A 72,089-nucleotide genomic window follows, 5' to 3' on the forward strand; every position below is an offset into this window, starting at 1 on the left:
TCCCCATTCACTGATTGTAGCTAGATCTTGATTTATGGAGATGGCTGTACTGAGTTGAGAGGTAGAGATATTAGACTTTGTAAATGGATGTCTGAGTGTGAATGAACTATGTAGTGTTGAGTCATCTGCATATGAGTGAACGGGATTGTGAGTGACAGATAAGAGATCATTAATATGAACCAGAAATAGGGTTGGCGCCAGAACTGATCCCTGCGGCACGCCGGCGTTAATTGAGTGGAAATTCGAATATACATCATCTACTTTTACTCTTATTTTCCTGTCACTAAGATAAGAAGAAATCAAAGGAACAAAAGACGTTAGTTCATAGCAAGGGAGTTTGGACAGCAGGGAACGGTGCCATACTCTGTCGAAAGCTTTAGAGATATCAAGAGCAACTGCATGAGTTTCTCCAAAAAGATCAATTGATTGATGGATGGTATGAGTTAAGAGATTGAGTATGTCAATGGTGGATCGTTCATGGCGAAAACCGTATTGTCTATCACTAATTAAGTTGTTGGATTCAAGATGTTTAACAATATGCTTATTAATTAAAGTTTCAAATACCTTACCAAGAGAAGATGTGACAGCTATTGGTCTGTAATTGGAGGGGTCAGACGAACTTCCTTTCTTCAGAACTGGGTGGATATTGGCTTCTTTCCATGAATTTGGGAATAAAGAAGTACGTATGCATAGTCTGAATAATTTGGCTAGGACAGAGGCAAGTTCAGGGGAACACTTATTCAAAACAATTGGAGGAATTCCATCTGGGCCTGGAGCTTTGTTGGTAGGTAAATTGTCTAGGATGGATTTTACGAATCTTGTCTGTATTTTAAATGGGGCAATTTCGGGAGAATCAAGTTCCAGTACTGAGACATTCTGGCTGGTATCATCTATGGTAGAGTTTCTTGCAAAGGTACTAGCAAAGATATCTGCTTTCCCACGTGGGTCATTGGTAATAATCCCATCTGAAGATTTTAGTGGGGGAATGGAAGATGACTTGTTAAAGTTATTATTGAAAGAATTAAGAGTTGACCAGAATATTCTATTGTCATTAGGGTTGTTAAGTAGTTTTGATGCTTGCTTTTGAAGAAAGTTTTATTTAGATAGATTTAATACAGCTTTTGCATGACTTCTAGCAATTTTAAATTGGGAGAGTGATTCAGATGTTTTTGATTTTAAGTAAGAGTTATATGCTAATGACTTTTGGGCTGTTGCTCTGGCACAATTGCCATCAAACCATTTTGGAGAGTTTGATCTTTTAGTGAACTGTTGACTTGGTATGAATAAATCCATACCAGCTAGTATTAAGTCACAAATGTGGGACTGGGTAGAATTGGGATCACTAGAGAAGAAAGACTGCCATGGAACATCAGCAAGATAATTTCTAAATCCATCCCAGTCTACCCTGTCAAAGTGCCATCGGGTCACCCTGACAGGTTCGGAATGGGGAGGTGTAGGAGGGTTAACTAATGAGGCTTTGATGAGATTGTGGTCAGAGGATCCGAGTGGTGACAGTACCTCTATCCTGTATTGATCTGGATTATTTGTCAAGAATAAATCCAAGAGATGGGCATTATGGTCAGGATTATCAGGTATTCTGGTTGGTTGCTTTACCAACTGGGTGAGATTAAACGATTTCGCAAACAGCTCGCATTCTAGACCAGCATCGTCAGTCCGGGCAGAATGCAATAACCATTCAACATTGTGTATGTTAAAATCACCCAAAATGGTAATTTCATTGCCAAGGGCAAGGTCAAGGTTACTCAACTGAGTGGATATGGAATCAAATACACTGGGTTCCGAAGAAGCATTGGGGGAACGATAAACTACACAACTGACGTGAGAATAGAAATACTGGTGTTATGAGCGATGAGGCGAGTCGTTTCATGCAGGGGAACATTTGTAAACAGGGATTCTGCATCAAAGCCAGCCAGACTGACTGGATGATCAAACTTCATAGAGGTGACCTCCTTGACAAACTCGGCATTCTGAACTATATATTTATTTATATATAAGAAACTGGTCAAGAGAACCAAAAATTTTGCTGTATTACACTTCAAAGTACCTATAGATAAAATGAAGGGTCTTTATGGGTTTTAGGCTTGTGAACTTTTTGGTAGACCATAAAGATAACCAAGAACAGAACCAGAAGGATACTAATAAGTGTTACTATAGTGTGCCATCTACCGAGACATTTACACTACAGCGAACGGTTAGGATAGGACAGGTAATGTTAGGTTAGGGTAATTTAGGATAGGTCAGGTCAGGATGGGATAGGATAGGGTATAATATGATAGGTTAGGTTAGGTTAGGTTAGGTTAGATTAGGTTAGGATAGGACAGGACAGGACAGGATAGGATAGGATAGGATACGTTAGGTTGGGTTAAGTTCTGTCTTGTCCTAGCCTAACTTAACTTAGCCTAACAGACCTAACCTAAGCTATCCTAACCTAACCTATCCTATCCTAACTTAACCTCTTCTATCCTAAAGTTCCCCAGTACATAGCACTCTATAGTATAAATGTCCCGGTAGAAAGCACATTATAGAAGCAGCGACTAATAGTCGTACTGTCACCAAATTCATTATTGATACTTCGTAGTAATCTGTTTTGTTTACCTCCATGCATAAGGATGGTACAAGGAATATCAGAATTGATGATCTTATATTCAGAATAGTCAATGAGAAAATAATTGAGTTTAAATTCATAATCATCCTTATTCTAGACAACTACCCCCCTTCCTTGTCGGGACGAGTAATAATCATTGCATCATCATTTCTGAATTATTTCAAAACCTTACGAAATCTGCAGTCCTCCGTTTCTTTCCATGCGTATATTGCTGTTTAAAAGTAGTTTTAGCTAAAGCAAATTCATTATACCACACATAAGTCCAGTCTTACTTGTAGATGTTGTATTTCTTTAAACCTGAACATACTCTCTCAAAAGGTGAGAAGAACTTAAAATAGTTTAAGCAAACAAGAAGACAGCAAATTCCAGGCATAACGACAAAAAATCGAACTGAAATCAATCGTTCAGTCAGTATAGACAAAATCATTTTTAATCTCTCCACAAGGCCTTTGACTGGGGAGAAGAAAGCTGTGTATGGCGATCACATGGCGTATCCTCCCGTCACCTCAACACAGGCCCCCACCATGTAGCTGCTCCGCTCGCTCAGCAGGAACGCCACCACTTCAGCCACTTCTGTATTTGGCGAGAAAAAATATAGTATGAACAATTTCAAGACTGAGCAAGTTTGTTAAGTTCGTTATGTTTGTCTGTTGCCCAAGTTGAAAATAGGGACCTGGATGTAACTCGATGGTTGTGTACCATATTCTGGGGAAATGTTTGGGTGCTTTCCTTCTCAGTCACACTTGTATGTGTTTGTGATTGTCCTTTGCCACTAATTACTGCCCGCGCATGTTGGGCTGAGCAGCTACACTTGTTCCTTCCATTGAAATTTACATCCTTACCAACTAATTCTTCTGTCCCCCTCCTTTCTACCGACCTGGTGGTTTGCCACTAACATCTGGCTCTTTCCTTTTCCGTCACACAGACTGTATCGTCCTTAGAGAGCTGGCCTGAAAACTTAGAATGTGATGAGTATGATATTAATGGAGCTTTGTGACTGAACCCATGATTCATCAGTCTTGTAATTTGATTCTTTTTGCTTACTTATTTTTTTTTCCTCAGACCAACCTCCTTATATGCCTCTCATCATACATTCAGCCCTCATCCCCTACCTCCCATCAGTTATACACAGCGATGGCATCATTGCTAACCTCACTCTTGCTTTAAATTAAGTTATGCAGCCCTGTTTTTGTACAGAGAACATAACTGCGTTTTCACATATGAACAACAGAAAGGTTCTAGAGCAGAACTGCGTTTTCAGGCATTCGATCGAACTTTAACTTTATGAGATACACTGGTTATAAGTCAAAGCCCAGCTTAGGAACGTACATATTTAAAAATTTTTACAAGTAAAAATAAGGTAGACACGGTTCTTTCCTCTCCCCGCACATGCACACACACACACGGGCGCCCAAATTCAATGAGTGTTCCTAGCTGCGTCACTCATTTATCGAGTCACTGTACAATTTTGAATGATGAACATTCGTAAGCTGCAACCACAGAATTATATGAGTTCCACATGAGGGGGGGGGGTCAACGGTCGGAGTATTAATGGTGTCTGGAGTGTATCTGAGGTGTAGGTGTTTTGCGTTTTGGGTGTGTCTGGAGTGTATCTGAGGGGTTTGTCCAAAGATAAAATATGTTTGGATATGTCGGGGTGCTGGATACGGCCTGGGTGAGTGCAGTTTTGAAAGGTCTGCTGAGGTGAATGCGCCTGATATCACCTAGGTAGTGGTCTCAGATTCAATGATTGCTTTCTCTGTCCATTGATGACTACATTTTCTTCCTTAATCATAATGAGCTGTATACCAGTCGATGCATGAAAAGTGTCATGCATGACAGAACAATTAAAAACAAAGTATCCAGAAACATGTAAATATTATTCACGAGATTAAGAAGCACAAATAAATAAATAAATAAATGTGCTTTCATTTTCTCATGTGCATTGTCTAACTGACATCCACACAGTCCTCCTGTGGAGTACTGTATTACTTAACGGGGGGCCAGACAAAGTCATACATGGACGCCTAAATGCATTTTTTGTCACTAAGACGCACTTCGCCAGGCAAATGTCAAACTGCAGACGATTTTTCCATCCAGTCGACCTTCATACGACTAAATATAGCTTTCGAAAGAACTCTTCCGCTGGATGGGTTAAGGGAGGCTATATTATTTAAACCCTCCACTTCGAAACCTCTCTCTTGATCTATTTCAAAAATATCTGGAGACAACAAGAATGAAGTTCTGGAAAACTGATGCCTGTGAAGGAGTAAATTTTGATATTTCAACCCCTCCGCTGCTAAATTCACCATCCAGACGCATTTATCTAAGTTTGGAAGGCCTCTCATATTTATGGGTTAATGGGTTCATGAAGGCTGTACCTAACCCACACAGTCCAATACATCCCCTGGAAAGAGTGAGAACATAGTGCCAAAAGAAGCAATCGCAACGAAGGTGTTAATATTCGTTGTTGGACCTTCGTTGTTTTAAATATCCTGCTTCGAATCCTCTGAACCCCTGAAGCCTCCTGCTCCGTCTTTATTCACCTTCAGATGATCCAGAAATTAATGTAGGTTGTATCTAACCCCTTCAGTCAAAATACCTCTCCTAATATGTATAAAATCGTCTACAGATAGGAAGAATAAAAACAAAGTATTTTGGGCAGGAGGTAATGCCGATTGTTCGAACCCTTCTTCACCGAGTTCATTACACTGTTTCAATTCCACTGGACCCTTAACGCTGGCAAGTAAATAAGAGATGTCCCATACCGTGACCGTATTCACACTATAGCAGTATTTTTGTTCTGTGGTTTGAGCGGTCATAACCCGTCGCAACACGAGGCTTCCCTTAACGTGACTGGTGCAGAAGTTCCTCTTACAAAAATGGCAGCACGAAAATATGGCTAATGTCAACTGAACGATATCGATTGTAGTTGACTGGAATAAATGCTACAGAAGATGTGTCCAGGACTGGCTTTATATTAATTACTTTATTGCGCTTTCTCTCTCTCTCTCTCTCTCTCTCTCTCTCTCTCGCACACACACACACACACACACACACACACACACACACACACACACACACACACACACACACACACACACACTCCAAGTTCTGTCCCACAGTTACCACCAAACTTACTCCCCAAGTACACACACTTACAAAAGACGTCACACTCCAGGCTATACCCACATCTATACACATCTCACCTACACCTTCATTCGACACACAGCCATTCAGGGGAAGGAAGGAAGACATCATCCCAACTTCTTTTTTCCCATCCAAGGATAAAGGATTAACTATTTATATACAGAGGCTACAGATCTCTCATCTAACAACAAGTAATTATCTCATAACTCTTCCTTCTTTAACCATTCAAGACAACTCTCTTTTTTTTTTCCCTTACATTCATACCTCGCATTTACGCCCCCACAACCAAACTTCTTAGTCACACCTTTATCCATCATTACACATACTCACACACTCACACTTACACCTCTCACCCATACTCACGCTTTTACCCATCATTACACATACTTACCCACTCTCACTTACACCTCTCACCCATATCTACAACTACATCCCCACCCTCATCCACACCCACACCCACACCCACCCACACCCGCCTCCGCCCACACTCACTCACACCCGCCTCCACCAACACTCACGCACACCCGCCTCCACCCATACTCACCCCCCACATCCGTTTCCACCCGCACTCACACCCACACCCACATCCACAGTCACAACCACCAAAGTATCATACCAACATCCGTCCGTCTACACCCACATCCATCACACCCACACTTACCTGCACCCACACTCACTACACTCGCACCCATTTACACCTACACCCGTGCCTACTCGCACCCCCTAGTTCAGTACATTAATTTGCCTATTTTCACCATGGATCCATTTTTCTTATGTATCTCGGTTACCTACATGGACCTGGTTATAGCAATGAACCTATTTTCCCCATGGACCCAGTTTTCCACATGGACATAATTAATCCCCATGAAGAAGTACGTCATGCATACATAGACCTGTTATGCTTAATAATATTATGTAACAGCAACAGTAATGTATTATACAGGATTCATCGCCGTGGGAGTTAACACATTCTTCAGTTACCAGCAAGTGAATCCATTTCCGGCTGCATCTACGGGTTATCTCCTCCACCCGTGTATTTTCCCGATCTCCTCCACCCGTGTATTTTCCCGATCTCCTCCACCCGTGTATTTTCCCGATCTCCTCCACCCCTGTATTTTCCCGATCTCCTCCACCCGTGTATTTTCCCGATCTCCTCCACCCCTGTATTTTCACTCCCCATGGACCTATTTTTCTCAATGGACACATTTTCCCTGCTTGGACCAGATTCACCTATGGACCTGTTCTTCCTCATGACCTAATTTTACAAATGCACGTACTTTCCTACATAAACCTATTTCCCCTATGAATCTACTCTACCCCACTGATCTATTTTCTCCCCATGAGTCAGTTTTCCCCACAGACATTGGATCTCTGCATAGAAGTAGGTTTCTAACAGGAATATATTCACCTATGGATATATTTTCCACAATGAGCCTACTTTTATAATATATCGTAATTGTAGGTATAATATATCGTAGTCATCGCCGAGCTATTGTAACCGTGTCTTGATTTGTAGGGATTTTACGAATGGAGACAATGTTCGTCGTACTTGTCGTAGATGGCAGGAGAAAGATAAACATGAGTCTGGGGTTTGATTGCGGTTTATTTTCTTCAAAGGGAATATCTCAAGAGTAATACTAAATATGTCTCGCGTACTGAGAAGAGAGCAATTACTGGCTAACCCGCGCACTCCTTCCTACTCTCCTCGCCGTCTCTATTCTCTCCTCAAACCCCTTTTGCTCTGTCTCTCCCATTTCCCCTGCATATGACTGGTTGTGTCACATGTATGGCACGGTTGTGTGGAATCTTTCGGAGCCTGAGGACTTTCCGATCAAGCATCACATGTTGCTGTTTGTGGCATTCCTAACTGAGAATGTGCGAACGCCACTTCCTCTAGCCCTAGACATGACTTTCATCTAACCTCTATATTACATACTGTATATACGTTACTAGCAATTATGTAGTGTTTTATGATAATTTAGAGTCCTGACATCGCTCGGTCACGCCCCAGCTCGCTTACAGACGTCAGCCTGTAGTAACTAATTACATTATAACCTATTAATACGTGGTATTTATAACAATATTATAGAGACACAATAATATTGTAAAAATATAATACATTGTAATATTACACTGTATGTATAATAAGTATATGGTAGTATAATATGGAATATAGAATATTGTATAACATCTATCTATCTATCTATTGCTAGACGCCTTATTCCCATACGGGGTGGCCACAAACAAATCGCCTCTATGTCACCCTATCCCCTGCCATTTCAATGTCCTGCTCCCAGCTCACACCCCCTTCTCTTATATACCTCTCCACTCCATCCCTCCATCTCATCCTTGGCCTCCCCTTCCCTCTCCCCCCCTCCATCTCACGCACATACACTCTCCTCGTCAGTCTCTCTCTCCATCCTCTCCACATGGCCAAACCACCTCAGCGTGTTTCTCCTAACGCATCCTATCACATCCACATCCAAACCACAATGCTCCTTCACATCCTCATTTGCCAGTCTGTCTCTTCATATGACTCCAAATGCTCCTCCCAAATATCTCACTCTTGACTTTTGTCCATCCAACAAGATGGAAGCTTCACTTCCATACGTTCAAGTTGGTATCACAATGCTGTCATGTAGTAACTGTTTCACCTCCATGATCACTTCCCTGTTTCTTATCACTGTTCTGGTGCCAATATTGTTTCCCATGACTAGTTGTAGTTTCACATTCTTGTTGCATATTTCATATAAAGTTGTTTATTCATAACTAACAATGTGCAACGTAGTATGAATGATAAACAAACAAACGCCATTTCACTGTAAAGTGTGGCTTGGGATGGGATGCTCAATCAGACATCTGTTTTTAATAAAAAACCTAGAGTAAAGGGAAGGCGATAGAGAAATATAAATTGTATATATGTTTAAGTCTTGGGGGAAATAATTGCCTTGTTGGAATACTTTAATGTAATCAATACTATTTTATTGAGGTGTATAATGTACATGGTATAGGTATGATTCTTCTATTCATGTATAAATTCCAGTTGCCTGTGGAGGTTTAGCACCTCTGATTTTGCTGACCTCGGCGCCACACCCAGTGTGGGGAAGGCGGCTAACAGCAGAAAGCACGTATCACTAGAACGAGAGGGACGTACAACTCTGAGCTCTCTGTGTGTCGCAGTTGTATCTTTCTGTGGCCAATAAACAGAGATTTAATCTGCTCTATTTCTCTTCACCTGCACACGCTACCTCTACATTCCTTTAACAGGATTCTACACCGATTCCCACCATCTCCAGTGTGTGACAAGATGTTTTGGTGGAGTGTGTCAGCCGGAAGTGACTTCGAGCAGGGGCAACGTTATAACCTTGCTTGGAACTGTGAGGTCACGACTCAGCTGATATATAAATTGGTGATCAGCTGTGGGGTTCCAAACTGATATATTATATTAGTGACTAGTTGAGGAATTCCATAGCCGAAACGATTACAGTGGCGAGAATCCTATGCTGCTGATACATCACTGCTTTCAAAGAACCAGCAACCTTTCTTCCTTGTTGTACCCTTTCAAGCACTTCACCCTCCAAACTTCCATCTTTACTCATCACACTACTCAAGTACTTAAACGCACTCATATTTTCCATTTCCTCCTCATCCAGACTCGCTGTACATTCACTGACTTCACTTCTATCGAAGATCATAACTTTACTCTTCCTTACATTCACTTTAGATTCCGTTTCTTACACACACTCCCAAACTCATCCACCAGGCCTTGCAGCTCCCCTTCGTCTTCACTTAACAACACAGTATCATCTGCAAAAAAGATACAGGGAGTTTCCAAACACTGCCCTCTTTCATTAGGGCCACTCCTACATCCACTGACCCACCTTGTATCTCTTTTATAACCCCATCTATGTACAGATTGAACAACAATGAAGACATGACACATCCCTGTTTCAACCCAACCTTCAAATAGAAAAATTCACTCAGTTCACTATCCACACGCACTGCAGCCTTAGCACCTTCAAACATACTCTTCACAGCATTCAACAGCTTCCCATCTACTCCATATATTCTTAACACTTTCCACAATCCTTGTCTACTCACCCTGTCATATGCTTTCTCCAAATCCATGAAAGCCGCATACAACTTCTTTCCCTCCTCTAGAAACTTTTCCACTAAGATCTAACAATGAATATCTGATCTATACAACCTCTTCCCTTCCTACAACCTCCCTGCTCTTCTCCAACTAATTCCTCTGTTATTTCTCTAACTCTCTCAATAAGTATCCCACCATGTACTTTTCCTATAACACTAAGAAGACAAATGCCCCTATGATTACCACACACTTCTTTTTCCCATTTTCCTTTGTACAAGGGAATAATCATACCTGGCTTCCAACCATCCGGGACCCTACCTTCCTCCCAGGCCAATCTGTACATCTTCCACATCCATTCTACTACTATCTCTCCCCCATGCTTCATCACTTCACCACACACTCCATCAATCCTGGGGCTTTCCCCATTTTAACTTTCTTCATTGCTTCCACAACTTCTATCCTACTGATTTCTTCCTCTTTTCTCACATCCCTCCTTCTCCCAGCCATTCCCCAGCCACTTATACTCGCATTACTTTCATTCTCTATGTTCAACAATTCCTTAAAGTGTTCTCTCCATCTGCTCACTTTTTCTCCATTCTCCACTAGTAATCTACCATTCTTATCTTTCACTCCCTAACTACCATTCTTATCTTTCACACCCTAACTTTATAGCCACCCTGTTTAACTCTCCTTACCTCTTTCCAGAACATTTTCTTACATTCCCTCCATTTTACACTCAAATTCCTTCCAAATTCCTCATCCACTCTCTTCTTACTACCTCATACTAATCTTGTCACCTCTCTCTTCCTCTCTACATAAAACTCTCTCTTCCGTCCCTCAACTTCTTCCACACCCTTATTTCTCATCCACTCATTACAAGCTTTCATCTTTTGTGCCACAGCCTGTTTCATCTCTTCATTCCACCATGCTGTTCCTTGCACCCCCTTTCGTCTTCTCTTCACCCCACACACCACCTCACATGCTGTTCATATTTCTTCTGTGTATATCTTGCACACACCCTTCCATGTCCCTCATCTGCTCCAATCCATATTTACCCAATCGCTCCTCCACTTCTCTCTTATATTCTGCCTTTTTCTCATCCTCTTGTAACGTTTCCACTTTCCTTGCATATACTACTTCCTCCCGTCCTTCCTTTCTTCTGTTTCTCCATTTTACATGAACCTTGATTCTCACCAACACCAAGTAGTGGTCAGAAATTCTACTCCCCCAACTTGTATATGCTCTTGCATCCATCACACACCTTCGCATCCTTTCATCTACACACACATAATCAACATATTGTAGTAATATATTGGCACAAATGTGTATGTACAACAGACATATGCATATATTTATGCAATGGTAATATTGTTAGGGCATTACATTACATATGGTGTTTTGCCTATTGTCTGTCTATCTATCTATCTATTGCCAGAAGCCTCAATCCCGTTCGGGGTGGCCACAAACAAATCGCCTCCACGTCGCCGTCCCCCGCCATTTCACTGCCCTGCTCCCAACGCACACACGCCTCTCTCATATACCTCTCCACCCCATCCCTCCATCTCATACTCGGCCTCCCCCTCCCTCTTCCCCCCTCCACCTCACTCACATACACTCTCCTCGTCAGTCTTTCACCCTCCATCCTCTCCACATGGCCAAACCACCTCAGTGTATTCCTCCTAACGCTTCCTATCCCATCCACATCCACACCACAACGCTCCTTTATATCCTCATTTGTCAGCCTGTCTCTCCATGTGACTCCACAGGCTCCTCTTAAATAACTCATTTCCACTGCTCTCACTCTTGCCTTGTGTCCTTCCAACAACGTCTAAGCTTCACTTCCATACGTTAGAGTTGGTATCACAATACTGTCATGTAGTAACTTTTTCACTACCATGCTCACTTCCCTGTTTCTTATCACTGCTTTCAAGGAACCAGCAACCTTTCTTCCCTGCTGTACCCTTTCAAGCACTTCACCCTCCAAACCTCCATCCTTACTCATCACACTACCCAAGTACTTAAACCTACTCACATTTTCCAATTCCTCACCATCCAACCTCGCTGTATATTCACTAACTTCACCTCTCTCAAAGACCATCACTTTGCTCTTCCCTACATTCACCTTTAGATTCCGTTTCTTACACACTCTCCCAAACTCATCCACCAAGCCTTGCAGCTCCCCTTCGTCTTCACTCAACAACACAGTTGCCTATTGTAATGCCTAATATTACACTCAGCTTGTATGATCATTAAGTGAAGTACATAATTCTGGTAACACAGAATTGTAGGAACATTGTAGTTATATTGTATGAATGTAATTGTTACATATTTTTTTTTATGAAATAATATTGTAATTATACATAACTGTATTTTTTAAGTAATATTGTAACTGTTACATAACTGCATTTTTAATTGAATATTTTAATTATTAAATAATTGCGGTAATATCATAGTTAATTGTAGTAACTGTAGTAATATTGTAGTTATTATAGTAACTGCAGTAATACTGTAGGTAACTGTCGTAACTGTAGTAATATTGTACAATTACACTGTATATTACTTTGTAAGTTGCGACATAATTGTGTGCACATGCATATAATTGCCCACTAGTAACACAGTAGCAAGGTACAGCCATGAATCGTACTATGAATCCGTCATATATAACACTTGCCGTAAAAATATTACACAGTATGAATAGGCTTAGTTATGTTGCACAGTTACTATTGAAAATGATATTATGTCACCCTATATTTTGTTAATTTATATAAATATATATATACAATATGTACAATATTAACTATATACGCTCACTTGGTGTTCGTTTGTACCTATAGTGGACAATGTATGTGTCTGCACTGTGTGGAAATCTTTATCTTCGCGATTGTGTGAAAGAGGTTGTTCATTCTTGATAATGTCATTCGTGTTGGCCATTTTTTTTTCTCTCTCTCTTCCTGAGTTTCCTTGAAATTTAATTTGTCTGGTCCCACTAGACAGCTTTAATTAATAACTGTTTATTACTTTTCTTTTAATTGCCCACTGGGTTAATGTGATAGTATATTTTATTTATCATTTTGAAGATAGAATGTTGCCTTGTTGTACGCATGAAACACTTATTTTCTGTATGAATAATAGAGTAAATGAATGAATATATACAGTATATAATTGTTGTTGGTGCAAGTACTTAGTGACTGACAATGTAGATAACTGAAGTAGGTATATGTAAGCAAGCACGTTTTACATGTTTGTGCAGAATGTTTGTCTATCACTGCGTATTGTATATAAATGAAGTAAATATTCAACTCAATGATTTTTACCGTGGTGGGAATGGTGTTTGTGGTGGGGATAGCGGTTTCAGATATGGTTTGATTGACGTGTTATGGTGTTTTCAGCAAATTCTGGCACAGTGCATCGACTTCTCACTCTGGCAGCTGTGGTGGCAAAGGAGTAACGGTGAGTAATGGTGAGTGATTAACCGTGAATAATGGTGAGTGGTAAGTGGGTCTGGGCTGTCTGGTAGTTGCTGCGTCGTCTGTCCCATCACCCCTGCATCAGCGTGGTGGTGGTGGTGATGGAGGGTGGTTGGGGAGAAGGGTGGGGTCAGGTGGGAGTCGATGTGGTTGTGGGTTGTGAGTCAGCGCTCCCCCTACAGCTCTGTCTCTTAACTTGTACTGTAGTGCTAGTGATTACTTGATCATAGATCTGTAGGCTTCCTGAGATGTTTGTGATTTCTTGTTCAATGTTTAATTGTAGTTTCTTGCTGTATGGTGTGAACTTGAAGATGATGCTGGTTACCGTCTCACCTGCTTGTAGATGTGGCTTGTAGTTTATCATGAATCGTAGAACTGAAGCTCGCAGCTCAATAGAACTGTCGTAGCTGAATGTTGAATGTAGATCGTGAGGTGTAAGTAGATTGTATTGTAGTTCGTTGGTTCGCTGATTATAGACTGAAGTAGAAATTGGAAGGTTGGTTGCAATTATTGATCGTCAAACCACTGCCAGTATAAAGTTGTGAGGCGTCGTGTGGCTCGAACTTGTAGTAGTTTTTGTTTTCTATAATGATAATGTAGACTCAACTGCAGACTTGAAGACGTGGTTCGTACGCTTGCTGCCACCATATATAATATATCGTAATTGCAGATATAATAAATTGTAGTCATCGTCGAGCTATTGTAACCGTGTCTTGATTTGTAGGGATTTTACGAGAGTGAATGTTTGTTGTACTTGTTTTAAATGGCAGGAGAAAGATAAAGACGAGTCTGGGGTTTGACTGCAGTTTATTTTCTTCAAAGGGAATATCACAACAGTAATACTGAGTATGCCTTGCGTACTGAGGTGAGAGCGGTTACTGGCCAACTCACACGCTCCTTCCTACTCTCCTCACTGTCTCTATTCTCTCTTCAAACCCTTTCTGCTCTGTCTCTCCCATTTCCCCTGTACAGTATATGACTGGCTGTGTCACGTGTAAGGCACAGTTGTGTGGAACCTTCCTGAGCCTGAGGACTTTCCGATCGGGTGCCACACCTTGCTGTGTGTGGCATTCCTAACTGAGAATGTGTGAATGCCACTTCCTCTAGCCCTAGGCATGACTTTCATCTAACCTCTATATTACATATATACGTTACTAGCTATTACGTAGTGTTATGGAAGTTTAGAGTCCTGACCCTTTCCCTATGGGCCTGTTTTCGAACAACGACATTTACTGCACACTGATATGTGTGCATTTCAAACACAGACCTCTTTCCCAATGGAGGTATTTCACTATGAACCTATATACCTACTCCAGTATCGTTCCGAGTAATAGTCCTTATGGACCTATTTTCCATGTACTGACCTATGCCCAGCTTGGAACTATTCACTCTAATGACCTATTCCCATGGGCCTATTATTTCACTACCTGCCAGTTCACCTACACACCCACCCATCAATGCACAGAACCACAGCGTCACTCACTGTAGTCTGTCTCAAAATTAGGATGACATAAACCTGTCTCCTGCCTTTGTCCTCCAAATAGGTCCCCACCCACCCCACTTACACAACTAACCAACCACATCCCACCCACCTCACTTAACCACCCCAACAACCCCACTTATTCAATCCAATTACCTCACCCACCTACTCAATCCATCCCGCCAGTGCAACCACCATCGTACATCGAACTACCCACCCACCCAGCTGCATATTTCCGTTCTGTATACTTATTCGTCTCACCACCGGGAACCCGCAGCCAGGGATGACGCTCGGACTGTCATTTCAAAACTAATGATAATCTTTTTTTTTTTTTTTTTTTCAAAAATATGCTCAATGTGTTTCCCAGACAAAATTACTACAATTCACCTGACCTAAACTAACCAAACCTATCCTATCCCAATATGGCTGCTTGGCTGAGGTGGCTGGCTGTAGTATTGAGACGAACACCCACACAGAACGGAAATATGCCACCCAGCCATCAACCTACCAATTTTCTTACCATGTTGCACCAGCAGGATGACTCACAATTTTACACACACACACACACACACACACACACACACACACACATATGAAAACACAGGACAAATATGCCATTTCCAGTGGAGTTCAGTTTGGTAGGAATGGTTTGTTGTTGTCATTGTCGATTAAGTCGCATTCAGTTGAGTCTAAATTGGTAGGTGTAGCTGGTCATTGTAATTGAGAGGAATAGTTTGTTGTTGTTATGGTCGATTGGGCAGCATCAAGTTGAGTCCAAACTGGTAGGTATAATTGTTTTTTGTTGTGGTCAGTCTTAATCTGCTACAGAGCCAGGGAGGATCCTGTGAGCACTCTCTGCCCGTTGACGGCCCTAGGATATTATTGTATCCGTAGCAGTATCAAATATTTCTCTTGTAAGACTATGTATGTCTCCTTTCAGGTGTTTGAAGGAGTTATAGTGACGATGATATGTTTTCTTTCATGTCTTATGTAATTGTTTTAAAAAATCCTTGACTGAGGAATTTTCTTGTGATCTGTTGGATTCTTGTAATAAAGTTTTCCAAATATGTGCTTGCCTTTGTGATCCGTAGCAATTGAGACATGTTTAGGCTACACCGTATGCTGGAACTCAAGGTATGTTTCGCGACACATTTGGGTATGATACAATTTCAAAATTATAATTATCTCTTTTGTCACAGAATTTGGTGATAAAACTTTCTTTTCTATTTTGATATTCATTCCCAGAAAGCTTGCTTGGCAGTTGTCAGTGCTTCCGGATATATTTCTTTTATCCTTTCATTCATGTCTCCATCACTGTTTAAGGATATTAGATCGTCAATGAATCATCTAGTTTTGTTAAATATCTTCGCTACTGAATATGGAACTTTCGACATTCGTTCCAACTTGAACTGATAACTATATAAGTATAGATTTGCCAAGAATGGGGCTGGGTCTATTCTCATCGGTATTCCCAAGCACTGTTTGAAAACCATATTTCCACAAGTAAAAAGGCAGTTTTCTAACAGGTAACTTGTTATATCTATTATCTGATCATCTGAGAACGTCAAGTTTTTGCTGTCTCTTTTATTTACCCAGAATCGTTCGTGTTTACCTACTGTGATCTGATTCTTAATCAAACCTTTAAAAGCAACTTCCAATGTCCATTCCAACTTCTTTTTATATCCTCGTGTTCGACCTTCGTGTATAACGCTGAAAAATCGTATGTTGCTACGTTTCTTGCATTTCTTTTGTGAGTGATGGCATCAATATTCTTTCTGCACATTTCTGAGTTATCACATATCCACATACGGTTGATTCCTGTATATAAATTTAGTTTATAAGAGCTGCTTACAGCTTAGTTTATAACAGCTGCTTACTGTATAGATGGCAACTTCACGGCCTCTCTCAGTCTAACAGCAGATAATACTGTAGAAACCCATTACAGGCCGACAAAGGGTTAGATACTGGTTTTAGTCTGACTACTAACACAGGATTTTGCGTGTTAACCCGCCCCGTGCCAGTGCCGTTTTAAAACGGTCTGATGTAATTGCGCGCTCAGTGCCAGTGCTGTTTTAAAACGGCCTAAAATAAGAAACTTCACTGTGACCGCATTTTTAAAGATTTGCGGGTAAAAATTGGCAGGCATGTAAGGTAACTGCTCCTCTACCATCCCCCAGGCTGTCAAGGCCATACACTCACTCGCTCCCCCCCTCACGCTCACTCTCCCTGTGTGCCTCACCCAGTGCTGTACATAGTGAAGGCATTTTGTAAATATTTTCATGTAAGTGTAAGTTGTAAATATTTTCTTGTAAGTGTAAGGAATATATAGTGAAGTCATGTTGTAAATACCTTCTTGTAAGTGCCAGGACTGTACATAATGAAGTCAGGATGTACCTATCTTCAAGTAAGTGTAAGATAATGCATTCACAGTGAGAAAGACATGTTAATTGTGATAGATGCTGAAGTAATAAGTAATCAGAAAAGTGTACTGAACATTGCTATACCTCCCCAGCATAAATACCTGAGTATACCTTACGTAGAAAACGGCTTTCTCTCACGTACGTAGTGAGCGTGAGAGAGTGGCTATACCTGTAGACGAGTGTGCTGGACTGAATAAAACCCATTTCCGAGCCTCGGTCAGTATTTTAACAGCGAATTTCGTTGTTTCCACATCAAATTTATCATTTTAGCCAAAAAAAATCAAAAGTATTTCTCTCCTAATTTATTTTTTCACAGACACTAGTCCTTATGAAAATAATCCCTGCATCAGAAAGCAAGACAAGTTTAAGTAGTTGATGGAAGGAACATTCACATCTTCAGCATGATTTTTTTTTTTTTTTTTGAAGCACTGAAGAATCCAACAACCCTTACCTCCTGTACTTCCCTCCGCCCATCTACCTCAACCCCGCAAACCCATCCCATTCTCCAAAACATGCAGGCACCCACCACTCACCCTCTCGCTCTTAGTAACAAACGAATGCTTCATATTTGTTCACTCACTGTGTTTGCAGGTTCATATCTACAGGAAGTCAAAGAATGGAACCAAATACATACTTTTATGCTAGCTGCCTGTCTCTGTGATACAAGACAAACAATACATTCATTAACCTATAGGCGTAGGGTGCTTTTTGTACTTTCCTTCCACAGCCTAGAGGCAAATTTAACAAAATAACTCTATTTCACACTCTCATAGCTCAGCAACCATACAAGAAGGGAAGATCATAAACAACTTATATTACTCCTAAACTCTTCTTTTTTTCCAGTGCAAATGTCTGCAGGTCACTAGGTGGTGGCGTTTTGAGTGATTTGTCGAACGGAGGTAGCATAAGTATACACTGAGAAAAGAAAATGATTATAGTATATGATTTTTATGTATTTTTGGGAGCTGAATTACAAAATGAAAACCATTTTTCTCCATCACGTAACATTTTTTCATAAAACACTTTATCTCATATTTTTCAATCATTTCACACTGAATTATAAATATTTACATATATTTTATTAGAATGATAATATGTTTAAATTAAGTATTTTCTAAAATTATAATCCATATTTAAAACAACACAGTTATTCTATCTGATAATAAGCAAGAATATAGCTGGAACACAACACAATGATGAGTCATATCATTATTGGAGTGCAGCAAACATATAGCACTGCGGCTCAGTCGACTAGTGGGCTTATAAATTACAGTACTATCGGTGTTTTTTTTTTTTTTTTTTTTCAAAGTGATATTTACTGAAAACAGTGATTTATTGGACTGATCCTTGGTTTATTGCACTGACATAAGAGACCTAGTGCAGAAACTTGGCGGTGATTATAATGCTTATATATTAATCTAAAAGAGGCCTGAAAGGCGTACTTCTTCATAATGGTAATAAGTATGTGTTAATACCTGTTGCTCATTCTGTTCATTCAAAAGAAATGTACAAAAATTTGGCAAATCTTCTCGAGAAAATCAACTACAATGAACACCTGAAAGTTCTGTGTATCTTACTGGGTCAGCAGTCGGGGTACACAATATTCCCACGTTTTCTCTGTAAGTGGGACAGCAGAGCCAAGGATTTACATTGGGTTCACAAAGCATGGCCAAATAGAACAAAATCAACAGCCTGGTGCCCAAAACATCAGTTAAGGCGTTGCTATTCCTGCTTCATATTATGCTTGGATTAATGAAAGTTTGTCAAAACTCTATCCAAAGATGAAGCCTGTTTTTCTGTATTTGTGCAAAAAGTTTCCTGGTCTGTCTGAAGCTAATCTGAAAGAGGGCATATTTACTTGACCTGATATTAGAAAACTTATTTCTGATACAATATTTGATGGTGCGATGAGCAATCTGTAATGAGAGACTTGGATATCATTCAGAGAAGTAATTTATAAGTTTTTACGTAACAATATGGTTCGAAATTACAAAGAAATTGTGAGAAATGTGTTGGTCAAGTTTAAGGAGTCTGGGCTGCAACATGAGTCTTAAAGTTCATTTTTTGAATTCGCATTTGGAATTCTCCTCCGAAAATCTTGGAAAGGTGAGTAAGAACATGGTGAAAGATTCCATGAGGACATGTAAAGAACGTACCAGGGACGCTGGGATGTCAGTATGATGGTGAACTACTGCTGCATGATTCATAGGGACACACCAGAAAAAGTGTATAAATGAATGGCCACCAAACGAAGTTTTGGAGAAAAAAAAAAAAATTAAAAGTTACAAAGACTAGGTAAGTTATATGTGAGTCATGGAGTATATAGTGTTGTTTCCTCTATGTACACTATATATTAAAAAAAAAAAATACACTAAATATTTTCATTTTAAATTAATTTAGAGAAATATTGCATTGATCGATAAAAATTTATAATTAACTATATTTTTATTAAATTTCTTTTTATTTTCTTCTTGAAATGTGATGTAATGGAAACATTCTAAATGTATTTTTTTATTGTCTTCATAAGAGCAATAAAAAATAACTACTCAGAATTAAAACAATTAATAATGACTAATTCTGCAGACCCCTATAGTTACTGGCTTTCAGTGGGCCTACTGTATATTGAAAGAAGTAGACTGTAGCACCAGTCGAGCAGGGCAGTACTCCCAAGATGGATGGAAAGCTGATGACAGGAAGAGCTGGAGCTCCCGTTTCATCAGCCCTCGGGACTAGGTCCCGACCATCCCCCTTTGCTGAACTTTTTCAGTGTCTCAGTAACACAGACAGTAGGCCAGCATGCTCTCCAATACAAGTTTCTCTAACTATTCAACACCAAACTACATGCACAGTCCACACCACACTTCCTTTCCCAAAATTATATATATATATAAAAAAAAAAAATCATGGCAGCAAAACAGGTGGCCTCGGAGATCCCCAGGGGGGGAACTATAAATGCCCCCACCTTCCGCCCCTCTCCCGGTGACGAATCGAGATACATGGAACCACTGTCTGACTTCTTCTTCATTTCTGCAACATTCGCGGCCTTTCCTCTAACTTTCGCTCTGTTGAGCACCACCTCTCCTTCTCTAAACCTCACCTTCTTTTTCTGAGACTCAACTCTCTGAGGCAACTGACAGCAGACCCTTTTCTGTATCCTCCTACTTTCTCTATACTCATTTCAAAGCCAAACGTGGCTGTTGTGTATAAATTCGCAACAACTTATCTTGCTCTCGTGTTCCTGAAATCAATTCTTCTGAATTCTCTACAATCTGGCTTTGGCATTCCTGTCATTCTCTGACTAAATAAATGTGCACTGTTTACTTATCTCCTAATTCTACTGACTATCAAAAATTCTTTGACTATCTTACTTCTACGATGGAACACATTCTATCCATTTCTCCTTTCTCTGAAATCTCCATTTTGGGAAATTTCAATGTTCATCACCACCCTTGGCTCTCCTCTTCTTTCACTGATCCACCTGGTGAACAAGCCTACACCTTTTCTATCCTTAATGACCTAGAGCAGCTTGTACAGCACCCTACCCGTATCCCAGACTGCCTTAGAGAGACCTCAAACATACTTGACCTCTTCCTTACAACTAATCCTTCTGCTTACACTGTTAATCTTTTCTCTCCGTCGGGCTCCTCCGATCACAACCTTATCACCTTAACCTGTCCTATCGCTCCGGTACGGCCTGCAGACTCTCCAAAGAAACATCATCTGTGGCACTTTGGAGCTGCGGATTGGGAGGCCCTCAGGCAGTTTTTCTTTTATTTTCCCTGGAATGATTATTGTTTCCATGCCCGGGAGCCATCTGGGTGTGCCATGCGCATTACGGAGGTTATTCTCTCGGGCATGGAAGCATACATTCCTTTCTCATATCTTTTGACTAATGCCAGAAAGCCTTGGTTTAATTACTCTTGTTCTAATGCTGTCCAGAACAAGGAGAGGACCTATAAAAGGTACCGGGGCCAACCCACCCCTGAATCACATCTTTTATATGTTTCTGCTTGGAATCATGCTAAGTCTGTTCTTCGCTCTGCTAAAAATAATTTCATCCGTACTAAATGCTCTCAACTGTAACTCAAATTCTTCCCATTCCTTCTGGCACCTTGCCAAAAACCTTTCTAACAACTTTACCTCATCAACCTTCTCTCCTCTTTTCTACTCTGATGGCTCTGTAGCTGTTTCTACTACTGATAAAGCAGATCTCTTCGCTCAGATTTTCTGCTCCATTTCCACCTTAGACGATTTTGGTGCTGTTCCTCCATCACTTCCCCCCTCTGACTTCCTCATGGCTGACATTAAAATTTCTTCAGCTGATGTATTTTCTGCCATCACAGGCCTCAATACTAATAAGGCATATGGGCCTGATGGAGTCCCTCATACTGTCCTCAAGAACTATGCTTCTGTGCTTACACCCTGCCTAGGTAAACTCTTTTGCATTTGTCTATCAACTTGTACCTTTCCTTCTTGCTAGAAGTTTGCTCTCATTCAGCCAGTCCCAAAGAAGGGTGACCATTCCCAACCCTCTATCCCTCAGTTGCTTTAACATCCTGTACCTCAAAAGTTTTCGAGTCAATTCCTAATAGAAAAATTTTAAACCATCTTTCCTATCACAACCTTCTTTCTGATCGTCAGTATGGGTTCCATCAGGGACGCTCCACTGGCTATCTTCTCACCTACCTTTCAGACTCCTGGTCCTCCTCCTTTTGGGACTTTGGCGAAAGCTTTGCCATTGCACTTGACATCTCAAAGGCTTTCGATCGAGTCTGGCATAAATCTTTAATTTCCAAACTGCCCTTTTACGGTTTCTATCCTTCTATCTGTGCCTTCATCTCTAGCTTCCTTTCTGGTTGTTCTATGGCCGCTGTTGTAGACGGCCATCGTTCTTCTAGATCCATCAACAGTGGTGTTCCTCAGGACTCTGTCCTATCACCAACTCTCTTCCTTTTATGCATCAATGACCTTCTAAGCTGTACATCTACCCCTATCCACTCATATGCTGATGACTCCACCCTTCACCTTTCCATTCGGTTCTCGCAACGTCCATCTCAGCAGTTACTTCAACAAACAAGGGATGAGTCTATGGCACACCTAATGTCTGACTTGGCTCATATCTCTGACTGGGGTAAAAATAATCTGGTTGTTTTTAATGAATCAAAAACTCAGTTCTTACACCTATCAACCCGACAAAATCTTCCACAGGTATACCCACTAATGTTTAATAATATTCAGCTTAAACCTGCATCATCCTTGAACATGCTTGGGGTTTCATTTACTCGGGACTTATTTTGGAAAGATCATATTACATCTCTTGTAAAATCTGCTTCCAAGAGATTAGGTGTGCTAAGCCGACTCCGTTCCTTCTTTACCCCTGCACAATTGTTGACTCTATACAGGGGTTTTATCCACCTCTGTGTGGAGTACAACTCTCATGTGTGGGGAGGCTCCCCACATACAGCTCTTCTCAATAGGGTGGAGTCAAAGGCTTTTCGTCTCATTAACTCTCCTCCTCTTACCGACTCCCTTCAACCTCTGTCTCTTCGCCTCACTGTTGCATCTTTATCACTTTTCTGTCACTACTTCAATGGTCACTGCTCCTCTGAACTGTCTGCATGCATTCTTCCATCTCTACGACGGGCGGTAGCACCCGTCTAGCAGCAAACTCTCATCCCTCTTCTGTCCACCTCTCTAATGCAAGAGTTAACGTTACTCCCAGTCCTTCATTTATGGAACAGGTCAGCTCTGGAACTGTCTCCCTCTGTCTGTATTTCCTGCTTCCTATGATCAGTCATTCAAATGCAGTGTGTCCAGGCATCTCAAAATGATCGGATCTTGATTTTGGCTCTCTCTTGTATTTTGTTTTTCTCTTGGATGGAGCAATTTTGCTGGCTTGCGGCCCTTGGTTCCTTCTTCTTCACATAAAAAAAAGAAAATAGGTGCACCCAGCCAGCCTAAGTGCGCCTGCTGTGAGGCGGGCCAGCTCACGCTCTGCTCACTGGCCGGCACATCCAAAGGCCCAGTCTTTCTTAAAACTCCCGGCCTCCTCCAGCTGCCGTCTTGGGCCATGTCTCATCAACCTGGTGCCTTAGATCACGATTATGCCCCTTTTTTCCGGTCATTCCATGCTACCATGCAGTCACTGTGCACTGAGATGTGTGTGGCTGCAAATAAACTACGTGACGATAAATATTACTAGGGAAAATGTTCCCCCACCAGGTTTTCTATAGAAGCTTCTCATTCTCTTCCTTATAGCACAGTGGCATACTAAACTTATTTTATACTTCAAAAACACTTATTTTCCTATCATCTTTACGACTAAATCACTTATTTTCTGTGTAGTTATTATATATACCCACTTGTACATACGGTACTATTTAAAATTTCATGCAGAAGCGTCACTGTCGTACGATTTCCGAAGGCGGCGCTTCGCACGTTTTCCCACTGTCATAATCTACATTTTTACTGAGATGATGCTGAAGCAGTAACCAGCAGACTATTTTCCAAGTCGTCAGTATTGGGATAAATATTGCCCAAATCACTTTGTCCTTCGTGAAAGCACATCACTTTCGTCCCTATGGTAAATATTTCATCAACGTCAATATCATTAATATAACAGAAACGTCACTATCGTAATTGTTTCACTAATCACTTTCCCTTTCATGAAAATAAATCACTCTCGTCACTGTCATTATTATTTAATGATCATCACTATCGCCAATAGTACAAATACGTCACAGTAATAAATATTTCGCAAGCGTCACTATCGTCAGTACTAGACAAACGTAACTATCGTATTTATTTCACAAACGTCACTGTCGTAAATATAGTCCCTTCCTTGTAGGACGCATGGATGGAGGTTGTTTTGCGAGCAAACAGGCTGCCTGGCCTGGGAGGCCAGGGGAGGAATCGGACGATTCATCAGACTACTCCATAACAACAAACATTCGCGGTGGAGAAACAGTGACTGACTGGTTAAAGTGATGGTCTCTGCTGTGTTAGGGTTGCCATATCTGACCTGTCAAAATACCGGACGCCTCCACTGAAGCCCATGCTCTCCCCGCCCCCCAACACACACTTTGGGCCTATGATGTTATGAAACCTTGATATATATATATATATATATATATATATATATATATATATATATATATATATATATATATGTACTGTATCACAATCTTTAATCTTTTTACAGTATAATGAAAAACAGGCAGTAAGTACAGAATTGGCTAGATTATGAATGAAAAATGCTAAAGCGCCTTAGATGCAGGATAAGATCATAAGAATATCAAATGTTACAGTGAAAACATGAAAACTAAGCCAATAATTGTGTGCCGTTACCATTTACTTTATGGCTATAACAGCACTATGGAAGGAATTAAAAAAAAAAAAAAAAAAAGATCGTGACTGAACAACAGGAAAAGGCTGGACATTTTAGCTAGCTGCTAGCACTAACCAGCCAAGTTGGCAACACTTAACAGCTGACGAAAACAACGAAGGCCTCTCTATTTCTCGTCATTAGAGTGTAATAGTATATTAAATTTTTCGGGAAAAAGTGATGGAAGCTAAATTCCGGACTTTTGGAGTTTTTTTTTAATTCCTCCCGGACGAAGATTTTGACACCTAAATGCAGGACATGTCCGGGAAGATCCGGACGTATGGCAACCCTATCCTGTGTCATGTGATCATAGGGGAGGGAAAGGTTGGGAAAAATCCTCGGCAAGTGTTCAAACAATGCCCATTTATACAACACCCTATGAACAACATACGTGAAGTATATACAGTGTGTATCGTAGTACTGCCGTAACATAACCACACCAGTGACACGTAAATGTAGTAAGGCATGGATTTTGAAACAGAGAACGGTGTATCACCAGTTTGACAAAGATGATAAGAGAAGCGTAGAAGGGGTGATCCGTACACATGTTTGTTTATTTTAGGATACGCTTTTACCTCAGACGGATTATAATTTGAGGAGTGTGATGCCTACAAAACTGTTTCAGCTTGGGGAAACTTGCACTTCGAATGAGCAGTAGGAGTTTTAATATTGATGCTGTTCTGATGTACATTACACATCAACATCCTCTTCTATAATTTTTATGAAAACTATGCTGATATTCAAACTCTCTAAGTAACATAAAAGGCAATGATAATTAATCAGCAAAACAAAATGAATAGTAAGAGGTGCTACGAAGCCTCCGATGCCACTATGAATACGGACCTAAGGCTCAGAAGATCAGGGATACCAACCAGGCACGTTTATTCAGTTTATTTTCAGATCTCTCCTCCACTGTGTCAAATTTTATCACGCTAAAAGAGTGGCAATGATTTTTCTTAGTGGGTGTACATTCGCCTCCACTTCCATACGACCAACACGTGTACACCTCAGGGCTCCAAGACACGTTTGCAAACATTTCTTCTGCAATGCATCCAAGCTCCTCAGTGTGGCATCATATGCCGACCCATACACCTGTGACCCATAGCCCAGCTTAGATCTAGTAAGGAAGTATTACACCATTAATAAAAATTTTCTATCGGCTCCTCAAGTAGTACCTGCTGGGTACATAAGAATATTCAATGGTTTATCACAACCAGCAAGTAAATTATCAACATGAAATTTAAAGTTTAATCTAAGATAAAAATGCAGGCCCAAAAACTTCACAGAAGGTTGACACTGTATCAGGTGATTATCCAAATTCAAATTCAAATCAGGGACGTTAAGAGTAGTGAAAACTACTGCGGCTCATTTAGGGACGTAAAAAATTTAATCCCCACTGCAAGGCCCACTGATGAACGGAATCAAGGGTTGCTTGAATCCGTCCAGCCGAAAATTATGCATTACAGTAAGAGTACCATACTGCACAGTCATCAGCATAGGAAGAGTACAGTGTTTAAGATTTCTGGATGGGAGCTGAAGACAGAATATCATTGATCATTATACTAAACAAAGTATAAATAGGCATACAGTACTTCCTTGAGGTACCCCGTTTTCTTGGGGGGGGGGGGAAGCATCCAATGTTATCATCCAGGGCAATCTGACAGAGACAGTTTTGTCACTTAAAAAACTGGAAATAAAAATAGGCAGTTACCTCTTAAACCATAAGCATAGAGTCTTCATTAATATGCTGTGTCGCCATGTCATGTCATAGCCTTTATTGATATCCAAGAGCATCCCTATCATGAACTCTTTATTGGCAAATGCCTCCAAAATGCAATGCTACAAATTCATTAAATGATCTAGTGAACTTCTGTATTTACAGAAGCCACATTGTCGATCATCTAACAAAGTTTTTGCTCTACAACAAAATGAGGCCTATTATCAACCATGCATTCCATGACCTTAGACAAGAAAACAACACTATAGGACGAAATGAAATGGGTTTCGTAAGATGACCAGCCTGTTTGAGTATCGGTATGACGTGCACAAAATGCCATGAGTTTGGGAACATTCAGGACACCCAAAGCCGTTTGTACAATGCTAACAGCTTAATCAAGTTGTTTTGAGATGCTGGATTATGCCATACTGTATGTGATGGTATCTGGCCCAGGACTGGTGTCTTTACATGATTCTAAGGCAAGAAGTTCATGGTTGTATGGGGAGTTTAAATCTTCTGTCGCAAGGTCTCTTACTCGTATCTCAGTCAGACGTTTATGGTCTTGAAAACGATGGTCATAACTGGCTAAGCTACTTATATGTGGAAAAACTCCTGGCAAGGATGTTAGCAGTGTCCTCGGGATTGTCATATATGTTGTTGGTCACCTGCAGAGTGGCCATGGGCTTATAAAGGTGTTTATTATTTAGTATGTTAATAGTGGACTAGACTTTAGTCAATGGGGTTAAGCGATTCGCCGTGGACACAAAACAACACCAGCTGCCTGTAATACAGAATTAATAAAAATTTGGGCTTTTACATATATGGTCTCTTCAGATATATCTAAACTGGCAATCCTTGAGAAGGATCCCTTAAGGATTTCTTAATATTTAATTCCCACCGACACTAACTCAAGAGTTGCCATTGATCGCTAGCTAGGTTAATATGGAAGTCGGGCTACTCATGCAGAGACCATAGAAGTTGCATATCTTTAAAAATCTCTCCCGTGATACTGATATACCGTACGTAAGCTCTTCATGATATTATTCTACAGTAGTTATACTAATTTTCTAGACATGCTTTAGTGCGATAAATGCAAGAAAACGTTACTGTAGAAGCCGTGAAAGCACACTGGGTGTAACAGCATTCATCACATATTTACAAGACTCTAGCTGCACCTTTGGTTTGAAACCCATATAATTTAGTTTTCTAAAAGAACAATGCTTCATCTTCAAAATGCTGAAGAAAATCTGCAAAGTTTTTCATATGAAAATTGTACAATGTTTAACGCCAAAATTGTGCAGTGACGAAACCGCCGGCCGAAATCCGATGATGCCGAGGGCTCCAAAATGCCAGCGGGGCAGACACACGTGAGTTTTGATTGTAACGCACAATCTTCAGCCATGTCGCGCTAATATTTCTTACCGAAGAATCGTTACATGTTTCTCATAGCACTGTCTATTATTGTTTTGATGGACAGATACATGAAATGTATGTAAAATACAGCTTATCGATATTTAAGTAGAGAAAGCATAATAACCGTCCCAATACAGAGATGGTAGACTCAGCCCACCAATTATTTATTTTATTTGACTATATTACAGCCTCTCTTCCTTGTAGCAGTGAGTAAAATAATGTTATAATTTCTCCCTTCCTTTTAGTGACACGGCACATAAAATGAACGGGGTTTAGCTGACCGACTCTGATGTCGAAAATTTAATAATCTGGGGAAGAGTGGCAGTTTTTCCTTGGTTAGTGACATTGGGAATTCTGGAAGTGGAGGATCCAAAAATCGTTGCTTGAATAAGAATGTCAGGTAGGTAAAGGATAAATGCCCAAGGAGTCGTCATAAGGATCCCACTAGAAATCTTGTATAACTGGGGTGGCCAGAGTTAAGTCTATGGCCGAAAAAATTCCAGTATGATCATCTGCACAAGTCGCTTTACCATCATTCAGAAGAAAGTGGCTGGACTGTATTATCAGGTCAGCTACTTGTTCTCCACGACTATCCATCTTCAAGCAACCTGACTGATAGAGATGGCCATTAAAGTCGCCCAACACTACCTAATTTCCAGGAAGGTGGTCAAAAGTGAATTTCAAGCATCACTATCAATGTGGAGGACAACAGAGAGAGCAAATAGACAGGCATGTGAAGAATTTATTACAACTTCTGTCTGTAGGTGTGATTTGCGTGCGTGTATGGCAATGTCTTGACCATCATGTCTTCTATAAGATTGGTAGTATTTGAATTACGGAAGATCAGGGCGATCTTTCAAGTGCAACTCCTGTAAACAAATAATGTCTGGCCTATGTATGGATAGCAAGATTTATTTAGTGTGTAATTTATTCCTGAGAATCCTACAGTTCCACTCTAATGCAGTGAATGCGAGTGTTTAAGATTTACGAGGTGGGCCATTGTGCTTCATCTTTTATGTCGCCTGCCAACAACTGAGAGACAACAGAAGGACGTATCTCAGTGCCTGCTGACGGAAACCTCCATATTATCATCGATAACAAGGCTCCCAGACTCCCCTGAGAAAGAGCTAACTTTTCCTCTCTCGCTGGAGCAGAAACAGGAGGTACATGAGGATGTGGCTGCTTGGTATGGGTGATCAGATTAATCTTATAAGTCTTGTCAGACTTCGATTAAGGCCGTACTGACTGAGAAGTTGCAGCAGCCTGAAAGTAAGACGCTACAACAGGAATAACAGTAAAAGCTGGAACGTACAGGAGTATCAGACCAAGAGGCAGAACGAATGACGAGTGCTGGGAACAGGGTCAGTTTGTGTCTCCACTGTGCACAGTACAGGACGGGACACAACAGCCGATGCAGAGGAGACATTAGGTTTGGGAGTCGCATGCAACACCCTCACCTTCCTAGCAGCATAACAGGATATGCCCTCCATTGCCTTCACTGTGCAGACTTTCTTCTCATGCTTATAGCTGAGATACTTCCTCGAGGAAGTGGAGTGATGACGCTTGCAATGAAAGCAACTTACAGACTCGGAGTGCTGTGTTCAGCATCATGACCCTGAGCTGCACACCCGCCACACACTGGCTGAGAAGCCTGACAAATCTTGTCTTTAAGTACATACAATTGAGATCTTGAACAACGAAGAGGGTTAGGGATATAGCTTAGTTGGTAGAGAGTTGGCCTGCAGTCCTAACGGACCGGGGTTCAAATCCTGCTGAGGCAGGGAACAGTTTAAGGATTTGAATTTAGTAAATGCAGACTACTCATTTACCAGAAGACCCGCCAACATGTAAAAATACCCCCGCTAATACCAATACACCAGTCCTGTATGAGACAGCCCTAGCATATATTCAGTATGGACGGAGGGTGTTAGCGCCGAAGTGGTGACATGTAGAGGTGTACAGTACGTAGGAGGACTACTGGGCCTTGAAAGCAGGCTGTGAAGCCCATGCCCAGAGCCGGTCACATAAAAAAAAATATATATAAATGGCCTGACGTTAACAATGTCGCAACCAACTTTGACATGCACAGGGGAAGAAACTTTGCCAAAGGTCAAGATACTGGTGGGAGTCTTAGTCCTCTTACCTTTCGAGAATCTAGTTATAAATCTAGCATCAATTACACCCTGCTGAGCAAATTCACGTATTATGTCCTCCTCTTCCATAGACATCAGGGCCATACAGGTTATAACACCCTTGCAGGAATTCATGGAAGCAGGATCCTCGGTTCAACATCATAACAATGAAATTAATGCAGCTTCGCAAGTCCTTTACCTCAGAGGAAGTAACAGCCTTAACCAGAATGTCTCCACTAACAAGTGGTTTCTCTTGTTTCGCCCACCAGCACAGTTGTCAGTTACTCTCTTAATAGTTACAGGATTAAGATTAGTCAAGGAAATGGAACCGACAGCATGTACAAAGCAATATTTACAGAAATGTAAATGTATTTACAGAAACAAGTCTGGGACCTGTCAGTATGTGGCACAGTCGGGAGTCCATGAGGACAGTCTTCCCCCCTGAAAGTGGGAATGGCAGCAGAGATGTCTGCCATAGTAGCCACCACTCCCTCACGGGGGGAAGTAGGAAGAAAAAGACAAAACGGGCAAGGGACAAAATACCCATAATAAGACAACTAAGACTGATCATTGAAGGTGTCACTCCAGAGGTGAGTAAGGAAAGGCAATCTCAAGAAACAGATACAAACACCTCTTGAATCTCTAGACGAGAAAGGAAGGAGAATATGTAGTAGTTAACCTAACTTAACAAGTACATGGTGAACAAAATGCTAATGCCTGTGGGGCTGCCCTGCAGCTAAAGAGGAGCAAAACATGCACGTCCGTACCCTCCACAACAAAGCTTCAAAGTCCCTCTAACAAGAGTTCATGGAACCGTGACATTTATACCCCTGGAAATTCCCTCCCACTTCTCGTGCTGCAGCCTGATTGGCTACCTATACTCGTCGGAAACTTCCATCGTCCTACTCAAATCCCTGATTAGGACACTAGTGCTATCCTTGTACATCTACACAGGCTGAAAATCCTTCACTATGGATAGTTACATTTTTCACACAAGTGTGTGCTGCTGCCAGCATATTTATATTTTGTTTATTCAGATCTTTCTCAATATAGGTAGCTTCTTCCCACTTGGGCAAATGATTGTGCTGATCTATGTGCAACACTAGGGAGTAATATACTCTGTTACATCACACCTCTCCTTTGTGTTCTGCTATCCTTGTACCCATTCCTCGTCCTGTTTTTCCTATGTACAGTCAGGGAAAGTTCCGCATTACCCACCTCTTGAAGCATTGGTGTGAGACGGGTGAATGTGAAGCAGCAGCCAGACCTCATGTGTCTGTTAACAGTGAGTGTGAATGATGAGGAGACGGGGAACTGGGGGCAGAGGAGGGTTCGGTGATAGGTTGGGAATCACGTGTAAGTCTGCAGTGTCTGACTTGGACGGTGTGTTTGAGTTTAGTAAGGATAGTAAGGATAGATTTTAAAAATTACGTAGATGTTTATAGAGCTGGTGTTGTCAGGAAAGTTATGGAAGTTTGCTGGGTTCAGATAGAGGTTTGAATGCTTTCATTACCTCTTGACTTAACATGAGACCTTTCCCCAGGAGATATTCGTAACGATATAACATATTTTATGTTGAAAACAAAGGCTATATATATATATATATATATATATATATATATATATATATATATATATATATATATATCATCATCATCAGCCGTTTGGGTATCCACTGCAGGACCGGCCTATCCCGACCGAAGTCGGGACGATACTGCCAATGTATTTCTACTAAGTGGCTTAGGCTGTCTAGTAGAGATTGTATGTAGGGTGAGAAGTGCTTGTAAGTGTAACTGTAGTGTTGGAGTGCCTTTGGATGTGTGTGTAGTCTGTAAACCAAGTGTAATCGGCCCGTGCAAGCCGATTGGGTGCAAGCATACTTTATTGTAAGCGACACTGGTTCAACCACAGCACCCCTTGTGTCCGCCAATGCAGTACGTGGCCGGGTGAACACTCCCAAAGTTTACTATCCTGGTGGGGCGCAAACCCTGGTTCACCCGTGTATGAAACGCACACTCTACCACTGTACCACAGAGGCTCATATATATATATATATATATATATATACACACACACACACACACACACACAAGTGCTCGTGGGCCCTTCGGGCCCTTCGCACTTGCTCCTGCGGAGGGCTTTCGCACTGCTATAGTTTATTTTAGTTGTACCTATGGGCAAAAAATTCTACGGAGATCCTATGCCGGGCGCCTGGAGTGGCGTTGTTTGGTCAAAATGTGATCGCTTATTAAATATAGTAAAAGTTTTTCGATGGTGATGGGACCAAGTTTTTTCATATCAGCGAATTTTTTGCGATTTTTTGCCAATTTTGGTACGATTTGAATGTGTAGTTTCGGCTGCCCAAAACACACACACACACACACACACACACACACACACACACACACACACACACACGGCTAGTGCTGGAGTATATATATATATATGAGCCTCTGTGGTACAGTGGTAGAGTGTGCGTTTCGCACGCTGATGAGCGGGGGTTCGCCTCCCGCCAGAGTTGTAAAAACTTTGGGAAGCGTTCACCAAGCCACTTGCTACTTTGGCGGACACAAGGGGTGCTGTGGTTGAACCAGTGTCGCATACTAGTATGCTTGCACCCAATCGGCTTAAGGCGGGCCGATTACACTTGGTTCACAGACTACACACACATCCAAAGCCACTACAATCACACTCACAAGCACTTCTGACCCTACATACAGTCTCTACCAGACAGCCTAAGCCACTAGGTAGAGATACATTGGCTGTATCGTCCCTGCTTCGGTAGGGATAGGCTGGTCCTGCAGTGGACCTCAACAGATGATGATGATGATGATATATATATATATATATATATATATATATATATATATATATATATATACTTATTTGTTTAATTATCCTGTCATCGCACTATAACATCCACCTGCAAACATTTCCAGTGTTATTCTGGTAATCATTATCTCGAGCTTAGTCTAGGGGAGTGTGTATAAATAATAATAATTAAAAAAAAAGAACTATAAGAGCGATTAACAGACTTTTCGTTTTTCTTTTGACAGAATGACATGGGAAATCCTAATTTTAAGATGTCTGTAATTATCATTCCTATCGAACATTACGAAAGAAGGCAAAGAAACATACCTTTGACAGTAAACATGTATTATATAATACTCATAGTGTGATACCATACAAAGAACATACCTCTTGCACTTTGAGAATACGTCGGATGCATTATCATTGGCTATTGATACTTTGACGTGAGCAACTCCCCAAACCCTCGCACCCCCGGCCACCCTCCCTCCCACTCACAGTTACTAGACATGTGGGGTCTGGCTGCTGCTTCATGACTATTCGTCGAACACCAATGCTCCGAACGGTGGGTAGGCTAATGCGGAACTTTCCCTGACTGTCCGTTTTTCAGCATCCACTGCAAGGTTTTCTGTAAGCTACACTGCTGTCATTTCTACTTCCTTTCACTTTTGTTTTGACTATTTCTCCTATTTTACGTTCTGAGGATGCTTCGATCCAAAGGCCTGCTTTCTGTATGTACTCGTTGATTTCCGAAAATTTGGCTGAGTTGGGGACAGATGCATGTCTTGTGTTGTCATCAGTTGATTGAACAATGGCATTTTCTCTTTTCTTTTTAATTACATCAATAGCCTTCCTTTTTGGTTTTAACTACATGCCTACCGTATGGCATAGCTTCTTCAAGGTTTCTATTTACGTATTAACCCCTTAACCGAGGGGCGCCACTTTCGTGACGCTCGGGCACAATGGATCATACCGCGGGGCATCACTTTTGTGATTCTGTGTTATTTTGAATTATCCCGGGCTTTCAAGTGGGGCTTGTATCATCTATCAGTACTGCCAATGTCCAACACTAGTCAGCACTCCAAATCTCATCTGTACTCCCATCCACTGTTGACATTTTAGCGATTTCCCCCCCTTCCTGACTCCCCTCTCTACCTGCCCTCCATTACCCTGTCCTCTCACCTCCCAGGCCACGCTGCGCTAAGCAAATCTCCCCCGGATTTTTCCACAGATTTCATCCACTGAAATAAGCCCTATGCCCTATACTTATACAAAATAATATATACCAAAACAAAATAAGGTAAGTGATAGTGTTATACACCAGGAATTGGCTAATTATCACCTGACAACACCTCACGTGCATTCATTTGCTACATTACCACGGTAATTTCCCCTTTGAATTATGCCTTGTAATCTATGTCTGTAATAAAAATATATATCAGAAAGGAAGGGAGAAGCCTAAGTGACATTTACAATTACCTGGAACTACCTATTTCTTTATGTATTGCCGAGATTTTCTACCAATAATTTATTAGCATGTAAGTTAGCAGCTGTCAGCCTCAGTGTCACTGTCAACCCTTGCCTTCTCAGATAAGCCGCAGCATTTAGTTCCTTGTCCTCCGCTGTGGTCAAACCATGTCGCACTCGTGCCCCGCCATTTCTGCCACTTCTGCGCCCATTGCAAAATGCCCCGTGACCTCTACACCCATAAAAAGTCGTGAGGGAAGCAAGAAAGGACTTAGTGACTCTGCAGTGGCACGTGAACTAGCAGAATTGTTCATGGTGATGATGGATAGTGATTTTGACGATTCGGGTGAATCGTGTGATGAGCCGGGTGAGGTAATCGTGCCAGAAAGTGCTAGTACGAGTGCTTCAGTGTCGGAAGTTATCCCTAGCTCCAAGGGAAAGGAGCCGTTAGTGCAGCAAGGGAAGGAATTTGGGAAGGGAGTGAAAAGGCAGAGTGTTAGCCCCAGAACAATGGCCCCGCGTGACCCAGCCCGCCATGAGTCCCAAGCTGATTCACCTCCCCGTTCCCCAAGCCCCACTTCACTCATTTCTTCCTCTTCGTCTGCTGAGTTATCTCCGGAGTCTTCGTTGTCAGAGTCACCACCAGCATCAACAGTGAAGGCAGGCTGCAGTGGAAGAGGTAAATCCCGGACTAGTAAAAGTAGAGTTGGTAGTAGAGTAAGGGCTGCTAGTGCTGTACGGCAACCCAGGGTCAGTGCGAGTGACCTTGAACGGGGTAAATCTGCCTCACAGCCAACCACCACCACCACCACCACCTCCACCACCACCACCACCCACCCTACACCGCCATGACAGGGAATCCTGGACGCCTTCACGTGGACGGAAGGGTCCGATTTTGTGCCTGAACATTTAGTTTTTGATGAGAGCTCCTCAGGAGTACAGCCTGCTTTCACTATTGACGATAATGCTGAGTGTGTGGACTACCTTTTGGCCTTCCTAGATGACGAAGTCATGCAGCACATATGTGATGAGACCAACAGGTATGAATCACAACGTGCTGCAAGTGGTACAGGTGCAGCCAAGATGCAACAGTGGTCCATGCTGGGAGTGCAGGAGCTGTATGTGTTCTTTGCCCTCATGCTTCTCATGCTACACTCCAAGAAGCATGAGTTGGAAGAATACTGGTCCATGGACCCCTTACTACCCTCACCCACCTTCAATAAGTACATGGCCAGAGATCGTTTCCGGAACATCATGGGAAACCTGCATTTTGCCGACAACGATGTACCTTCCCAAACCGACCCACTCTGGGAGATCCGGGAGATTCTGAGCAGAATGAAGGATAAGTTTATGTCATTCTTCCACCTCTTTCAGAAGGTTGTCATTGAAGAATCCTCTGTTTTGTTCGGAGGACGTCTTCGGTTTGTACAGTACATTCCAAGCAAACGCCATTGCTTTGGAATTAAGTTCTTTGTACTGTGCGACTGTAAGACGGGGTACATCCTTGACTTCGTCATTTATTCAGCCAGCACTGTCGATCTGGATAAAACACACCCCCTTGGCTTCTCAGGCTGTGTAGTGAAAGTGCTCCTTGAAAAGTATTTTGGTGGGAATCATGTGCTGTATACAGACAACTATTATACAGCACCGAAACTTGCCAAATACCTTTCAGAGCACGGCATTGGCTCCTGCGGCACTGTCAAAAGTAATCGTGCCCACTTCCCTAAATTCACAGAGGCAGGAACCTCGCAGCGAGGAGACGTGCACCTACGCAAGTCTGAGAAGATGCTGGCAATATGGTGGCATGACAAGAGGGTCGTGCACATGCTCACCACTGTACATAAGGGGGAAATGACAGACAGTGGGAAGGTTGATTGTAGGACAGTCGAACCTGTGATGAAACCTGATGCTGTGTTGGACTACAATATCAACATGTGGCTGTTGGATCAGTCCGTCATGATGATTGGTGAGATCGACTGCCTCAGGAAGAATACTAGGTGGTACAGGAAAGTTTTTCTGCATCTCATAGATATGACGATGCTGAACGTCTTCATCCTGTACAAGATGAAGGTCAAGCCACCCAAGTCCTTCTCCCTGAGGTTGTTCGCCAGGACTTGTGTCCAGCAGCTGTTGGAAAGATATGGTAGGGTGACAGCAGCAACTCCAAGGCGCCATCCAGTAACACTTCCCGACCGACTTGAGCAGAGGGCGTATATGGATCGGCACAGACTGGAGCTAATGCCTGCCACAGGTAAAAGGAAGGCTGCGATCCGCAGGTGTCAGGTGTGTGCACATACCACCCACCACACACCTGAGCACAAACGCACCTCTTTGCAGTGTGCTGAGTGCCAGGTTCCCCTCTGTGTTACCTGCTTCTTTGATTACCACAGCCAGAAGCAGTTCTAACAGTGCAAGTGGGAAAGGAGAGTAATGTGGAAATAATGTGGAAATAATGTGTAAATAGCAAGTGAAAGCAATGGATGTTCAGTACATATGATTGAACAGTGTATTATAGTTTTATCTTACTGAAAGTGACAGTGACTAACATAGTGTAAGTGAAATAGAAGGGTAAATTTTGAAAATACAATAGAAAATGTAAATAGTAATGTAAGTAATTAGTAATATAAGAATCTGAGTACAAATACTTTAAGTTATAACAGTGAAAGTGAATCCGTGGCTCTCTACGTATTTTACTGAATGAAAAATTGAATGACTTCAGTGACAATAAACTAATACTACTGAAGGAAACTTATGGAGAAAAACTCCAGATATATATAAGTGTGATATAGTAATAGAAATATAAAGTGTGAGGGGTTTTATGAATAATAAATGACAGAGTACCAAGAGCGAACTAGCACAGGTGCGACGTTCAGACGCGCTCGTAATTTTCATCGCTTTCACAGTGTTTTTTTTTTTTTGGAGTATGGATCCCAAACTACTTGAAAATCATAGAGTAGTGTTTATAGTGTTAATATCTGGCTGTGGTAATCATATTACGGTTGTCGGGAAGTGTAAAGTGGAGACTTCGTTACCCTACTTCAGAGGTCTCCACAAGTCCTACAGTAACCGACGAAGGCTCAACAAACATTCCAGGAGAAAGCTGAAGGTATATGCCATAAGCATATGTAATTTTAATATTCTAGGACTAATAACTGATTTTTTTTAGAGTCTGTCGGAGCCCGAATAACCCCGCGGGACACGCAAAACATTGGTAAACATGCCCGCGGTGTAGGGGTTAAGAAGCTATGTTATCCAGCTGCCATGATATTATAACGAAAAAGGAAGTGCAAAGGCTGGTCCCGTTTTACTAGTATAAAAGAAAAATTTTTTCATATGAGGAAGAAGAAACCAAAGGCCGAGCCCGCCCAAAGGCGGGCTTAACCCTGATTTTAAACAACTCTGTGGAAGGGTTGAGGATCAGTCAAATGGTAGGCCAATTCATTTGGAGTCCAACAAGTCAAAAATCAAGGTCACATGGCAACGTTAACCTCAACAGATTTTGTTTTTAGAACAAACTTGGTGGAAGGGTTGAGGGTAAGACAAGATTGGAGGAATCAGTTTTTTTTTTAAAGATAATTCAAAAGTGAAAGTCACAGAGGATTGTCAAGGTTCTACCCGTGTGTGTCTGTGTGAGAAAAAAAAATCATCTGATTTAGACCATCCTTAGTAGAACGGTGGAGGATCAGCCAGTAGGTTGATCTTGTTTTATAACAATAAGATAAAGGTCAATGTCTCATAGAAAGATGTACTTACGATGTTTTTGTCCAGTTTATATCAAACTTTCTACAATGGTTCAGGGAAAGGCAAGGATGAAGGAATTGGATTTTGAGAACAATCAGCCAAAGGCAAAGGCCACAGAGAAAGAACAAAGGTTAAGGGCAAATGGCAAGGTCAGCCTACACTGTTTAAATCCAATTTACAGCAAATTTGACTGAAAGTTTGAAGGTAAGACAAGGACGAAAATATTAGGTTTTAAGAACATTCAGTCAACGGTCAAGGCCAGAGGGCAAGGTAAAATGTTCCACCCAATGACTCCGACAGTTTAGATTACAGTTTGGACCAAAGTTAGTGGATGAACTGAGGAGTAAACCAAGGATGAAGAGATTTAATTTTGAGAAAAATATAAAAAGTCTGTGAACCAGATAAGAACAAATCAAACAATTTTGAGTCAGCTAGGACTAAACCTAGTGAAAGGGTAGAGTTAGGCATGAATGAAGTAATTCGATGTTGAGATCAATCAGTCGAAGGTTTACGTCATTAGACCAAGGCAAATATTTCTCTCTTAGACCATTTGTAAGACACGGGTATTGCGCCCTCTCTTGGTGCTCATTCATGTTAATGCTGTCACCACAGAATATGGAAGGTCTCACTGTCAGTTTTGTTAACCTACCCCGTGGCCGGCCGCAGTCTTCTCAGTATTCAGGTGTAAGCCTTACCAGGATACAGACCTTGCTATTTTACTTGTTACTTCGTTTTGCTTATTTTATATTAAGTCTCATAACATAATTTTCTGCATGAGGACCTACCGCATAAGATATCATATTTTGTTGTTGTTTTGCATAACCCCAGTCTGCCTGACCAAGCAGACCCGTCAATCACAGGCAAGCAACTGCCCCATTGGTTTCGTCCCACAGATTCTCTGTCCCACTGATGCTGTGTCTGCACCTTCGTGTGTTATATGCTGTGCAGTGCTCCATTATGTGTGTTATATTGCGTGGGTACATTCTAGAAGCGGATCGTTATAGTCTTTAGTTCCACCCAACCTGAATCAAAGCTGGTAACTGTTGAGGATTAGGCGATGTTCTGATCTAAATCTAGCTAGTTTTACTAGATCAGTTCTATTTTAGGATGCCTGTCTGTGGTGAATTTTGAGAGCACGGCTTGTAATACGGTATTGTTATTGAGGTGTATCGTCCTGCACGGGAAAGGAGCAGTTTCTTCACTGCTAGTGTTGGGATGTTTAAATGTGGGATTATGTTGAGGAGGGTCTGGTAATGTGTGCGTGATAGTTTTATATGCCTAGTTGTTTTATGTGGTCCTGTTATATAATGACAGGGGTACTGTGTGTTAGTGTAGACTGCTGTGTAGAACTACATGCTTCTCATATCAAGATATTCTCTAACAGCGAGGACTTCCATTTCAAAGAGTAAGTGAGCTGTAGAAGTAGTTTTAGTGCAGCCAGTAATGATGTGTGGGACGTTGTTATGTTTGGCCCGCAAGATGCTGTAGTGTGTGATAAATAGGATGGGGTCCCATGCCGGGGAGGCATAGGACATCACTGTCTAGTAAACAGTTTGTTGAGCAATGAGAGATGTCATACTGAGCGAAATAAATGAAAACTTATAACAGAGCATAGAAAATGGAAAGTGCCATTGTTAATTATTCTCATAATAGTAGTTTTTTGTTTACAGATACTGTGTTTTGATAGCGCTATGCATGGCAATCACTGTTTTTATTAGTCTATCTATCTATCTATATACCTAGGCTGCTTCCCCCAAGGAAAGGGAGGTAGCCGAGACAGGACGACACACTCTCCATTTACTCATCCATTTAAACACATTCATTCACATCTTAGCCCCAAAGGGGAGAACGGACAGATCCTCACCGCACCACACCGCACAAGGGTCAACTGCGCAATGCAATCAGTGACATCCGCAGCAGGGCCCGACAGCAGAGCTGGTTTACCCCTGCCACATCATAACATACCCATCCCCTTACCCGCACCTGACCTGACTAGCTGATCAGACCAAATGCGGGAGAATATCCCCTCAGGGCTGCGTCATCACTTATTTATTCACAATTTCTCTCCATTTATTTCTGTCACGCACAGCCACTCTTCCTTGCTCGACAGACATCCCTCTCGCATCCAGCGCTCTCTTCACACTATCCATCCATCCTATTCGTGGTCTTCCTCTCAGCCTTACACCTCTCACATCAGATCTAGTTATCTTTTTCACCAATCGCTCATTATCCATTCTCTCCATATGCCCAAACCATCGCAACACCCTCTGCTCAACTCTACCAGCCATCTCCTGAACAACTCCAGTTCTCCTTCGCACTTCATCATTTCGCACCCGATCCATACGCGTCACTCCACACATACTCCTCAGACACCTCATCTCCATTACATTCAAACTTTTCCTCTCTGCTACACCCATATTCCATGTTTCAGCCCCATATAATGCAGTCGGTACCACAACACCCTCATACAGCCTTCTCTTTACATCCATTCTAAGCGAACGACATTTAAACACTTTTTTCATTCCTCCCAGCACCTTTCCTACTTCATTTATTCTAAACTTCACTTCTGCATCTATTCTTCCATCCACAGCAACATGTGACCCTAGATATTTAAAACAATCTACCTCCTCAAGCAACTCACCATTCAAAACTATATTCATCCCCCTACCATCTATCAACCTCGTACACTTCATCACTTTACTCTTATTCTCATTTACTTTCAAATTCCTCCTTTCACACACCCTTCCAAACTCCTCTACCAACTGTCTCAATCTCTCCTCTGAATCAGTCACCAGTGCAGTATCATCTGCAAACAGCAGCTGCTTCAGATTCCAATCTCCACCATCAACATTTACCAGACTCAGACCACCTAAAACTCTTGCATTCACCTCCCTTACAACACCATCCATGTAAATATTAAACAACCAAGGTGACATCACACATCCCTGTCGCAGCCCCACTCTTACGGAAACCAATCACTCACAGCATTTCCCACTCTACACATGCTCTACTATTTACATAAAAACTTTTCACCCCTTTTAGTAACCTACCATCAAGTCCATACAATCTTAAAACAGTCCACAAAGCCTCCCTATCAATTCTATCATACGCTTTCTCTAAATCCATAAATGCCCAAAACACATCCTTGCCTTTCGCTAAATACTTTTCACACACTTGTCTCACAGCAAACACCTGATCAACGCATCCCCTCCCTCTCCTAAAGCCACACTGCTCATCACTAATCACTCCCTCTAAAATACCCTCTCTAACTCTCATAATTAACACTCTACCATACACCTTACCTACAACACTCAACAGACTTATACCCCTAAAGCTAGTACATTCATACTTATCACCCTTGCCTTTATACAACGGGACCACACAAGCACTTGCCCAGTCAATTGGCACCATACCTTTCTCAAAGCACACATTCAACAATCTTACTAACCAGTCAACAATAGTCACTCCACCACCCTTCAGGCATTCCACAGCACACCCATCCATACCTGCAGCTTTCCCTGTTTTCATCTCCTTTACTGCCTTCTCCACTTCCTCCTTCGTGATCAAAGAATCATTCAACTCTCCCAACACATTTATTCCTTGCACCCTTCCATCCGCCACAATCTCAGCCACCCTTTCCTCCTCTACATTTAATAATCTTTCAAAATACTCTGCCCATCTCTTCCTTACTGCATCCATCTCAATTAACATCCTTCCATCCTCTGCTTTTACTCGTTCTTCCTTCCCAGACTCTCCCTTTCGCACCCTTTTCACCTCCTTCCAAAACATTTTCTTATTCTGTTGAAAATTCTCTGTCAGCCGCCTACCCCACCTCTCATCTGCTGTCACTTTAGCATCACGCACAGCCCTTCTCGCTCTATTCCTCTTTTCCTTATACCTTTCATATGACATCTCATCCTTCCTCTGCAGCCACACTTCATATGCACGTCTCTTCTCGGCCACAGCCATACTTACTTCCTCGCACCACCATTCACTTCCTTTTCTTACACCACCACCCACACGTCTCACACCACACACCTCTTCTGCGTGCCCCACCACAGCACTCTTAAACAACTGCCATTCCTCCTCCACGCTGCCATTTTCCCGATCTTTCACTGCGCTCCACTCATCTTTCAATTTCTCCTGATACTCTATCTTTTTCTCTCTTTTATCCAACTCACTCACTTTCAAAACCTCCCTGCCACACCTAACCCTCCTAGCTCTCACCCATCTCTTACCTACTCTTAACTTTCCCTCCACCAGGTAGTGGTCAGACATACCTCCACCCTCCCCTCTCAGAACTCTCACATCCAACAATCTTCCTAAACATTCCAAGACACAACCACATAGTCCATCAAAGCTCTATCAACAACCCTTCCACCCTCCTGTCTCACCCATGTATACTTATAAATATCTTTCTTCTCAAACAGCGTATTCCCAATCACCATCTCTCGCTCAACACACATCGCTATCATTCGTTCCCCATTTTCATTTCTTCCAGGCACACCATGCATACCAACTACGCCTTCAATTGCTACATTTCCCACTCTAGCATTCAGATCTCCCATCATTACCACATTCACATTCGCTCCAAAACTCTGCAGACACTCATCAACATCATTCCAGAAAGACTCCCTCTCTTGTTCATCCCTTTCACTACCAGGCCCATATGCACTCACAAACACCCACAACTCACGTTCAAATTTCGCTTTCACCCACATCAGTCTCGATGACACCTCCTTCCATTCAATCACACACTGCTGTACTTCCGGACTCACTAACAAGGCCACACCTTCTCTTGCCCTTCCTCTATCAACACCTGACAATCTTCCATTCACACTTCCAAACATAGATTCCCCCTTCCCTTTCATCTTCGTTTCACTCAAAGCTAACACATCCAACTTTCTTCTCACAAACATTTTATTAGTACACAATGCAAAAAAATTGCAGAGGAAATTTCTCGTACACGAAACAATTATTGGATTCCTCACAACTGACTTGGTGCCACCAGAGTCCTTCATCTTGGCAGAGAAAAAAATAGAAGTACCAGTTTTCTTGTATATCCTAGTTTACCATAAATCTAATAAAACTGTTGGATTCACGTGAATTCTTTACAATACTTTCCTACCTTTTATTAATCTGATTTAATAATCGTAAGAAAAGTAAAAGAATATAAATGGTTGCATAGGAACTTCTAGTCATTCGTCTTCATTCGCTTTATATCATTTAGTTATGGTTAGATATAATAAGTGAAAATGCACTTCTATTCTCCAACTATTTATGTGTCCATTTGTATAAAGTGAAATTGTTTAGTATGTATAACAGAACAACTATGGAGAAAAGACTCTGTGCTTATAGTATGGTGAAGCCTGAGGCAAAAATTACACCTCGCCCTGCCAACCACTCTTCCCCATGGTGTCAGACGTCTACACCCGGCTAATTAAGTATTATCACCTCACATACCCAGCCACCATTCATCTCACGACATCTCCCTACCAACCAACTCATTGCCTCCACTGACCTTCAGGGCGGCCGCTTCTACCCAGAGTTATGAGGGGCATGGCTTTCTTAAGTTTCTCCTCACTTGTGGCTGCTGCCATTGGTGTGTCAATCAATCCAGGTAGCACACAGTTTACACGTATGGCTTTGCTGAAATGGCAAGGAGTTTCAACAATTTGCACTTCAGTGTGGATGAATCATATTACAAAATATCGTTCTTTATATATGGGGAAAATAATAACCAGCATTAAAGCAAATACAGTACAAGGACACCATGATCAGGCCATTGTCAGGATGCCTAAATGGTTTACCTACCTCGCCAATTCCGCAGCACACGTCTTGGTGAGTGAAATAGCTCCTCCTTTGCTGGCAGTATAACCACTCATTTCGGTACAGCCAGTTTTCCCCATAATACTTGTAATATTCACTATTGCACCCTTGGAATCTCTCCCACTTTCCAGAAATGACCTTGCAAAAGCCTGGGTTACCAAGAAAATTCCCTGCAGAGTACAAGGAGATAATAATATTAGATTCCTTGTTGCCTAAGTTACAGTACTAATTTCATTATAGTCTGACCACAGTATGCTACTTTTACGTCATGTACTATTATTCAATGAAATGATCGTCAAAACTTGGAACTGACCGTCAGGTTGACACCAATATTTTTCTGCCAGGAGTCATCATCGGTCTCTAAGATGGAAGCGAAGGTTGCCACGCCGGCACAGTTGACTAGCAGTGAGGGCGGGGCGCCACACTGGTCCTGGGCTGACTTCATGGCGTCCTCCACACTGCACCTGTCACTCACGTCCATGGCCACAGCCACGTGCTGATGCCCACCTGCCGGAGACAGGGAAATAATACATATGGTCTTTGTTAGGATATATTACAAAATGTTTTGTAAATAATAACACCAAAATTCCGCCAACCAGAAAATTCTCATGTGCAAATAGCAATTAAAAGAAACGTTTTGCGCAGCGTCAAGCCAGAAAATATGTTTGTGTTGTGAGGTACTTAATAATGACATTTACAGTAAATCCAATTAGGAAGTTAAATGGATGTCACCCGGACAGACCTAAAAGCAAAGTTAGAAAGTTTTACCTCAGGACTGCGGGAATGGGGCACAATAAGAAATTCATTATATTGCATACTGTCAAATACATCAGGGAAAATGACAACCTTCTCCTTCGGGCACTAAGTAACTGTGCCATCCTGTCTTTCAAGTGGAAGTGTGGACACGCCAACACCAAATAAAGCAGAAATGAGCATGTTCCACCACTTCTGAGGTGCTAGTTTTATATTCTGATTGAGCTACAGATTAAGCAGCCTAAGCCATAGCCCTGGGGGAATTATGAGAGAGAGAGAGAGAGAGAGAGAGAGAGAGAGAGAGAGAGAGAGAGAGAGAGAGAGTTATCCACTTATTCTGAGCACTCCTGAGATAGAAAGAGCGTTCCTGGGTTTTAAATACAGTCGCTGAAAAAAAAAAATCGTCGAGCCAGGAAAGTAAACACTGTCAACCTGTTCACTGACCCAAACAACACGTGCAATATATAAATTATAGAAGGAGGATCAAACAAAGGCATTTATATAACTTGTGTTTGCTCATCAGTACTTGGTCTTTCCATCCATAGCCTTCAGTACAACTATTCAGCGATTTGGCCTGCTGCCAGAGATTATACTCGTGAATCTATCTATCTATCTATCTGTCTTGTGTGTGTGTGTGTGTGTGTGTGTGTGTGTGTGTGTGTGTGTGTGTGTGCAAAATATGCAGTGATGGACTTTTACTCATCTAACGGCCGTCTGTGATCTTCAAATGTTTTTCTTTCATTTTGAAGTTTATTTTTTGAACCATTCACAGGCGAAGTTAATTTCATCGCTCTTCTTCCATTTGTCGCCTAGTATAGCCCAACCATGATGAGGACGGGGGGAGATAAAAGCTGGCAAAAACAAAACAAATTGTTTGCCATAACTATATATATATATATATATATATATATATATATATATATATAATCTTATATATATATATATATATATATATATATATATATATATATATATATATATATATATATATATACTCGTATATTTATATTTCAAAACTTTTCAGTCAGTTTTCCTATTCACACCGCATGTAAAAAAGTACTGATGTTTGGTGCATCTGTCAACACTCTTGTACTGTGAACCAATGATCTAATGCCAAAGAACAGATGATTAAGTGCAGGGTGGTTGCAGGGAAGGATACATATTCCAGGGTTATACTGTACAGCTGCTTTTTCTTTTTTCATATATATATCTCTGTATTGTTTATTGCTTCCCCAATGCTTCTTCGGAACCCAGCGTATTTAACTCCATATCCACTCAGTTGACATACCTTAACCTCACTCTTACCATTGAAATTACCGTTTTGGGTGATTTTAACGTCCATAATGTAGAATGGTTGTTGCATTCTGCCAGGACTGACGATAATGGACTAGAATGCGAGCTGTTTGCAGAATCGTTTAATTTCATACTACTGGTAAAACAACCAACGAGAATACCAGACAATCCTGACCGTGGTGCCTGTCTCTTGGATCTATTCCTGACAAGTAACCTTGATCAATACAGGATAGAAGTACTGTCACCGGTTGGATCTTCCAACCAAAATCTCATCAAAGTCTCATTAGGCAGTTTGCCCAAACCTCCCCGTTCTGAACCAATCAGCGTGACGTGATGGCACTTTGATAGGGAAGACTGGGGTGTATTTAGAAATGATCTTGCAAATATTCCATGGCAGTCCTTCTTCTCCACTGACATGAATGGACTAGTTGACAGTCGCATACAAGTTAAATATAGTAATAAAATGGTCACTGGTAATCATCGGAATATCATTATTTTTCATCTTTGATCTAATATTTATGAACAAAAAATAGTCAAAGTTGGATATTATCGTACCTCGCGCGAAACACGCACCCTCACTGTGACGTCACAAACACTACTAGGGCCACAGATGGCCGCCACTCACAACAATGTCTGGGAATCATATTTCAGTATCGGTAAGATCTCTGTGATATTCTGCTGTTATTATCATACCCGGTATGTAAGACTTTGTGTGGTAGCTCTCTTAAAGACGAAGCATGCTATGTCTGTTCTTTAGTGATAAGTTTTGTTGGTTTTAGAGAGACTTGTAGGGATGGTGAATCTTGTGACAACCAGGGGATACTTGTAGGACAACTCGGTAGCACAAAGATTAGATATGATAAAGTCGTAATGAAGTGATTAATGAACTGAATCAGGAAGTACTGCTAGGTCCTGATTCCAGGGGCATATAGCCATGAAATTGGGCAGTAATACATAGGGAAGATGTCACAAAGACCGAAATATTTCAGTGTTTTTTCCTCCTAGACAGGCCTAAATGTCGACAACTAGACCTCTGGATTATTTGGTTATCTGATTTCTTGGTCTTATGTACTGGTCATGTTTGAACACCTTTTTAGTAACAGCCAGTCTGATGTGGAGAATAAGATAATCACATCGTTACCAATGGCTTAAGCCAAAGTTAGGGTTGGTTTTGCTTGACAGGTGACTATTAGATTACGTTAAGCTGTATATGCTAGGCTGCTACAATTTTTATCGTCATATAAGTTCATACTTACGTAATTATCTGAAATCTGGTCAAAATTTTTTGTTTAATTGACTATTAACAAAATATCAGGAATCAGAGCAAAAATTTGCTAAAGTAAGCAGAAGTGTTTCACCTCTAGCTTGACAGACTTCTGTTTTGTGTAAATATTGATTTAGAATGCAAATACATTTATTTGAGCTTTAGATATTTATGCAAAATGGAAGTCTGTCAATGCATGCTGACAACTGAAGGGTAAATATCTGCTAACTATAGCATGTTTTGGCTCTGAAACCTGATTTTTTATTAATAATCATATTAAGTACAAATTTTTGACCGCATCAACTCTCCAACTCGAATTATTCCCGATCCTTCTGGCACTTGCCACAAACCTTTCTAACACCTTTACCTCATCATCCTTCCCTCCTCTTTTCTACTCTGATGGCTCTGTAGCTGTTTCTTCCATTGATAAAGCAGATCTCTTCACTCAGACTTTCTCCTCCAATTCCACCTTAGACGATTCCGGTGCTGTTCCTCCATCACTTCCTCCCTCTGACTTCAGCATGGCTGAAATTAAAATTTCTTCAGCTGATGTATTTTCTGCCATCACAGGCCTCAATACTAATAAGGCATATGGGCCTGATGGAGTCCCTCCTGTTGTTCTCAAGAACTGTGCTTCTGTGCTTACACCCTGCCTAGGCAAACTCTTTCACCTTTGTCTATCAACTTGTACCTTTCCTTCTTGTTGGAAGTTTGCTCTCATTCAGCCAGTCCCAAAGAAGGGTGACCATTCCCAACCCTCTAACTATCGTCCAATTGCTTTAACATCCTGTGTATCAAAAGTTTTCGAGTCAATTCTTAATAGAAAAATTTTAAAGCATCTTTCCTATCACAACCTTCTTTCTGATCGTCAGTATGGGTTCCGTCAGGGATGCTCCACTGGTGATCTTCTCACTTACCTTTCAGACTCCTGGTCATCCTCCTGTCGGGACTTTGGCGAAAGCTTTGCCATTTCACTTGACATCTCAAAGGCTTTCGATCGAGTCTGGCATAAATCTTTAATTTCCCAACTGCCCTCTTACGGTTTCTGTCCTTCTATCTGTGCCTTCATCTCTAGCTTGCTTTCTGGTCGTTGTATAGCCGCTGATGTAGATGGCCATCGTTCTTCTCCTAGATCTATCAACAGTGGTGTTCCTCAGGGCTCTGTCCTATCACCAACTCTCTTCCTTTTATTCATCACTGACCTTCTAAGCTGTACACCTAACCCTATCCATTCATACACTGATGACTCCACCCTTCACCTTTCCATTCGGTTCCTGCAACGTCCATTTCAGCAGTTACTTCACCAAACAAGGGATGAGGCTATTGCACACCTAATGTCTGACTTGGCTCATATCTCTGACTGGGGTAAAAATAATCTGGTTGTTTTTAATGCATCAAGGACTCAGTTTTTGCACCTATCAACCCGACAAAATTTTCCACAGGTATACCCACTAATGTTTAATAAGTCTCAGCTTTATCCTGCATCATCCTTGAACATGCTTGGGGTTTCATTTACTCGGGACTAATCTTGAAAAGATTATATTTACATCTCGTGTTAAATCTGCTTCCAAAAGATTAGATGTGCTAAACCGACTCCATTCCTTCTTTACCCTGCACAATTGTTGACTCTATACAGGGGTTTTATCCACCCCTGTTTAGAGTACAACTCTCATGTGTGGGGAGGCTCCCCACATACAGCTCTTCTCAATAGGGTGGAGTCAAAGGCTTTTCGTCTCATTAACTCTCTTCTTCTTACTGACGTCCTTCAATCTCTGTCTCTTCATCGCACTGTTGCATCTTTATCTCTTTTCTATCGCTACTTCAGTGGTCACTGCTCCTCTGAACTGTCCGCATGCATTCCTCCACATCTACGATGGGCGCGTAGCACCTGTCTTGCAGCAAACTCTCATCCCTTTTCTGTCCAACTCTCTAATACAAGAGTTAACTGTTACTCCCAGTCCTTCATTTATGCAATGGGTCAACTCTGGAACTGTCTCCCTCTGTCTGTATTCCCTGCTTCCTATGATCTCCAGTCTTTCAAACGCAGTGTGTCCAGGCATCTCGAAATGATTGGATCTTGAATTTGGCTGTCTCTTGTATTTTGTTTTTCTCTTAGAAGGAACAATAATTGCTGGCTCCTGGCCTTTGGTTCCTTCTTCCTTGCATAAAAAAATAATTGAGTGTGTATTTTTTTATGCGAATAGAAAGGAACCAAAGGCCAGGAGCCTCCAAACAATTCCTATAAAGAAAAAAAAAACAATACAAAAGTAAGCCAGATTCAAGATCTGTTCATTTCGAGATGCCTGGACACACTGCGTTTGAAAGACTGGACACAATAGGAAGTAGGAAATACAGACAGACGGAGACAGTTCCAGAGTTGACCCGTTGCATAAATGAAGAACTGGGAGTAACGGTTAACTCTTGCACTAGAGAGTTGGACAGAAAAGGGATGAGAGTTTGTTGCTAGACGGGTGCTAAGCGCCCGTCGTAGAGGTGTAGGGATGCAAGCAGACAGTTCAGAGGAACAGTGACCATGGAAGTAGTGACAGAAAAGAGATAAAGAGGCAACAGTGCGGTGAAGAGACAAAGGTTGAAGGGAGCCAGTAAGAGGAGAAGAGTTAATGAGCCTTTAACTCCACCCTATTGAGAAGAGCTGTATGTGGGGAGCCTCTCCACACATGAGAGTTGCACTCTACACAGGGGCGAATAAAACCCGGGTATAAAGTCAACAACTGTGCAGGGGTAAAGAAGGTACGGAGTCTACTTAGCACACCTAATCTCTTGGAAGCTGATTTTACAAGAGATGTAGTATGATCATTCCAAGCTAAATCCCGAGTGAATGAAACCCCAAGCGTGTTCAAGGATGATGCAGGCTTGAGCTGAATATTATTAAACATTAGTGGGTACTCCTGTGGAAAAGTCTGTCGGGTTGATGGGTGTAAAAACTGTCACTGATGCATTAAAAACAACAAGATTATTTTTACCCCAGTCAGAGATACGAGCCAAGTCAGACATTAGGTGTGTAATAGCCTCATCACTTGTTTGCTGAAGTAATTTTTTTTTTCTTTTTATGTGTCCGACTCTGGGCATAGGCTTCACAGCCTGCTATCAAGGCCCAGTAGTCCTCCTACATACCATACACTTCTACATGTCACCACTTCGGCGCTAACACCCACCGTCCATATTGAATACATGCTAGAGCTGTCTCATACAGGACTGGTGTATTGGTATTAGCGGGGGTATTTTTACGACATGTCAGCGGGTCTTCTGGTAGATCAGTAAAGCCTGATTTAATGAAATTCAAATCCTTAAACTGTTCCTTGCCCCAGCCGGGATTTGAACCTGGGTCCCTTAGGACCCCACGCCACCTCTCTACCGATTGAGCCACCGCCTCAAATGGACGTTGCTGGAACCGAATGGAAAGGTGAAGGGTGGAATCATCAGTGTACGAGTGGATAGGGTTAGATGTACAGCTTAGAAGATCATTGATGAATAAAAGGAAGAGAGTTGGTGATAGGACAGAGCCCTGAGGAACACCACTGTTGATAGATTTAAGAGAAGGACGATGGCCTTTTACAATAGCTGTTATAGAACGACCAGAAAGGAAGCTGTAGATGAAGGCACAGATAGAAGGAGAGAAACCATAAGAGGGCAGTTTGGAAATTAAAGATTTATGCCAGACTCGATCGAAAGTCTTTGAGATGTCAAGTGAGATAGCAAAGCTTTCGCCAAAGTCCCGAAAGGAGGATGAACAGGAGTCAGAAAGATAGGAGGGAAGATCGCCAGTGAAGCGTACCTGACGGAATCCATACTGACGATCAGAAAGGAGGTTGTGATAGGAGAGATGCTTTAAAGTTTTTTTTTAAGTATAGACTCGAAAACTTTTGAGACACAGGATGTTAAAGCCATTGGACGATAGTTAGAGGGTTGGGAATGGTCATCTTTCTTTGGGACTGGCTGAATAAGAGCAAATTACCAGCAAGGAGGAAAGGTACAAGCTGAAAGACAAAGGCGAAAGAGTTTGCCTAGGCAGGGTGTAAGCACAGAAGCACAGTTTTTGACGACAACAGGAGGGACTCCATCAGACCCATATGATTGTTACTATTGAGGCCAGTGATGGCAGAAAATACATCAGCTGAAGAAATTTTAATGTCAGCCATGAGGAGGTCAGAGGGAGGAAATGATGGAGGAACAGCATCGGATTGGTCTAAGGTGGAATTGGAGGAGAAAGTCTGAGCGAAGAGATCTGCTTTATGATTAGAAGAAATAGCTACAGAGCCATCAGAGTAGAAAACAGGAGGGAAGATTGATGAGGTAAAGTTGTTAGAAAGGTTTTTGGCAAGGTGCCAGAAGGAGCGGGAAGAATTCGAATAGGAGAGTTGAGAGCATTTAGCACGGATGAAATTATTTTTAGCAGAGCGAAGAACAGACTTAGCACGATTCCGGGCAGAAACAAAAAAGATGTGATTCAGGGATGGGTTGGCTCTGGTACCTTTTATAGGCCCTCTCCATGTTGTGGACAGCATTAGAACAAGCGTGATTAAACCAAGGCTTTCTTGCATCAGTCAAAGGATATGAGAAAGGAATGTATGTTTCCATGCCTGAGAGAATAACCTTCATAATGCGCAAGGCACACTCAGATGGCTCCCGGCCATCGAAGCAATAATCATTCCAGGGAAAATCTAAGAAGTACTGCCTGAGGGCCTCCCAATCCACAGTTCCAAAATGCCACAGTCGACGTTTCTTTGGAGGGTCCACAGGCCGTACTGGAGCGATAGGACAGGTTAAGGTAATAAGGTTGTGATCAGAGGACCCAAACGGACAGGAAAGATTAACAGTGTAAGCAGAAGGATTAGTTGTAAGGAAGAGGTCCAGTATGTTGGAGCTCTCTCCAAAGCGGTCAGGGATACTAGTAGGGTGCTGTACAAGCTGCTCTAGGACATTAAGGATAGAAAAAATGTAGACTTGTTCACCTGGTGGATCTGTGAAAGGACAGGAGAGCCAAAGGTGGTGGTGAACATTGAAATCTCCTAGAATGGAGACTTCAGAGAAAGGAGAAATGGATAGAATGTGTTCCATTGAAGAAGTAAGACAGTCAAAGAATTTTTGATAGTAGAATTAGGGGATAAGTAAACACCAGAGATATATATAGTCAGAGAATGACAGGAGAGCCGAAGCCAGAGAGTACAGAATTCCGAAGAATCAAGCAAAGGAACACGAGAACAAGATAAGTCGTTGTGTACATATACACAACAGCCACCTTTGGCTTTGAAATGAGTATAGAGAAAGTAGAAGGATACAGAAAAGGGTTTGCTGTCAGTTGCCTCAGACAACTGAGTCTCGGTAAGTAAGAGAAGGTGAGGTTTAGAGGAGGAGAGGTGATGTTCAACAGATAGAAAGTTAGAGAAAAGGCCGCCAATGTTGCAGAAATGAAGAAGTAAGTCAGACAGTGGTTCCAAGGAGCTCTTAGAGTCGTTACTGGGAGAGGGACGGATGGTGGGGGCATTTATGGTCCCCCCCCTGGGGACTCCGAGGCATCAGTAGCATGCGCCATTTTTAATTTTGCAATTTTGAAAAGGAAGTGTAGTGTGTACTGTGCATGTAGTTTGGTGTTGACAGTTAGAGAAACATGTATTTGAGAGCACGCTGGCCTACTCCCTGTGTTAATGAGACACTGAAAAAGTTCAGCAAAGGGGAATGGCCAGGAACTAGTCCCGAGGGCTGATGAAACGGGAGCTTCAGCTCTCCCTGTCATCAGCTTTCCACACACCTTGGGAGTACTGCCCTGTTCGACTGGTGCTACAGTCTACTCAGAACCTATATGGTGATAAGAATTATGTTTTCCCCTGATTTGGTATTTCCTCGCACTGCTGCACACCAGTCGGAGTTGCCAGTTGTGATGGGGGTACTCTCGATGCACTGCTCGCCACCACAGCTTCTTGGAACAGTGGTGAATCTTTTTTCTGGTGTGATTCTATTTGTGTTCTTGCACAGTGGAACAAAGCTCCAATTGTGGTTATTTGCTGAGTTGGCCATGATGAAGCAAAGCTTGGCTAATCAGCAGAACCACAATCACTCAGCTAGGGATCACTGTCTTGTTTTTCCTCTGGGCTTGGAGGCCTGTGACGTCACAGCCACTCATGGCTCGCGCGCCATCAATCACTTTTTGTGTAACGTTGAAGGCTTATATCTCCAAATTTTTACTCTGGCTTGTCAAATTAACTATATAGTAGGATAATTCAACACATTCATCACCCAAATAAATTATTTACTTAAAAAAATAAAATCGACCGTCAACCAGTCTATTCTACTCAGTCCCTTATTAATGACTTAATACATGCTGGTATGAAAGTGTTCATAGATCGGACTCCCCAAAATGGTTTGACAGCAATTGTGCCAGAGCAATAATCAAGAAGTCCTTAGCATATAACTTTTACTTAATATAAAAAATATCTGAATCCCACAGTCAATTAAAATTGCTAGAAACCATAAAAAAGTAGTAATAAATCTTGCTAAATCAAAATTTCTTCACAACCAAGCATCAAAACTATTAAAGTAATAATCCTAATGACAACAGAATATTCTGGTCAACTCTCAGTTCTATCAATATAAGTTTAACAAGTCATCACCCATTTCCCCGCTCAAATTTTCAGATGGAAACATAACTGAACCACATTGACAAGAGAACATTCTTGCTAGTACGTTTGCCAGAAATACCACCTTAGAGTAAGTCAGTCAGAACGTCCCTGTACTAGGATTTGACTCTTCCGATATTGCTCCACTTAAGATACAGACTAGATACGTAAAATCCATCCCAGATAATTTAGCAGATCCAGATGGAATTCCTCCAATCATTTTGAAAAAGTGTTTCCCTGAACGTGCTCCTGTTCTAGCTAAATTATTCAGACTATGCTTAAGTACTTTTTCATTCTCTACTTCATGGAAAGTAGCCAATACCCACCCATTTCCGAAGAAAGGAAGTTCCTCTGACTCTTCTGATTACAGGTCAATAGCTATGACATCTGGTAAAGTTTGAGATTGTACGAACACATAGTTAAACATCTTGAATATAACAACTTAATTAGCGACAGACACTACGTTTTTAACTACGAATGATCCACTATTGATATTCTCAATTTCTTGACTCATACCATCCCTCAGTCAACAGACCAACATAGAAAATCAAGCAGTAGCCCTTGATATTTCTAAAACTGTTGTCAGAGTGTGGCACCAATCCCTGCTATCCAAACTCCCCTGCTAAGGCCTATCATCTTTTGTTCTACTGATTTCCACATATCTCAGCGACAGAAAGGTACGAGTAAAATTAGATGATGTGTATTCCAATTTCTACTCGATAATGCAGGTGTGTCACACGGATCAGTCCTGGTTCCAACCCTATTCCTAATTCGTGCTAATGATCTATCACCTTTAATCCCATTCACTAATACGCGGATGATTCAACACTTCACAGTTCCTTCACATTTAAACACCCATTCACAAAGTTTATTATCTCTAACTCGCAACTCAGTACAACAATCTCCATAAGTCAACACTTATCTAAGGTCCCTGAGTAGGAAGAAAACAACACAGTCTCATTTAATGCTAAGAAAACCAAAAATATACAGTTTACTAAACAAAATCACTTAATAAAATCCGCTTCATAGAAACTTGAATTATTGTACAGAATCCATAACTTCATCACTGCTGAGCGGTCAGCTATAATTTACACGAGTCATATGCATTCTCAGTTGGAATATTGCTCACCCTTGTGGTGTGGATGCGGAGAAGCTGCCCTAAAACAACTGGACAAAATTCAGAACAAAGCTACAGGAATTACTGATAACCCTGCAATTACAGTCGTTAAACAAGAACACCACCAATGCACACTTTACGTATGTTGGGGCAAAAGGAAAATGCTATCTGATGCCATGCACAATAATTCCATAGTTGTACTAGACGCCATGGGTGGGAATACTAGGTATAAATATACAGTATACATCATAATGCAGTGCAATTTGTTTCATTCTTCATACGTAAATACTGCATGTATTGTTTAAGGCAATGAACTGGCCGGCGATGTTTAGTGAGTTTTTTTAGACGATTATATTATTCCTGTAAATGCAGAGGACGTGCTACAATTCAAAGATTTAAATTTCAAGTGCTTTGTAAAATCTGTGAAACAGTTACTGTTTGTTTGTGACATGACAAATCAGTCATTTGTCACAAACCAACAACCCATAAATTTAATACTCCTGCACCTAGCACTGTACTGTTGGTTAAAAGACTGTAAATATTTTGTAAATTATTTCATACGATTATGAAGGATTAATTGCTGTTGTTGTATTCCTCTTTCTGTGGTGCTGGAAGGCATTAATTTTAAGAACTTGATCTGGCAACCCGCATCGTGAAATATGAAGCAGTTCTTGACATGAGATGTGGGGCTAACACTGTATAATATAGTATGTAACAGCTTTACCTTATTTATCAAACTTATGCAAATAAAAACAATAACATACCCATGTATAAGAATGTGATTATGTAATGAACTTTCTTTTAAATTAATAGTTGCCATCTGTAGCCGTGAGTTAGGGAAAGAGATATTGCTGGGGAAACTATACTCTTTTTGTTCTAACTTGGCCTAAAATTGTCACTGTCCCTCTTGAATGCAGATCTGTAACAATACCGTAGATTAACAGTAGAAACTGTTGCTACTCACGTGAAATTGCTGTGGAAAGGAGACAGAGATGCAGGACTGTCTTTTTCTGTCAATGAGCTACATAAAATAAGTTGCAAAAGGTCGAAAATCTGGACCAAGTTAAGGTGAAGGAACTATGGAGGACATTTAAAGATGGCCCATGAAAGTGACAGACTGTTTTACTGGTGCTGAATAACTGCCATCTTATGCCACTTCAGCAGGCAGTAAGGTAAGTAAACCAATATTTATTATCATGTTATTATCAGAAAGCCCTTAGTTAAAGGATGTGAAGTGGCGTTGTAAGCTGAGAACCTTGTGTTTATTTATTAAGGTTTGTTGGGTTAGCATTATTCAGATAAGTTTTGATGGAGACAAAGAGAGAGAGAGAGAGAGAGAGAGAGAGAGAGAGAGAGAGAGAGAGAGAGAGAGAGAGAGAGAGAGAGAGAGAGAGAGAGAGAGAGAGAGACAGACAGACAGACAGACAGACAAACAGACAGAGAGTCACAGGTGGGGAGGAGCAGGTAAGTAGAGAGACATGTGGAGGGGTGCACCGACGTCCAAATACGTGGCCTGAAGCCTGAGAATCTCCATCATGGTACCTTCATGTACGTGTTGTAAACCAATTTCCAAATACTTAATAAGGTAAATTTACATCTTGTCCAACAGGGGACGGAGTAGGGAGAATACAAATTTACACCTTGACACCCTTAGACAAAATAAGGGTAACGTAAATTTACATCTTGACAAACCTTAGACAAAATAAAGGGAGTGTAAGTTTACATCTTAAACAACAGGCGACAAACTTGGGAGAATGTAGATTTACATCTTGACCAACAGGTGACAAACTGGATAGGATGTAAGTTTATGTGTCAACCAGAAATGGGCTAAACAACTCTGAACCAATTATGCGACACCCTGTAAAGGATGACCTCAACAATATGTTCTCCAAACGTATTTCTCCCTACTCAGGAATGACAGTTCTTCGTCCAGCACATCACAATCCCAGGCAGCTACCCCTTCAGGCATTCTCCTTTGTACTTATCTATACTCAATAACAACTGCATTCTTCTAATGCACCAGAATCCCTTGCACCTCCCCTCACCAAAAATACCACATTGCTGTATACCTGCAGGTACTGGACTCGGAACTCCTCCAGGGAAGACCCCTGCACCATATTACATTTAACTCATAATGGGTTGGAAACTCAATATAGTTTAACCCCCCTTGGTCGGGCAAATATTATTATTATTTTTTTTGGGGGGGCAATGTCACTTCCATAAACCTTAAAACTATGGATAATAAACCAAGCAAACATGAGATTCGAGCAAGTGTTCATATTGTATTTAAAGCCATGCACACCAAGAGAATGACCGGACTCATGTTGCTAGAGAGAGAGAGAGAGAATGTCAGGAGACTTTTACTTATGTTGAACATTCTCTCCTCAGTATTTCACAGAACACAATGGTGCATCATGCAAACATAACGTTATCTCTGGCTAGTCTGTGATGCAATGGACATGAGAGTGACTCACCAGGCAGGAGAGTGAGGGTGTGTTTGGCCGCCTGAAGGTTGATATCAGTGACCACCACTTGGGCGCCCTCCCTGGCCAGCACCTGGCAGCATGCACGCCCAATGCCGCTCCCGCCACCTGAAGTGACAGGCACTAATCAGTTCACAGTAAACTTTACTCTTTAAATATAAACTCCTATCTGTAGTGAGTGCTCTGCCATCTCACTGAACATTTTTCTTTGCAAGTACCCAGTGCTTTCTTCTCTAACTCTTCATAATACTCTCAGCCAGTCAGTGTTCAGTGCCCTCCACTTGCTGCACAGCACTGCCAGTCAGTACTCAGTGCTCCTTCTTCAGTAGTATAGTTTTCCTTTTGATACTACAGTTTTTATGTACATTGGCGGACAGTAATATCAATGTTCTTTTATTGAACAAATATCAAATTCTCATACAATTCTCTGAGAAGAATATTGGGTTCCAACGATCGCATCACCGGTTTTTGAAAGTCATTGCTCACAGTCCCACCACCTGGTACCGCAGGACCAGACACTAGAGGAACACAATTCAATCCATTCAATCTGAGTATTCATTATTTTTCTTCCCGCCTTCATACAAATTTATTCAAACTAGGAGAGACCTCTTGTATCAAGGAATTAACCAGTGCTGTATCAAACCTTTCCAGTTCGTATAAGCTGAATGATGTCGCCTGGAGGTGGCAAATATAAATTTATCAATACTTCATCGGACTGAAGGGATTAGTGATAATATTAAACCGGTGAGCACTCCTACAGTCTGATGGCAACAGGGAGACTAATAGTATGGCAATGAGGTCTTGAGAAATCTTATTGACCAGCGTAATTTTACACTACGACACACTGTTTGGTTACCAAAGACTTGGGCTGCCGTGCAGTCAACAAAGGCAGGGTCGTCTCGCCAAACTGTTTGTGTACCCTGAGATTTAACGCCGTACTCTACGTGACGTGACATGTTTTGTAGCACATCTTCCATAGCGATTTATTTTCCATGATGGCCAATTACTTTCTCTTGTGTGTTAATTATGACGTTTTAATATCGACATATATCAGTAACAAGCAAGAGGATACCGAGATACGATGGGTAGAATGAATTACGAAGCAAGAAGTCTTGTGAATTCTTCCCAGCCACATCAACTTATAACCTTCATATATCAGTCATGTAGGTGGTGACGGAGTGTTATCACCACGCAATAAGTGTTACCTTGGACTAGACGGTTTTCTGCCGTCATAACTGTGACTGACTGCCTGTTGTATCTCAAGTATTTATTCAACGCCCATTAACCATCATTGCATTACACTGGCCTCATCAAAATTTTCATAAAATCTAACCATTAATAAAAATGGTAACCAGATTGTAAAGAAATATATACTATCCGTAGGTGTCATGCAGTAGCTAGTCAGCTATGGCGGAAAAAACTGGGTTGTTCAGTAATATTTATGTTGTTAGAGGAAACTTTTACCCGAGATAAGTGAGTAGATACGGTACATCCTCCATTAGCTTTGCTGACTCCATCGGGTGTATGGACCACTGAGATCTATATTATGGAGAGGCTTTCTCATGGGAAAACAGCGAAATTTATGTAGTTGCCGCCAGGGCGGCACTGGTGTAGTGCAGCCATGTTACACCATGCCTGATGACCATGGTTTTTGAACTGAGGTGTTAGCCGATAATTCCGTAATACATAGTACCATGGTCAGCTGTGCAGCTTCTGGATGCAAGAATGGGTACAGGAATTCATCAAAGAGAGATGACATTACATTTCACAAGAAATATATCTTGTTGCTAATTCTATAACATTACTGCCCCTTGGGGTGGGGCAGGAAGATTCTACCCCAGTATCCCTACATGAATGAGGCCACTAAGACGAGCCCATTTATCTCCAGTCTTTCTCTCCACGTCCTCTTCTCTTCTGTTCACTCTTTTGTAGATATTTCCATGTTTCTTCCGGCCTTTATCAATCTGGACATTCGGTTTCATGACGTGGATAGTGCCATAAAGGGTAAATTCTGCACTGCAGCAACCTATGGCGTTGTTTTATACTCATTGGCTAAATGTACCCGATATAATTCGTTGAACCGGCAGAAAAAAAATCATAATCCATATATGTTTTTGTATTATAAGCAACGAGCGTATCTTTATTAATAACCACTGTGTAGTGGAAGTAAAGTATTTGAATTTGAGTGTTGGTGTTTCAATATGGCGGCCAAAATCACACGCCCGTGGCGGAGACAGCCTCTCCATATTATAGAGCTCAGTGGTATGGATGCCAACTAGCTGCCTCCTCTGGACGAGGAGTAATGGAAACTAAATACAGGATATACTCAATGAATTTAATACCATTGCCTAAAGATAGTACACCATATGGAAAGTGTGTGTGTGTGTGTGTGTGTGTGTGTGTGTGTGTGTGTGTGGATTAGGAGGGAGGACGGGATAGCGTGAACTTTGCATTAGTGGAGTGATTTAGCACCGTAATCTGTGAGCGCTCTTTTCAGCATTGCTTTACTGATTTTCCCGGGAGCTAATTATCTCAGTGTTAATTAATGCCACTTCCATCTATGCAGTTACAGTTTGACCAATTTCAGTGTACTGTATTTGCCAGTCACATGGCAAATCAGATCAGTCGTATATACGAGACCAACACGATCCAGTCTACAATATACTTTGTGTGTGTGTGTGTGTGTGTGTGTGTGTGTGTGTGTGTGTGTGTGTGTGTGTGTGTGTGTGTGTGTGTGTCATCATTCTACAAATCACAAAATGTCTCTGTGAGGGCGAAAGTGGCGTGGGCTACGAATTCGGAGTTTTTATTGGTCAGCCATCTTGCTTCCTTTAGCGCCTGTGAGAAACTCTTAAGTCCTCGTGACAGCTGTCCACCATTCCTAACTGAGCCCTGATATGTGAGAAGTCACAGCGCTGCGCTTACGTGTATTCATAAAGAGCTTTTAGGATTTCAGTGTTTGGGGGCACTCTCTAAGGATTTACGAGTCATCTTCGGGACTTTGGAGCTTTAATAAATACCGGCAAAGACTTCTAACAACACTGTTCCACAGTGAAATTGCTTCTGAGGTGAAAACATTCAATTCTAAGTATTACTGGTTGCTGATTACGAAAATGATAAATAAAATGCTGTTAGTTGCGGTTTTTGATATGGTATGTTGCTATATAGTGAGGTACGTACTCCAACAAGAATACACCAACGTTAGTTTCCATACAATTCATACATATTTCTTTGTCTGTATCAACAAGTTTGGGCATATATTGACTCTGTTGATTATTTACGGTACACCTATAATGACTGTGTATGCAATCATTATCCTTACTTTTTCACATTACATATTATTATTATTTTTTTTTTATTTCAGAAAATTCATCTGTGTATGAAAAACTGGGCTGGATATGTGGAACTGCATAAACTCTCTAGATAACTTTTGCTACATGTGTAGCAATGTCACACTGAAATCACAGAAGCGGACAATCACGCTTATGATCAAGAAGGCGTAAAAGCAGTATTTCGGCTGTGCAATAGGAAATCAGTACAAGAACTGGACACCGCATATTTGTTGCAATGCATATGTTTCAAACCTCCAACAGTGGCTAAACAAATAAAGGAATTCGATGCCTTTCGCTATTCCAATGGTTTGGAGGGAGCCAACCGATCACTCAAGCAACTATTGCTTTTGTTGCGTGTCTCGAATGTGTCAAGTGTTCAGATGTAAGGGAAAAATGGCTAAACAGTTTGACTAGCCGAATATTCCGTCTGCAATAGGACAAGCTTCCCATATAGATCAATTTCCTGTTCCACAGCCACCAGATACCTACAGTTTGACTCTGAAGATGAGCATGAGCAAGATGAACATGATCTTGAGCCTTCTACATTTGGGGATTCCAATTATGCTCCTGACTGTACAACTGAACCCCATATGATCACACAGGGTGATATGGATGATTTGGTTCGAGGTCTACAGCTTCCTATAAGCAAACCAGTGCTTCTTGGATTATGACTACATGGCTGGAACCTGATTGTTACAAACACTCGTGTATCCATATTTCGAAATCGACACAAAGAACTTACTCCATTCTACACAATAGTTGGGAATCTCGTTGCATGTAACGATGTAAATGTGCTGACAGAAGCCATGAGCACTGATAAAAAAGCCGAAGATTGAAGATTTTTTATTGATATTTTAAAATACAGCTTGAAAGCCGCTCCTCTGCACAATGGAAATCAATTACTATTAATTCCAGTAGGATATGCAGTCAGCACGAAAGAAACATATGAAAACTTTAAAGAGTTGTTGCATTATATTAATATGGACAGCATAATTGACTGCAGTATTGCGATTTGAAGGTTGTCTCAATTTTACTTGGATTGCAACCTGGCTACACTAAAGTATGCTGCTTCTTCTGTGAATAGGATATATAGTTGGGCCAGGGGGTCTCACTGGAACAAGAAGGATTGTCCACCCTGCAATGCTTTGAATTCTGGAACGAAAAACGTGCTGAATCTTCCTCTAGTAAATCCTAATAAGATACTTCTATTCCCTTTGCTTATCAAGCTGGGATTAACGAAGACTTTCGTCAAAGCCTTGGATCAATCCAGTGCTGATCGCCGGCATCTAAAAACGAAATTCACAACACTCAGAGAGGCAAAAATCCAGGAAGGAGTGTTTGTATGACCATAAATAAGGGAACTTCTCAGAGATGAAAGATTGGATGAAATATTGGGAGATATGCAAAAACAAACATGGGAAGACTTTCGATTGGTTCTTGAAGGCTTCTTGGGAAACAAAAAGAGATGAAACCTATCAGCACCTCATCGAAAACACGTTGCAGGCATACAGGTAATTGGGTTGCAACAGGTCCTTAAAAATACTCTTACATTCACACTTCCACTTTTAACCAGAAAATTGTTACAAGTGAGGAGCATGGGGAAAGATTCAACCAGGTCTAGAATATATATATATATATATATATATATATATATATATATATATATATATATATATATATATATATATATATAAGAAAAGTGGAATCCATCACTTCTTACAGATTTTTGTTACACCACAAGCAGAGATGCACCTGACGCCATATACAAGAGGCAGGCTAAAAAGTGCTCCTTGGAAGCGTGATAAACGTGCTTCATTGTTGCTATTATTTTTTCCTATAGTTTTTTTTAATTTTGGGTCTGAGATTAAAACACTGAAATTTTTAAGCTATCATATTTCCTGCATATCATATATATATATATATATATATATATATATATATATATATATTATATATATATATATATTATATATATATTATATATATATATATATATATATATATATACTATATATATTATATATATATATATATATATATATATATATATATATATATATATATACTGTATATATATATATATATATATATATATATATATATATATATATATATATATATATATATATATAGCCCGACGCCCTAATCCCGCAAAGGGTGGCCGCAGACAAAACGCCTCCAAGTCGCTCTGTCACTCACCATCCGACTACCCGCCCCCCACCGCACCTCCCTCCTCCCTCATATACTCTCTCAACTCCATCCCTCCACCTCATCCTCGGTCTACCTCTCCCTCTCCCTCCCCCCACTTCACCCACATACACCCTCTTAGTCAGTCTTTCATTCTCCATTCTCTCCACATGTCCAAATCACCTTAGTGTATTTCTCCTAATCTTCTCAACCATATCCACATCCACCCCACAGCGTTCCTTCACTTCTTCATTCGTCAACCTGTCCCTCCACGTCACTCCACATGCTCCTCTCAAGTAACTCATTTCCACTGCTCTCACTCTTGACTTGTTCCCCTCTTGTAAGGTCCATGCCTCGCTTCCATACGTCAGGGTAGGGATCACAATACTATCATGCAGTGACTTCTTAACTTCCATACTCACCTCCCTATTTCTCATCACTGCTCTCAGTGTACCAACAACCTTCCTTCCCTGCTGTACCCTTTCACGCACTTCATCCCCCAAAGTTCCATCCTTACTCATCACACTACCCAAGTACTTGAATGCACTCACATTCTCCATATCCTCACCATCCAACCTCACTGCACACTCTGTGACTTCATTCCTCTCAAACACCATAACTTTACTTTTGTTTACATTAACTTTCAGATTCCTCCTCCTACACACTGTCCCAAATTCATTCACCATACCTTGCAACTCCCATTCATCTTCACTCAACAGCACTGTATTATCAGCAAACAGCAACACCGGAATCTTCCAAATCTCACCCTCATTCACTAGAGCCACCCCCACATCCACTGCCCTACCCTGCACCTCCTTTACAACCCCATCCATGTATATATTAAACAGCCATGGAGACATCACACAACCCTGTTTCAGTCCCACTTTGAGGTCAAAGAACTCACTCAGCTCACCATCCATTCGCACTGTAGCCCTAGCTCCCTCGTACATACTCTTCGCAGCACTCAACAATTTCCCCTCCACTCCATATATTCTTAATACCTTCCACATATCTTGCCTGTCTATTCTGTCATCAGCTTTCTCCAAGTCCATGAAGGCAGCATACACTTTCCTTCCCTTCTCTAGATACTTCTCCACTAAACATCTTAGAACAAATATCTGATCTACACACCCTTTTCCCTTCCTAAATCCCCCTTGTTCTTCTCCAACTAGCTCCTCTGTCATATGCCTAACCCTATCAATGAGTATTCTACCATATATTTTACCAGTCACACTAAGCAGGCAAATACCCTTATGGTTACCACATACTTCTCTCTCTCCTTTTCCTTTGTATAAAGGAACAATTATACCTGATTTCCAGTCCTCTGGAACCCTTCCCTCTTCCCAAGCCAATCTACACAACTTCCATATCCACTCCACAACAATCTCACCCCCATACCTAAGCATTTCATCACGCATTCCATCAATTCCTGGGGCCTTTCCCAACTTGATATTCTTCATCGCTTCCACTACTTCCGCCCTACTGATCTCTTCCTCCCTCCTCTCATCTCTTCTTCTCCCAGCCATTCCCCAACCACTTATACTCGCACTGTTCTCACTCTCCACATTCAACAAATCCTCAAAGTGCTCCTTCCATCTCCTCAGTTTCTCTCTCTTCTCCACCAACAATCTATTATTCCTATCTTTCACTCCCCTACTATTTCCCCTTTCACACTGCCTTACTTTCTTTACCTCCTTCCAAAACAATTTCTTACTCTCCCTCCATTTCACACTCAGATTCCTCCCAAACTCTTTATCCACTTTCTTTTTACTCTCCTTCACCAGTCTCTTAACCTCCCTTCTCCTGCTCACATATACCTCTCTCTTCTCTCTCTCATCTTCTCCCCTACTTCTACTCACTAACCATTCACTATATGCCTTCTTCTTTTGTTCCACAGCTCGTTTCACCTCATCATTCCACCATGCTGTCCCTTGCACACCCTTGCATCTCCTCCTCACTCCACAAACCGCCTCACACGCTGCGCCTATCTCTTCCGTGAATATCTTACATACGTCTTCCACCCCTTCCATCTGCTCTAGCTCATACCTTCCCAGTCTTTCTTCTACTATGCTCTTATACTCTGTCATTTTCTCAATGTCTTGCAATTTCTCCACTCTTCTCACAGGAGTTGCTTCCTCCTGTCTTCCCCTTCGTCTCCTCAACCACTTTCTTTGCAGCTCTACCTTGGCCGTCACTAAGTGATGGTCAGAGACTCCATTCCCCCACCCTCTCCACACTCTTGCATCCAACACTTGTCCTCTCATTCGCTCATCCACACACACGTAGTCTATCATTGCCTTTCGTTCAACAAGTTCACCATCCATCCTCCTCATTACTCTCCATGTATACCGGTGGATCACCTTATGCCGAAAGTAGGTGTTGGCTATTGCCAACCCCTTACAAGCACAGATGTCCACCAAAGCACTTCCATTCCCATCTAAATCAGCTGGCACACCCCACTGACCAACCACTCCATCCACTCGTACATTCCCAACTTTGCCATTCATGTCTCCAATCAACAGCACTCTCTCGCTCCTCTCAAACTTGTCCATACACGCTTCTACACTCGCCCAAAACTCATCTTTCACTCTTGCCACTCAATCCTCTTTCGAGGCATACACACATACAATCGCCCACGCTTGTATACCTACTTTCATCCTCACCCATACAATCCTTGCACCCAATGTTCCATACTCTCTTATATTCTCCTTCCACTTCTTGCTTATCATCAGACATACTCCCTCTCTTGCCCTCTCATTTTCATTGACTCCCGCACATATACCTAAACCATATTCCCACTCTCTCACCCTTTCACCTTTCCATTTAGTTTCAATCAATCCACATATATCCACTTTTGCATCCTCAAGCACCTGAACAATCTCTCTTTCACTTCATCATTCACTCCTCTCACATTCCACGTTCCCACCCTAAGAATGTCCTTCGTCCGTTCCTTAGTCGTCAACGTATGGTCTGTCCGGGTCCGAGGCGCTTTGTTCGCTTTTTTAGTTAGTTCTTTTTACGGGGTGGGGCACTAACCCACCACCAACCCTTTTAGTCGCCTCGTACGACAAGCAGGGATACTGGGGGAGTATTCTTGAAGCCCCCCTACCCCCAGGGGGTATATATTATACATACATATATATATATATATATATATTATATATATATATATATATATTATATATATATATATATATATATATATATATATATATATATATATATATATTATATTATATATATATATATATATTATATATATATATATATATATATATATATATATATATATATATTATCTATCTATCTATCTATCGCCAGACGCCTCAATCCCGTTTGGGGTGGCCACAAACAAATCGCCTCCAAGTCGCCCTGTCCCCCACCAATTCACTCCCCTGCTCCCAACTCACACCCCCTCTCTCATATACCTCTCCACCCCATCCCTCCATCTCATCCTCGGCCTCCCCCTCCCTCTTTCCCCCTCCACCTCACATACACTCTCTTCGTCAGTCTTTCACTCTCCATCCTCTCCACATGGCCAAACCACCTCAGTGTGTTCCTCATAACGCTTCCTATCATATACACATCAACACCACAACGCTCCTTTATATCCTCATTCGTCAGCCTCTCTCTCCATGTGACTCCACAGGCTCCTCTTAAATAACTCATTTCCACTGCTCTCACTCTTGACTTGTGTCCTTCCAACAACGTCCAAGCTTCACTTCCGTACGTTAAAGTTGGTATCACAATACTGTCATGTAGTAACTTTTTCACTTCCATGCTCACTTCCCTGTTTCTTATCACTGCTTTCAAAGAACCAGCAACCTTTCTTCCCTGCTGTACCCTTTCAAGCACTTTACCCTCCAAACCTCGATCCTTACTCATCACACTACCCAAGTACTTAAACGTACTCACATTTTCCAATTCCTCATCATCCAACCTCGCTGTACATTCACTGACTTCACCTCTCTCAAAGACCATCACTTTACTCTTCCTTACATTCACCTTTCGATTCCGTTTCTTACACACTCTCTCAAACTCATCCACCAAGCCTTGCAGCTCCCCTTCGTCTTCACTCAACAACACAGTATCATCTGCAAACAATAGTACAGGGAGTTTCTAAACACAATCCTCTCTCACCAGGGCCACTCCAACATCCACTACCCTACCTTGTACCTCTTTTAATACCCCATCCATGTACAGATTGAACAACCATGGAGACATGACACATCCCTGTTTCAACCCAACTTTCAAAGAGAAAAATTCATTTAGTTCACCATATATATATATATATATATATATATATATATATATATATATATATATATAATATAAATATATATATATATATATATATATATATATATATATATATTATATATATAAATATATATATATATATATACTGTATATATTATATATATATATACTGTATATATTATATATATATTACATATATATATATATATATATATTATACAACTATACACACGAGTCACATGTAATATATGAACCTTACATTTACATAAAGATGTTAACCAATAATTCGTTTTCTTTGCTATAGTATTGTTTAACATTCAGTGTTATTCTAAAAATATATATTTTTGTTGAAGAAGCAAACAACTTCTCATACTCTGTAGAACAGTGTATATAACTGAAGACACTAATTGGTAAGCTACTCTCTCATCTGATTATTAAACTTCTAGTGCTGGTAGTTTCATCATGCAATAATCTGAAAGCTTTTACAATACATAATATCAGCTACAAGAAAACTGTGAAGACTATCAGCACATTGTTTGAATGTTCATCACCTTGAATCACCCTAAGATATATTGAATCGCCTGTCGGTGGCTAGAATAAAATATCAAACGGATATCATCATTGGCCCCTTCAGTCCGAGTATGGAATTTGATAATTTATATTGTGGCTGTCTCACAATTGACTCAAATTATGAAGAGAGCTTTCGATTTGGAGGGTCTGCTATATCATTCATTACATAACTCTTTCAGTGCCTCACACAGGAGGAATGAAATCGTGTGGCAACAACAAGAATAGACTATAAACTTGTCATGCAGTCGCTGGTAAGACTTGCTGTGTTATCAGTGCACCGACTGACCTTGGCTCGTATTCTCGTCGGCTAAGGAAGATTCCTAACACGTACTCCTTTTGAGATATATTTTTGCTTATAGATGGTTAATATCTATTTGTACGTTATGGAAAGTATGACGATATTGGAGGCATTGACAAAACAGAAGAGGACAGTAAGGTGTAATAATAAAAAAAAAAAATCGCTTAGATGTTAGGGAGCTTCCTTAACCGACGAGAATACGGGTCCTTGAGTCGTCTGCCGTAGGGTAAGCCACACAGTCGACTCAGCGGCCAAGCGGCGATAATAAACCATCATGGTGACTTGCAAGTACGGCAGAGAGAAGTGCTTGTATTATCGTCACTGCGGAGGATCTGCAATAGTGTTGCCAGTTATGAGTTTTTATTCTAGATCTAGAGATAATCTAGCTCTATCATATGATATTTCCACAAATTTTTGGTGATATTCCAGTGATTATAGGCACTTTAACGATTTTCTAGATTTATTATTTTGTGTCATTCATGTTCAGTGTTTCTCAAACTTTTTCCCCACTTGTGGGTATCATTGGCCCCTCTTCAGTTTTCTCTCAAGCCCTCACAAATACTGATAAAAAAAAAAAAAAAAACTGCTCTCGATTTATTTTAATGCTTACAACTATCAATCAGAATGCATATTTTGTTACATATCAATGGGATGGATGACACTGTTTGCTTTCAGTCAGTCGACTGATTCGTGGTCGAGTCACTGACAACGCACATTTAATATCTGGGTCAACATCCACCCGGTTTCGGCTTTTACCTTTTGTGTAGAAAGGTGGAGAAACCAGAATCACATAAAAATGTTATGGAAAATGGCAAGGACTCTTAAGTGCGATTTCACAGATACACTCTGATCTACCACTTACTCCAGTCCGCTATGGTCCCCCTAAAATCCTGCCATGGCCCCGCATGTTTAGCGGTAGTTGTAGCTCTGGATCTGGCAACACCACTCACTGCCTACCAGTTTATTTTACGTGTTACACCGTAACATACTTTTTACTCATTTTTCAATACATTATTATTTCTAAAAGAATTTCCTAGACGAGGTCTTTCGCACTATAAGTCTGAAATAAAGACTTCATTAATCCCTTCATGTCAAAAGGTCTTTCCTAAATGCATTAAACTATCTAGAGTTTGCAAGAATAAATTTACTGATGCGTCATAACGGTGAAAGGATTAATATTATGCTGCATGTTATGACTTTTAAATATAAAATATTGACATTGCAAAAATAAGTATGTAAATGAAAAAATCTTCATTGCCATTAACCCTTTATATCCACTGGCGTTCTTTGCAACTAATCTTGCAGCTGACGGACAATTTTATTCACTTAAGGGAAAACTTTTCGTACTGAAGAACTTATCATAAATTTCGCACCAATTCCAGCATAAGGTATTGGTTAAACTAAAATATCTTACTTAAATCTATTGCAGTTTGAGCCACAAGACTTACCGTACCCCGTCCATGCCGATAACGTATTTTTCCCTACTTACAGACTTTCCTATGTAGTTTAGAATATTTTTCGAGATGTTGGAGTAAGACGTAACCTTCACTATCCATCACTATAGGGAGGCTCTCCCATATTAATAATCTTGGGGTTGCAGCAGCAGCAGCAGTAGTAGTCCTTGCATCCACAGGTTCATCTGTAACGTGAACCTGGTGGACTGAAGGCTGAATTTTTCCTTCTCAGTCCACCATTCTACTTTCGGGGAATAAGGATGTTTGTATAACCAGGCTATTCAGCCGAGCGGTTATATCAGTGCCACCACGTGAAGGCATCCCTTCAAGTACCTTAGAAAAGTAGCAAAAGCAAATTAACAACACTTATTTCAACAGATGAAGTCAAGCTGCTGTATATGACAAAGTGCATACAATGTTACCTGTGACGAGAGCTATCCTGCCTATAAGTGTGCATAACGGCGTGGAGGTGGTCGTGGTAACTGTGTCAGCAGACGCTGCCATAACGACTGTCAGTGTTGCCAGGTGCTGGCCCTAAAATATCTGTAGAATCATCCATAAAATTTCTTGAGATTTGAAAAAAATTCTGTAGATCACAATTTCACGCATATATTGACAAAAGGTATGCAAATATGTCTTAGAAGTTATCTGTGCCTTTAAAAGAAAAAAAAATATGATTAATTCCATACGAATAATCTAAGATTAATAGTTTTATTAAGAATATGGTATGAATTTTCATATTTCAAATTCATAAAATGCGGGTTAACACACAGTTACTATGGGTCAAGTTAGACACGAACCTAACTGAAAACTTATACTGAAAACAAGGGCTAAAAGAGCGAGCCCCTTTTTCACTTTTTGTTTTGCTCATAACTTTCTAGGCCAAATAACTATAACCTTGTCATATTAGATAACCGTAGGAACAGTCGCTAACACCACTAATATATTCCAAATATGGCCAAACTTCCGAAACTAACTCTGACATGCCTGCTTCTGACTCCCTCAGAATGTAAACAAAAATGGCAGTACACCGGCGCATTCGATAGTAGAAAAATGTATATATTTAATATTGAAATTTTCGTATTAGTTCACAGATTAAGCAGTTTATAAGTATATTAATTGTTATACTGCAAGTACTAGTCTAATATAGCTTAAGCGACATGATTTGAAATTAAAGAAAATACAATATTTCATAGAAACCTTTACGTTTCAAGGGTTAACTACTGTATACAATACGCTTTCTTTCAGGACTGTCCTCTTGCCCACTGCTAAATTTCTCTATGGTATTTGTAAATTGAATTCCTTTCCATATTGCTTGTAAAATTTCTTGAGAATTTCTGTAATATATCAAAATATCTGTAGATTAAGCACAAAATTCTGTATTTCTGTAGATCCTTCCAAAAATCTGTAGAAATACAGAAATTTCTGTAGACCTGGCAACCCTGACGACTGTTCACATTTGCGCGGTTGAACCGCGCTCCCACACTGACAGCCTTACATTGGCACAGGGTTGCCAGACGTCTGAGCATAAAATATGACGAACTCTCGGTGAAAAAATGACAATTTCAGGGACTTGAGGATATACGTACGAATTTATATTTATGCTTATAGGCTACACACACACACACACACACACACACACACACACACATATATATATATATATATATATATATATATATATATATATATAAATATATATATATATATATATATATATATATATATACGGTATATGGTATGTACCGTATGAGAGAGAGAGAGAGAGAGAGAGAGAGAATGTTGATGACTGGTTGGTTTATTGATTGCTATGTTTAGTGTTTGTAAAATTATACAAAGTACGTATACAAAGTACGTATAAGCACTGTGGTAGGTGGGGACGCCCATCATCCACCCACTTAGTGTAGAGTTGCTCTGTTTTTAGGGTAACTCTGCACGAGTGGCAAGCCAAATGTTTTCCTGTAATACAGGAAAGCATTTACAACGCTGGGTGGTAACCTTATAACCAAGCAACACGTGTTCCCTACGTGACAAGTGGGTTGGCAGAGGGTTAGTGCCCCTCCCCGGAAAACAACTAACTAAAAATACGAACAAGAACTCTCGGACCAGGACTGACCAAAAGGTGATGACTGAGGACCGAACAAAGGACATGGTACGGATAGCTACATGGAATGTAAGGGGTGCGAATGATGAGGTGAGAGATTGTCCAGGTGCTTGAGGGTGGGAAAGTGGATGTATGTGGATTAACTGAAACTAAATGACGAGGTGAGAGTGTGAGAGAATGGGAGTATGGATGGGGTATATGCGTGGTAGTAGGTGAGAATGAGAGGGCAAAAGAAAGAATGTGTATTGTTGTGAGTAGCAGATGGAAGGAGAATATAAGAGAGTATGGATCAGTTGGCTCAAGGATTGTATGGGTAAGATTGAAAGTTGGACTACCAATGTGGGCGATTGTGTGCATGTATGCGGCAACGCGAGATCGTGCAAGCAGAGTGAGAGAAGAGTTCTGGACAAATGTAGAAGTGTGCATGGAAAAGTTTGAAAGGAATGAGAGAGTGTTTTTGACTGGCGATATGAATGGAAAAGTAGGGAATGTGAAGGTGGATGGAGTAGTTGGTGAGTGGGGTGTGCCTGCAGAGATGGATGAGAATGGCAGTGCTTTAGTGGACATTTGTGCAGGGAGGGGGTTGGTGATAGCCAATACCCTCCTCAGGCA

General features: G+C 41.1%; 1 protein-coding gene across 1 annotated transcript; it reads right to left on the minus strand.

Moving 5' to 3' along the window:
• Positions 1-3,098: 3,098 nt before the first annotated feature.
• On the minus strand, positions 3,099-58,249 carry LOC145394112 ((3R)-3-hydroxyacyl-CoA dehydrogenase-like). Its single transcript, XM_080268092.1, has 6 exons — positions 58,129-58,249; positions 57,264-57,380; positions 44,041-44,234; positions 43,713-43,897; positions 43,420-43,547; positions 3,099-3,199 (listed from the first exon to the last, which is right to left on the minus strand). Exons 1-6 carry the CDS (start codon positions 58,247-58,249, stop codon positions 3,108-3,110), a joined length of 837 nt encoding a protein of 278 aa, XP_080124218.1. The 3' UTR covers positions 3,099-3,107.
• Between the last annotated feature and the right edge of the window lie 13,840 nt (positions 58,250-72,089).

The sequence above is a fragment of the Coenobita brevimanus genome, chromosome 26 (genome assembly GCF_032717465.1).
Source record: "Coenobita brevimanus isolate Jiangsu-jjx chromosome 26, ASM3271746v2, whole genome shotgun sequence".
Taxonomy (NCBI): Eukaryota; Metazoa; Arthropoda; class Malacostraca; order Decapoda; family Coenobitidae; genus Coenobita; species Coenobita brevimanus.

Excerpts from the sequence above, each read along its gene's own strand:
- LOC145394112 (XM_080268092.1), bottom strand. The coding sequence starts at position 58,249 with ATGGAAGATGTGCTACAAAACATGTCACGTCACGTAGAGTACGGCGTT. Across the intron at positions 57,381-58,128 it reads CACGGCAGCCCAAGTCTTTG|GTGGCGGGAGCGGCATTGGG; the intron begins GTAACCAAACAG and ends CTGTCACTTCAG. Across the intron at positions 43,548-43,712 it reads TGTGCTGCGGAATTGGCGAG|CAAAGCCATACGTGTAAACT; the intron begins GTAGGTAAACCA and ends TTGCCATTTCAG.